Raw genomic sequence first — 72089 nt, 5'->3', positions numbered from 1 at the left:
CGAAAACCCTAGAAAAGCCTAGAGAACCCTAGAAAACCCTAGAAAAACCCTAGAAAATCCTAGAAAACCCTAGAAAACCCTAGAAAATCCAAGGAAACACTCGAAAACTATAGAAAACCCTAAAAAACCCTTGAAAACCCTAGAAAATACTAGAAAAACCTAAAAACCCTCGAAAACCCTAGAAAAACCCTAGAAAATCCTAGAAAACCCTAAAAAAACTAAAAAACCTAGAAAATCCTAGAAAACCCTAGAAAAACCCTAGAAAATCCTAGAAAAGCGTAGAAAACCCTAGAAAATCCTAGAAAACCCTAGAAAAACCCTAGAAAACCTTAGAAAATCCTAGAAAAACCCTCAAAACCATAGAAAACCATAAAAAAAACTCTCGAAAATTTTAGAAAATACTAGAAAAACCCTAAAAAAACCCTCGAAAACCCTAGAAAAACCTAGAAAACCCTAAAAAAACCCTCGAAAACCCTAGAAAATCCTAGAAAACCCTAGAGAATCCTAGAAAACCCTCGAAAATCATAGAAAACCCTAAAAACCCTTGAAAACCCTAGAAAATACTAGAAAAACCCTAAGAAACCCTCGAAAACCCTAGAAAAATCCTAGAAAATCCTAGAAAACCCTAGAAAGACCCTCAAAAACCCTAGTAAATCCTAGAAAACTCTAGAAAATCCTAGAAAAACCCTCGAAAACCATAGAAAACCCTAAAAAACTCTCGAAAACCCTAGAAAACCCTAAGAAAACCATAGAAAACCCTATAAATCCAAAGAAAACCCTAGAAAAACCCTCGAAAATCCTAGAAAATCGTAGAAAACCATAGAAAACACAAGAAAACTCCTAGAAAAACCTAAAAAACCCTCAGAAATCCCTAGAAAACCCTAAAAAACCCTCAGAAATCCCTAGAAATCCCTAAAAAATCCTAGAAAATCATAGAAAATCCTTGAAAATCCTAGAAAACACAAGAAAAACTCTAGAAAACCCTAGAAAATCCTAGAAAAACCCTCGAAAACCATAGAAAACCCTAAAAAACTCTTGAAAACCCTAGAAATACCCTAGAAAACCTTAAAAATCTTAGAAATTTCCTAGAAAACAATAAAAATCCTAGAAATTCCCTAGAAATACCCTAGAAAATCCTAGAAAACCCTTAAATATTTGAAATACCCTAGAAAACCCTAGGAAACTTAAAAGCCCTAGAAAATCTAGAAATACCCTAGAAAATCCTAAAAATCTTAGAAAATCCTAAGAACCCAAGAGAATCTAAAGAAAAAACCCCTAAAAACCCTAAAAATATCCTATAAATACCCTAAAAATGCTAAAAAACTTTAAAAACCCTAGAAAACACTAGAAGTACCTTAAAAATCCTAGAAATACTTATAAATACTCTAAAAATGCTAGAAAACCCTATAAAATCATAGAAAACCCTAGAAAATCCTAGAATACCCTAAAAAACCTTAAAAATTCTAGAAAACTCTATAAATACCATAGAAAATCTAAAAACCCTAAAAAATCCTAGAAATACCCAAGAAAATCCTAAAAATCCTAGAAATACGTTGTAAAACCCTATAAACCTAGAAAATACTAAAAATGCTAGAAATAGTCTAGAAAACCCTAAAAAATCTTAGAAAACCCTTATAATCCCAGAAAACCTAGAAAACTCTAGAAAACCCTTTAAAACCCTAGAAAATTCTAAAAAACCCAAGAAAATCACTAGAAATTCTTAGAAAATCCTAGAAAAACTCTAGAAAATGCTAAAAACCCTAGAAAACTCTAAGAAAACCCTATAACCACATTTCAGGGCGAAATCTTTTTTATCGGAAAAGTATAGGATACCAATATATTATTTGTCAACTTATATCAATAATAATTAATTATTATATTTTAAATATATATATAAAGAGATACATCTAGAAAATACATATATAAAGATATTTTTATTATACATAATTATAAAAAAATATTTTTATTAAACACATCTACAAAGACACTTTTATTAAATATAATCATAAACAAAAATTAACAGAAATTGACAAAAATATTATTGATAAAGTAGCAAAATTGTTTTGTATTTCCCCACACTTTTGTGTGTCCAGTAATAACTTTATTATTTGTGTGAAATTCTCGTTAATCTGTTTCTTAAATATTGCTCAAAATTTCATTTTAAATTTAAATTGTAAACTGCTAATACAAACAAGTATGAAACGAGGAGCTGTTACAACAAGTTAACAGTCTCGTTGGTATGGTACAAAATATAACTAATTACCTTAAAATGATTTAAGGATACAATCATGCTTTGTTTTATAAAAAGATCAGTCATCAATTAACTACGCATTTGGTATTTTATAAAAAAATTATAATGTTATAAATAAATTTAATTATTAATTTATTACAGATTTAATTATTTTATTGTGATAATTTTAATTATTTTAATATTAATTATTTAATAAAAAAATACAAATCAATATACATAATAATTATTTTTAGTGTATTTGTAATATTTTTGTATTTACTGTATTACAACGAATATTAATACATTTTGAATAAAATAAAAAGTAATGTGAGCGTAATACTCCTGATATGGAAAAAAAAAATAAAATCATAAGAATTGAAATTGAATAAAAACGATACATTAAAATTGAAATAAAAAATAAAATGAATAAATTAAAATTGGATAAAAAAAATCAGAGTAAATAGTTAAATTAATTCCTAAAAGATTACTTAATCTTTAAATAAATCTTTCAAAGATTAAATTAATCAAAATCGTCTCTAAAAAATTTAAAAATAGTCATGTTAATCCTTCTGTCTCCTCTCCATTCATTCCGTCAGTAACGACGTTAAATTTTGCTTATGTAGCCGTTAGTGTGTCATATCAGATAGATTGGTGTAAAATGGCTGATGACAAGATATATTTAGAAATTTATGTCAAATTAGTTCTAGAGAGAATAAACCTTAATCCTTTCTTCTCGTTAAATGTCATTGTTGTTGCAGCAATAAATTGATTCTGCAGAGGTCAAAATTATTGTTGAACTGCATCATGGGTAATGTAACTGGGGGTTGTAGTCAGACACAATCGCAGTCACACGGAAGCAATACTTCAAGCTCTTCGCTGTGATTAAGAAAGAAGAACATGGACCAAGTGTGTTTTTGTGGGTTGAAGACAGTGATCAAGAAATCTGGAATAGTAAATAATCTAGATAGATTATTTCATGCTTGTCCAAGATATTGGGTCAATTATGAATATAGTCTTCTTCAACCTCTTGGTTAGGTGTGGACTGAGGTGTGGGCTTAGGTTTGGGTTGAAGTGTAGACTTAGGTGAAAGTAACTTGGTGGGCGGAGAGTTATTCCTTTTTGGCTGAGAAGGTTATTTTAGAGTCTTATAAACTGGTTGAAACATCGCTTCATTGTGGTCCTTATTCAATTTTTTTGGAAGTTCAGCCTGTTGCATAAATTTCGGATTGGTTGGCAAATTGTTTTACATCATCATTATCTTCGCTCATACAGTCAACCACGTATGGTTTAGAAACTACATGCTCAAAATAGATGTTTATGATGTGATGATTTTTTCTACTGTCCTTAACCAATGCCAACAGATCAACATCATTTTCTAGCCTCTTCAAACCATCATTAAGATGTGTTCCACGAACCTTCCACAAGCAATTATTCATCTCAGCGTATCCTAATTTTTTATAATATTCCTTCACTAAAAACACATTTAGAGCGTCACTTTCAACCACCATTAATATTTCAGTATTATCTGATTCATAAAACAGATATTCTGATTCATCTGTTTTAAACTTTTCACCATAGTAAAATATAAAAGTCATCGAAAGATCTTCAATCTGCAACCAAAACAGCAGCACACTAAACTATTGAATTTTTTTTTCAAATCAAACAAAACAGAGTCATCATCAACTACAAAATAAAAATAAAACACACATATGCAGCTATATAGAGCACAAACATTATTCTCAAATATCGAAAAACAGAATTTTTCATTAGTTACAATGTAAGCCCTAAGTCTGAACATATTTTCCAAACCCTAACATTACAAATAGTACTAATAGATTTCTAATGATTATAGAAACACGTTAATGAGGAGACAAAGCACAATCACTTTTAGAAAATAACGAAAAAAGGGTTACCTACCTCTTACGCAAGACAATGGCGTGCCCTCTTCGCTTGATCAACGTTGTCGTAAAATTATCACCTTCAACTCCAACACAATATCGTCGTCGATCTGCACTAATGGTCGCTGTTTAACGCTTCTTCTTTGTGGATGTGATAACCAATGAAGAAGGATGGGATTAGAGAGATGTATGTTTTGTTTTGAGAAGAATGATGGAATGGACTGAAATGAAATTGGTTGAAAAATGAAGCGTTGTAAGAGGTGACTCAAATAAAATGACGCTGTTGAAACTTTTGCAGACACGTTACATTAATGGCCAAGTAAACAAATAGTAACGTCGTTAGTCATATAATAGACGGAAGAACTAACATTACCATTTTTAAATTTTTTGGAGACGATTTTGATTAATTTAATCTTTTGGGGATTAATTTGGAGATCGCATAATTTTTCAAGGACCAATTTGACTATTTACTCAAAAGAATCACTTTACTTTTTATCCAATTTTTTAATGCAACAAAAAATAGACTTCTCAACCTAACTTATTCACACCATAGTTTGGAAATTGAATCGAAGGGACTTTTCAACCTTCTACCCAATTTCCCATACAACAAGAAATGGACTTACTCAACCTCACTTATTCACACCATGGTTTCGTACGAAATCAAAAAAGTTTCTAATCACTCAATATTGCGACTACAAAGAGATATTTAAAATCTCTTATTAGGGTAAACCAAAGAAAACTCTAAAACCCTAAAACATCAAGTCCAATTTAATAACTAAATAAATAAAAATAAAAATACATCAAAATAAACTAATAACTTTTAAATAATATTTGATCTCTTTATATCACAAACATTTAAAATACATATCATTTTCCCCCTCTTTAAAAAAGATTCGTCCTTAAATCTTGTAGTTAAAAAAATAGTATATAAAAACAACAAATATAATAAAAATAACTTTTTATATATATATTTTTGTATTTTTTTTCTTCTTTTTACTGCATGCTTTTTTATTTTTTTAAATATAAAATTAACAAAAATAATAAGATAATGAAATACAAATAAGAAAGACAAGAATAAAAAAAAAGACGTGAAAGATAGTTGACTCTTTTTTTATATTTTCTTTAGATACAAGAAGAACAGACATAGATTAATAAGGATTAATCTAATACTTAAGTTTTGATACCAAAAGATACGTGTTTCAAATATTTGTGATATAATAAAAATATTAAATCTTATTTAAAAGTTATTAGTTTATTTTGATGTATTTTAATTTTTATTTATTTAGTTATTAGATTGAGCTTTATGTTTGTGGGCTTTGAGATTTTCTTTCTTTTAACCTAATAAGAGATTATAAATATCTTTTTAGCTATTTTAGTCGCAATATTGAGTAATTAGGAGTGCCAAAGCACTTTTTGATTTTGTGATGAAATTATAGTATGAACAAGTGAGGTTGAGTGAGTCTCTCTTGTTGCACAGAGAATTAGGTAGAAAGTTAAAGAGTATCTTCGATTTAATTCTTAAATTATGGTGTGGATAAGTTAAGTTAAGAAGTCTATTTCTTGTGTGGATAAGTTAAACTAAGTTAAGTTAAGAAATTAGATAAAAAGTATAGCAATTCTCTTTGTATATAATTTTAATCTATTCTTTTTATTTTCTATTTCAATTTTAATGTATTTTTTATTTAGTTTTAATTCGTGTAATTTTTTTTGTATTATTCGATATGAGATTTAAGATGTTAGATTAATTTTTATTAATTTATATTTATTTTTCTAGTGAAAAAAAATCACGGACTCTTACGTCTTTGTCATTCTTACATATTCTTTCTTGTTACGTTGTTAATTCATTATTGTCTCGTTATTCTTTATTAATTTCATTGTTTTCTATATATATAAAAAAATAAAAACAATAAACAAAAAAAAAGGAAAACTCATGTTGAGGTTGGAAGCATCATAAGTCTCCTGCTTCCTTCTCTATAAACTAGGAAAAATATGAGAAGTCAATGAAATATTTGTATAATATGTATATTGGAGATTTAGAGAATATTAGAGATATAATTATTAGTGTTATCTTTTTCCATTAGTTAAAGCTTTTGGAATGTGTGGTATCATGATATGGTATTAAAGCTCTAGATTCAAAAGATCAAGAGTTCAATCTTTGGTGAATCCGAAAATCAATTAAAGTTTTTGGAAAGATGTTTATTATCCCTAATACTCGGATGATTATTCTAAATAGTATAGAAGATGTTTATTTTGTAACTATAATTGTACAAATAAACCATTATCTCCCTAACGAGATCCTATAAACTATTAGCCTTGTTCTCTTTTTATAATTATTATTAATACTTTTTTATTTTATCTCTTTGTACTTTGTGTCTTATATTTTTTTGTCTTTTATTTCAGTTATTTTTTTCTTTTATGGTTGTGTCGAATTTTTTTACTTTTTTTATTTTTATTTGATTTTTAAAGGGTAACAATAAAGAAATTTTTAAGAATGATAAAATATAAAAGTGTTGGGTTCAATTAAGAATAAAAGCTAATTATAAGTGTAAACATGAATAACCTAATTTAAATGTCATCATCAAACATTATAAGGAATCGGCATGTGCCATCATTATACTACAATAAATTTTTTAAAAAGTTTCATCTGTTGAAACAAAGTTCAAGATCAGTAAAAGAGTATCACAAAAAATTACTGTATTTGATGTGCAAAGCTAACGTTAACAAGAATCCTAAAGTTCTTATGAAAAAATTTCTTATTGAATTAAACGAAAAATTGTAGAAAAAATCGAACTTTATCATTATATAACAATAGAGGATTTAGTCTATTTGACAATTGAAGTAGAGGCGCAACAACAATTTATAGTAACTTGGCACTCTTTATATTCCAATTTTACATAGAATTCTAAAAGAGCAAAGTTTGAGGATACGACAAAATTCACTATTGCAAATTTTAAAAAGAATATAATAGATCAACATCAGCAAATTTTTTTTTGATTCTATCTTTAATTCTACTTCACAATCAGTGATGGAAGAATTTATTGAGTATGTTATAGATAGAGATGAGTACTTGGAAGAATCAAAAGTGCAACAGTTTTCAAAAGGGTCTTTGGAATGTGAGTAATTTGAAAAACAGGAGAGAAAAGAAAAGAATTTAAAAGAAGAAGAGACTGAGAAAAAAAGTGTGTGTTTCAGTAAAAATAATCAATGTTTGAGTTAAAGAGAGGTTATGAGAAAAAGACAAAGAATAGTGAAAGAGATGAGCCATTGAAAGAAAAAAAAATGAGAGCAATAAACACACATATGAAAAAAATCTTGAAAGTTATAGTTTAGACAAGAGTGCATTAGTGTCTATGACATTCAAAGAGTTTTCAATTTCTCATACATCTAACCATGAATTGCTTAGTATTTACATGTCAGATTTTAAAGGTTTTGCAGATTTATTAGTAAATTTTGAAGGAATTAATATGAATGGAAGGAGTGAAGGACAACCAACTCCATTCTATAGTGACCAGCTACATGAAATATGTCTCAAGTATTCAATATATGATAAAGTATAGTTTGTTTTGCATTTGATAGTTTAGGTGATTTTGAATAAAAGGCATGCAAAATAGACTCAGTTGATGGACTATTTTTTAAAAGTGATTGAACAAGATTTAATAACGAATCATTTTGCAGAGAAAAAAAATGATATGTGTTCAGAAAAACTTTTTTAATCTATGTTTAGCTTGTTTTATTATTATGATTGGTTAGAAAATTTGATTTTGTTCTGATTTATTTAGTAATATTTTTAAAAAGTTTAAATTTAAATCAAATTTGATCTAATTTAATAAAAATTAAATTTGATTTAAATTAAATTATTTTTAGAAATTTAAATTTAAATTAAATATCTAAAAAGATTTTACTCATTTTTAAGTTAATCTGCTAAGAATTTATTTAAACATTTTTTGTTATTTTTTTAAATTAATTTTGTATGAATAATTTTTTTTAGTTTTTTTGAGAAATTTAAATGTTACTAAATAAAATATAACGATTCTCTTAATTGTTGGATCAAAAAATTAAATTAAAATTAAAAAATTTCTTTCTTTAATTTTTTATCTTACTGTAAATTATGTTCTGTATCAACTCCTTACTGAAAAATGTGTCAGAATGAATCCTATATTTCCAGTGAATTATTTTTGGTGTCTATTACTAGAAATTAACGATTACTTTACTTTTTATTTTTGTTAATAGTTTTAATTTTTAAAGCGTGTTTTAGTGGAGGTATATAAATGTACGGCAAAGCAGGTGGTGGCAAATAACTAATGGTGGCTACAATTAGGGGCAGAGGATAGTGGTTACCAACTAAATTAATTGGAATAAAAGAACAAAGTTGTATAAAGATTAAAGAACATATCTATTAACTATTATGCCGTTTTTAATTTTTTTTTTTATAATTTAAAAACAAAAAAAAATTAATCAAATTTTTACTAAAACGTTACAATTTCGGTTGTACCATGTATGTATTAATATAGGCATAGATAATAAATCGACAAGTAGTTATTAATATATAAAAATAACAACAGCAGCACCAATAATAATAATAATAATAATAATAATAATAATAATAATGTTGCGGCCTGGCCCAAACTGATTGCGGGCCGACCCGACATATAGATTACCCGACTCGAACGGTCGGGTGCGAACCGCTTAAACACCGGCTCAGACACGCGTCCCTGACAGCTCATCACTACGGTTGTATGAGGAAGTTTTGAGAAAGGTGAATCTTTTCTGGTGGGACCCACTTCTGACACAGTATATATGGGGAGGGTCCTACCCTCCCCCAAAGTACGTCACATACCACTCTATCCCTTTCTCATCTGCACACGCAACTGACTTGGGCGTTGGAGTGTCTTTGCAGGTGACACCCCCCTCCACGTCAAGAGCTCGGGACGTCGGTTACTCCAACTTCACCATCGCGACCCGGTTCCAGGCTACACCCCACCTATCTATCCAAGGACCTCTCCGAACCGTCCGGTACCCAAGATACCGAACAAATAATAATAATAATAATAATAATTAGTAATAATGTCTGCAATTTATTCATGTATAAAAATTAGTAAAAGATGAATTAAATTTTTTTATAATTTATTCCTCACAATGTGACAATCAATCTCAATATACTTTGCATGCTCATAAAATATTAGATTGGTAGCAATATAAATGATAGATTTATTATCACAGTATAAATTCATAGGTTTACCAAAAGGTGCTCTTAAGTCTTTCAACACATAATTAAGTCATTGAGCTTTTCTAGTGGCCGGTGCAAGAGTCTGGTACTCTACCTCAAAGGAAGAAGCTGCAACAATTACTTGCTTCTTGCTCTTTCAAGTGACAAGGAAAGAACCCACATAAAAATAATAGGTTAAAATCGATCGCACAAGTTGGGGCATCTAACCCAATCAGAATCAGAGAATCCAGTGAGAAATAAATCGGAATTGGCCGAGAAAAACACTCTCGTTGTCGGAGAGTTCTTTATGTACCTAAGGATCCTATGTACCGCTTGCAAGTGTTTAGTTGTAGGACAATCCAAAAATTGGATGAACTTACCAATTGCAAAGCTTTTATCCGGTCTTGTATTTGAGAGATACAACAGTTTTCAATAATTTTTCTATAATTGGAGGAATCAGGTAAATTATCTCCATCATCATTGCTCAATTTCGTCCCATAATCCACGGGAATGGAGGCGGGCTTACAATGCTCAAAATCAGTGTCCCGCAAGAGATCTAAAACATATTTTTACTGATATAAAGCTATGCCTTTTGAAGACCTAGCAACCTTTAAGTAAAAAAAAAAACCTTAAAAAACTCTTGAAAACCCTAGAAAACCCTAAGAAAATCTTCGAAAACCCTTGAAAATCCTGGAAAGCCCAAGAAAATCCTAGAAAAACCCTCCAAAACCATAGAAAACCCTAAAAAATTATCGAAAATCCTAGAAAATACTAGAAAAATCCTAAAAAATCCTCGACAACCCTAACAAACCCTAGAAAAACCTAGAAAACCCTAGAAAACTCTAGAAAAACCTAGAAAATCCTAGAAAAACCCTAGAACACCCTAGAAAATTCTAGAAAATCCTAGAAAAACCCTAGAAAATCCTAGAAAAGTCTAGAAAATCATAGAAAACCCTAGAAAAACCTTGAAAATCCTAGAATACCCTCAGAAATCCCTAGAAAACCCAAGAAAACCCTAGAAAGCCTTAGAAAATCCGAGAAAAACCCTCGAAAACCAAAGAAAACCCTAAAAAACCTCAAAAATCCTTGAAAATACTAGAAAAACCCTAAAAAACCTCGAAAACCCTAGAAAAACCATAGAAAACTATAAAAAACCCTAGAAAATCCTAGAAAAACCCTCAAAAACCTTAGAAAATCCTAGAAAACCCTAGAAAAACCTTAGAAAACCTAGAAAACCCTAGAAAACCCTAGAAAAAACCTAGAAAATCCTAGAAAAGCGTATAAAATCCTAGAAAACCCTAAAAAACCCTAGAAAACCCATAAAAACCCTAGAAAACCTTAGAAAATCCTAAAAAAACCCTCGAAAACCATAGAAAACCCTAAAAAACTCTCTAAAATCCTAGAAAATTCTAGAAAAACCCTAAAAAACCCTCGAAAACACTAGAAAAACCCTAGAAAACTTTAAAAACCCTAGAAAAACCCTCAAAAATCCTAGAAAATCCTAAAAACCCTAGAAAAACCCTAAAAAACCTATAAAACCTTAGAAAATCCTAGAAAAGCGTAGAAAATCCTAGAAAACACTAAAAAACCCTAGAAAACCTTAGAAAATCCTAGAAAAATCCTCGAAAACCATAGAAAATCATAAAAAACTCTCGAAAATCCTAGAAAATACTAGAAAAACCCTAAAAAACCCTTGAAAAACCTAGGAAACCCTAGAAATCCCTAGAAAAATCCTCGAAAACACTAGAAAACCCTAGAAAACCCTCGAAAACCATAGAAAACCCTAAAAACCCTTGAAAACCCTAGAAAATACTAGAAAAACCCTAAAAACCCTCGAAAACTGTAGAAAAACCCTAGAAAAACCTAGAATACCGTAGAAAAAGCGTAGAAAACCCTAGAAAACACTAAAAAACCTTAGAAAACCCTAGAAAAACCTAGAAAACCTTAGAGAATCCTAGAAAAACCCTCGAAAACTATAGAAAACCATAAAAAACTCTCAAAAATCCTAGAAAATACTAGAAAAACCCTAAAAAACCCTCGAAAACCCTAGAAAAACCGTAGAAAAACCTAGAAAACCCTAGAAAAACCCTCGAAAACCCTAGAAAATCCTAGAAAACCATAGAAAACCCTAAAAAACCCTTGAAAACCCTAGAAAATACTAGAAAAACCCTCGAAAATCCTAGAAAAACCCTAGAAAATCCGAGAAAATCCTAGAAAAACCTTCAAAAACCCTAGAAAATCCTAGAAAACTATAGAAAATCCTAGAAAAACCGTCGAAAACCATAGAAGATCCTAAAAAACTCTCGAAAACCCTAGAAAACCCTAGAAAACCCTAGAAAAACCCTAGAAACCCTTAGATAATCCAAGAAAAACCATCGAAAATCATAGAAAACCATAAAAAACTCTCGAAAATCCTAGAAAATACTAGAAAAACCCTAAAAACCCTAGAAAAACCTAAAAAACCCTAGAGAACCATAGAAAACCCTAGAAAAACCTCGAAAACCCTAGAAAATCCTAGAAAACCCTAGAAGACCCTAGAAAACACTAGAGAATCCTAGAAAACCCTCGAAAACCATAGAAAACCCTAAAAAACCTTGAAAACCCTAGAAAATACTACAAAAATCCTAAAAAGCCCTCGAAAACACTAGCAAAACCCTAGAAAATCCTAGAAAACCCTAGAAAAACCCTAAAAAACCCTAGAAAATCCTAGAAAACCCTAGAAAATCAGAGAAAATCGTAGAAAACACTAGAAAAAACCTCGAAAACCCTAGAAAATCCTAGAAAACCCAAGAAATCCCTAGAGAATCCTAGAAAACCATCGAAAACCATAGAAAACCCTAAAAACCCTTGAAAACCTTAGAAAATACTAGAAAAACCCTAAAAAGCCCTCGAAAATCCTAGAAAATCCCAGAAAACCCTAGTAAATCCCTCAAAAACCCTAGAAAATCCTAGAAAAACCCTAAAAACCTAGAAAACCCTAGAAAAACCCTAGAAAATCAGAGAAAATCGTAGAAAACCCTAGAAAACTCTAAAAGACACTAGAAAACCCTAGAAAAACCCTAAAAACCATTAGAAAATCCTAGAAAAACCCTCAAAAACCATAGAAAACCATAAAAAACTCTCGAAAATCCTAGAAAATATTAGAAAAACCTTAAAAAACCCTCGAAAACCCTAGAAAAACCCTAGAAAAACCTAGAAAACCCTAGAAAAACCCTCGAAAACCCTAAAAAATCCTAGAAAAACCCTAGAAACCCTTGAAAACCCTAGAAAATCCTAGGAAACCCTCGAAAACCATAGAAAATCCTAAAAAAATCCATGAAAACCCTAGAAAATATTAGAAAAACCCTAAAAAATCCTCGAAAACCCTAGAAAAACCCTAGAAAATCCTAGAAAACCCAAGAAAAACTCTCAAAAACCCTAGAAAATCCTAGACAACCCTAGAAAAACCCTAAAAAACCTAGAAAACCCTAGAAAAACCATAGAAAATCCTAGAAAAGCATAGAAAACCCTAGAAAACCCCAAAAAATCTTAGAAAAACTCTAGAAAACCCTAGAAAAACCTTAGAAATTCCTAGAAAAACGTAGAAAAATCCTAGAAAACCATAGAAAATCCTAAAACACTCTCGAAAACCCTAGAAAAACCCTTAAAAACCCTAGAAAATCCTAGAAAAGCGTAGAAAACTCTAGAAAACCCTAGAAAACCCTAGAAAAACCCTCGAAAACCATAGAAAACCCTAAAAAGCCTTGAAAACCCTAGAAAATACTACAAAAACCCTAAAAAGCCCTCGAAAACACTAGCAAAACCCTAGAAAATCCTAGAAAACCCTAGAAAAACCCTCAAAAACCCTAGAAAATCCTAGAAAATCTAGAAAAACCCTAAAAAACCTAGAAAACCCTGGAAAACCCTAAAAAAACACTAGAAAATCAGAGAAAATCGTAGAAAACCCTAGAAAACCCTAGAAAACCCTAAAAACCCTAGAAAACTCTAGAAAAACCCTAAAAACCCTTAGAAAATCCTAGAAAAACCCTCAAAAACCATAGAAAACCATAAAAAACTCTCGAAAATCCTAGAAAATACTAGAAAAACCTTAAAAAATCCTCGAAAACCCTAGAAAAACCTAGAAAATCCTAGAAAAACCCTCGAAAACCCTAAAGAATCCTAGAAAAACCCTAGAAAACCCTTGAAAATCCTAGAGAGTCCTAGAAAACCCTCGAAAACCATAGAAAACCCTAAAAAATCCATGAAAACCCTAGAAAATACTAGAAAAACCCTAAAAAAACTCTCGAAAACCCTAGAAAAAACCTAAAAACCCCAAGAAAAACCCTCAAAAACCCTAGAAAATCCTAGACAACCCTAGAAAATACCTAAAAAACCTAGAAAACCCTAGAAAAATCATAGAAAATCCTAGAAAAGCATAGAAAACCCTAAAAAACCCTAAAAACCCTAGAAAAACTCTAGAAAACCCTAGAAAAACCCTAGAAATTCCTAGAAAACCCTAGAAAACTCTAGAAAAGCGTAGAAAACTCTAGAAAACCCTAGAAAAACCCTAGAAAACCTTAGAAAAATCCTAGAAAACCATAGAAAATCCTAAAAAACTCTCGAAAACCCTAGAAAAACCCTCAAAAACCCTAGAAAATCGTAGAAAAGCGTAGAAAACTCTAGAAAACCCTAGAAAAACCCTAGAAAATCTTAGAAAATCCTAGAAAAACTCTCGAAAATCATAGAAAATCATAAAAAACTCTCGAAAATCCTAGAAAATACTAGAAAAATCCTAAAAAATTCTCGAAAACCCTAAAAACCCTAGAAAAACATAGGAAACCCTAGAAAACCCTAGCAAACCCTAGAAAAACCCTCGAAAACCCTATAAAATCCTAGCAAACCCTAGAAAACCTAGAAAACCCTAGAAAATCCTAGAAAACCCTCGAAAACCATAGAAAACCCTAAAAAACCCTTGAAAACCCTAGAAAATACTAGAAAAACTCTAAAAAATCCTCAAAAACCCTAGAAAAACCTTAGAAAATCCTAGAAAACCTAAGAAAAACCCTCAAAAACCCTAGAAAATCCTAGAAAACCATAAAAAAACCTAAAAAAACTTAGAAAGTCCTAAAAAACCCTAGAGAACCCTAGAAAACCCTAGAAAAAACCTCGAAAACCCTAGAAAATCCTAGAAAACCCTAGAAAACTCTAGAGAATCCTAGAAAACCCTCGAAAACCATAGAAAACCCTAAAAACCCTTGAAAACCCTTGAAAACCCTAGAAAAACCCTAAAAAGCCCTCGAAAACCCTAGCAAAACCCTAGAAAATCCTAGAAAACCCTAGAAAAGTCCTCAAAAACCCTAGAAAATCCTAGAAAACCTTAGAAAAATCCTAAAAAACCTAGAAAACCCTAGAACACCCTAGAAAAAACCTCGAAAACCCTAGAAAATCCTAGAAAACCCTAAAAAACCCTAGAAAAACCTAGAAAATCCTAGAAAACCTTCGAAAACCATAAAAAACCCTAAAAAACCCTTGAAAACCCTAGAAAATACTAGAAAAATTCTAAAACCCTCGAAAACCCTAGAAAAACCTTAGAAAATCCTAGAAAACCCAAGAAAAACCCTCAAAAACCCTAGAAAATCATAGAAAACCATAAAAAAACCCTAAAAAACCTAGAAGATCCTAGAAAACCCTAGAGAACCCTAGAAAACCTTAGAAAAAACCTCGAAAACCCTAGAAAATCCTAGAAAACCCTAGAGAATCCTAGAAAACCCTCGAGAACCATAGAAAACCCTAAAAAACCCTTGAAAACCCTAGAAAATACTAGAAAAACCCTAAAAAGCCCTCGAAAACCCTAGCAAAACCCTAGAAAATCCTAGAAAAACCCTCAAAAACTCTAGAAAATCCTAGAAAACCCTAGAAAAATCCTAAAAAACCTAGAAAACCCTAGAAAAACCCTAGAAAATCAGAAAAAATCGTAGAAAACCCTAGAAAAGACCTCGAAAACCCTAGAATATCCTAGAAAACCCTAGAAAACCCTAGAAAACCCTAGAAGATCCTAGAAAACCCTCGAAATCCATAGAAAACCCTAAAAACCCTTGAAAACCCTAGAAAATACTAGAAAAACCCTAAAAGCCCTCGAAAACCCTAGAAAAAACCTAGAAAATCCTAGAAAACCCTAGAAAAACCCTCAAAAACCCTAGAAAATCGTACAAAACCCTAGAAAAACCCTAAAAAACCTAGAAAACCCTAGAAAATCAGAGAAAATCGTAGAAAACCCTAGAAAACTCTAAAAAACCCTAGAAAACCCTCGAAAAACCCAAAAAAACCTTAGAAAATCCTAGAAAAACCCTCGAAAACCATAAAAAACCATAAAAAACTCTCGAAAATCCTAGAAAATACTAGAAAAACCTTAAAAAAGCTTCGAAAATCCTAGAAAAACCTAGAAAATCCTAGAAAAACCCTCGAAAACCCTAAAAATCTTAGAAAAACCCTAGAAAACCCTTGAAAACCCTAGAAAATCCTAGAAAACCCTCGAAAACCATAGAAAACCCTAGAAAAACCCTAGAAAATCCTAGAAAAACCAAGAAAAACCCTCAAAACCCTAGAAAATCCTAGACAACCCTAGAAAAACCCTAAAAAACCTAGAAAACCCTAGAAAAATCATAGAAAATCCTAGAAAAGCATAGAAAACCCTAGAAAACCCTAAAAAACCTAGAAAAACTCTAGAAAACCCTAGAAAAACCCTAGAAATTCCTAGAAAAGCGTAGAAAAATCCTAGAAAACCATAGAAAATCCTAAAAAACTCTCGAAAACCCTAGAAAAACCCTCAAAAACCCTAGAAAATCCTAGAAAAGCGTAGAAAACTCTAGAAAACCCAAGAAAAACAGTAGAAAATCTTAGAAAATCCTAGAAAAACTCTCGAAAATCATAGAAAACCATAAAAAACTCTCGAAAATCCTAGAAAATACTAGAAAAACCCTAAAAAATCCTTGAAAACCCTAAAAACCCTAGAAAAACCTAGGAAACCCTAGAAAATCCTAGCAAACACTAGAGAAACCCTCGAAAACCCTAGAAAATTCTAGCAAACCCTAGAAAACCCTAGAAAATCCTAGAAAACTCTCGAAAACCATAGAAAACCCTAAAAAATCCTTGAAAACCCTAGAAAATACTAGAAAAATCCTAAAAAACCCTCGAAAACCCTAGAAAAACCTTAGAAAATCCTAGAAAACCCAAGAAAAACCCTCAAAAAGCCTAGAAAATCCTAGAAAACCATAAAAAAACCTAAAAAACCTAGAGAAGAAAACCCTAGAAAAAACCTCGAAAACCCTAGAAAATCCTAGAAAACCCTAAAAAACCCTAGAGAATCCTATAAAACCCTCGAAAACCATAGAAAACCCTAAAACACCCTTGAAAACCCTAGAAAATACTAGAAAAGCCCTAAAAAGCCCTCGAAAACCCTAGCAAAACCCTAGAAAATCCTAGAAAACCCGAGAAAAACCCTCAAAAACCCTAGAAAATCATAGAAAACCCTAGAAAAACCCTAAAAAACCTAGAAAACCCTAGAAAACCCCTAGAAAATCAGAGAAAATTGTAGAAAACCCTAGAAAAAACCTCGAAAACCCTAGAAAACCCTAGAAAATCATAGATAACCCTCGAAAACCATAGAAAACCCTAAAAAACCCTTGAAAACCGTAGAAAATACTAGAAAACCCCTAAGAAACCCTCGAAAACCTAGAAAAACCTTAGAAAATTCTAGAAAACCCAAGAAAAACCCTCAAAAATCCTAGAAAACCATAAAAAAACCCTAAAAAACCTAAAAAATCCTAGAAAACCCTAGAGAACCCTAGAAAACCCTAGAAAAAACCTCGAAAACCCTAGAAAAACCAAGAGAATCCTAGAAAATCCTCGAAAACCATAGAAAACCGTAAAAACCTTTGAAAACCCTAGAAAATACTAGAAAAACACTAAAAAACCCTCGAAAATCCTAGAAAAACTCTAGAAAATCCTAGAAAAACCCTCAAAAATTCTAAAAAACCCAAGAAAACCCTAGAAAACCCTAGAAAAACCCTAGAAAATCCTAGAAAAGTGTAGAAAAACCCTAGAAAACCTTAGAAAATCCTAGAAAAACCCTCGAAAACCATACAAAACCCTAGAAAAACCTTCGAAAACCATAAAAAACTCTCGAAAATTCTAGAAAACCTTAGAAAAATCCTAAAAAATCCTAGAAAACCGTAGAAAACCGTAGAAAACCTTAAAAAACCCTAGAAAACCCTAGAAAACCTTTGAAAATCTTGGAAAAACCTGCGAAAACCATAAAAAACTCTCAAAAATTCTAGAAAAACCCAAAAAAACCCTCGAAAACACAAGAAAAAACCTAGAAAAACCTAGAGAATCCTAGAAAACCCTAGAAAACCCTAGAAAAACCCTCGAAAGCCCTAGAAAATCCTAGAAAACCCTAGAAAGCCCTAGAAAATCCTAGAAAACCCTCGAAAACCATAGAAAACCCTAAAAAACCCTTGAATACCCTAGAAAATATTAGAAAAACCATAAAAAATCCTCGAAAACTCTAGAAAAACCCTAGAAAATCCTGAAAAACCCTAAAAAACCCTAGAAGATCCTAGAAAAACCCTAAAAAATTTAGAAAACCCTAGAAAAACCTTAGAAAATCCTAGAAAAGCATAGAAAAAACTAGAAAACCCTAAAAAACCCTAGAAAACCCTAGAAAAACCCTAGAAAATCCTAGAAAAGCATAGAAAAACCCTAGAAAACCTTAGAAAATCCTAGAAAAATCCTCGAAAACCATAGAAAATCCTAAAAAACTATCGAAAACCCTAGAAAAACCCTCAAAAACCCTAGAAAATCCTAGAAAACACTAGAAAAACCCTAAAAAACCTAGGAAACCCTAGAAAACCCTAGAAAAACCCTAGAAAATCATAGAAAAGCCTAGAAAGCCCTAGAAAACCCTAGAAAACCCTAGAAAAACCTAGAAAACCCTAGAAAACCCTAGCAAATCCTAGAAAACCCTCGAAAACCATAGAAAACCCTAAAAAACCCTTGAATACCCTAGAAAATACTAGAAAACCTTAGAAAACCCTAGAAAAACTCTCAAAAATCCTAAAAACCCTAAAAAACCCTAGAAAAACCTAGAAAATCCTACAAAAGCGTAGAAAAACTCTAAAAAACCTTAGAAAATCCTAGAAAAACCCTCGAAAACCATAAAAAATCCTAAAAAACTCTCGAAAATCCTAGAAAAAACTCTCAAAAACCCTAGAAGATCCTAGAAAACCCTAGAAAAATCCTAAAAAACCTAGGAAACCTTAGAAAACCCTAGAAAAACCCTAGAAAATCCTAGAAAAGCGTAGAAATCCCTAGAAAACCCTAGAAAACCCTAAAAAACCCTAGAAAACCTTAGAAAATCCTAGAAAAACCCTCGAAAATCATAGAAAACCATAAAAAAACTCTCAAAAATCCTAGAAAATACTAGAAAAACCCTCGAAAACCCTAGAAAAACCTAGAAAACCCTAGAGAACCCTAGAAAACTCTAGAAAAACCATAGAAAATCCTAGAAATCCCTAAAAAACCCTAGAAAACGCTAGAAAACCCTAGAAAATCCTAGAAAATCCTCAAAAACCATAGAAAATACTAGAAAAACCCTAAAAAACCCTCGAAAACCCAATAAACACCCTAGAAAATCCTAGAAAACCCTAGAAAAACCCTAGAAAATCCTACAAGAGCATAGAAAAACCCTAAAAAACCTTAGAAAATCCTAGAAAAACCCTCGAAAACCATAGAAAACCCTAAAAAACTCTCGAAAACCCTAGAAAAACCCTCAAAAACCCTAGAAAATCCTAGAAAACCCTAGAAAAACCCTAAAAAATCTAGGAAACCTTAGAAAACCCTAGAAAAACCCTAGAAAATCCAAGAAAAGCGTAAAAAACCCTAGAAAACCCTAGAAAACCCTAAAAAATCCTAGAAAACCCTAGAAAAACCCTAGAAAAACTTAGAAAACCTTAGAAAATCCTAGAAAAATCCTAGAAAACTCTAGAAAACCTTAGAAAATCCTAGAAAACCCTAGAAAAACCCTAGAAAACCCTAGAAAACCTTAGAAAACCCTAGAAAAAGCCTAAAAAACACTAGAAAACCTTAAAAAACCCTAGAAAATGCTAGAAAATCCTAGAAAACCCTAGAAAAACTCTCAAAAACCCTAAAAAACCCTAGAAAAACCCTAGAAAATCCTACAAAAGCGTAGAAAAATCCTAAAAAACCTTAGAAAATCCTAGAAAAACCCTCGAAAACCATAGAAAATCCTAAAAAACTCTCGAAAATCCTAGAAAAAACTCTCAAAAACCCTAGAAAATCCTAGAAAACCCTAGAAAAACCCTAAAAAACCTAGGAAACCTTAGAAAACCCTAGAAAAACCCTAGAAAATCCTAGAAAAGCGTAGAAAACCCTAGAAACCCTAGAAAACCCTAAAAAACCCTAGAAAACCTAGAAAATCCTAGAAAAACCCTCAAAAATCATAGAAAACCATTAAAAAAACTCTCGAAAATCCTAGAAAATACTAGAAAAACCCTAAAAAACCCTCGAAAACCCTAGAAAAACCTAGAAAATCGTAGAGAACCCTAGAAAACCCTAGAAAAACCCTAGAAAATCCTAGAAAACCCTAGAAAACCCTAGAAAATCCAAGGAAGCCCTCGAAACCCTCGAAAACTATAGAAAACCCTAAAAAACCCTTGAAAACCCTAGAAAATACTAGAAAAACCCTAAAAAACCCTCGAAAACCCTAGAAAAACCCTAGAAAATCCTAGAAAACCCTAAAAAATCCTAAAAAACCTAGGAAATCCTAGAAAACCCTAGAAAAACCGTAGAAAATCCTAGAAAAGCGTAGAAAACCCTAGAAAATCCTAGAAAACCCTAAAAAATCCTAGAAAACCCTAGAAAAACCCTAGAAAACCTTAGAAAATCCTAGAAAAACCCTCAAAAACCATAGAAAACCATAAAAAACTCTCGAAAATTTTAGAAAATACTAGAAAAACCCTAAAAAAAACCCTCGAAAACCCTAGAAAAACCTCGAAAACCCTAAAAAACCTAGAAAACCCTAGAGAATCCTTAAAAACCCTCGAAAATCATAGAAAACCCTAAAAACCCTTGAAAACCCTAGAAAATACTAGAAAAACCCTAAAAAACCCTCGAAAACCCTAGAAACACTGTAGAAAACCATAGAAAATCCTAGAAAACCGTAGAAAATCCTGAAAAAAACCCTCGAAAACCATAGAAAACCATAAAAAACTCTCAAAAATACCAGAAAAACCCTAAAAAACACTCGAAAACCCTAGAAAAACTTAGGAAACCCAAGAAAACCCTAGAAAAACCCTCGAAAACCCTAGGAAATCCTAAAAAACCCTAGAAAACCCTAGAGAATCCTAGAAAACCCTCAAAACCCATAGAAAACCCTAAAAACCCTTGAAAATCCTAGAAAATACTAGAAAAACCCTAAAAAACCCTCGAAAACCCAATAAACACCCTAGAAAATCCTAGAAAACCCTAGAAAACCCAAGAAAACCATAGAAAAACCCTAGAAAATCCTACAAAAGCATAGAAAAACCCTAAAAAACCTTAGAAAATCCTAGAAAAACCCTCGAAAACCATAGAAAACCCTAAAAAACTCTCGAAAACCCTAGAAAAACCCTCAAAAACCCTAGAAAATCCTAGAAAACCCTAGAAAAACCCTAAAAAATCTAAGAAACCTTAGAAAACCCTAGAAAAATCCTAGAAAATCCAAGAAAAGCGTAGAAAACCCTAGAAAACCCTAAAAAATCCTAGAAAACCCTAGAAAAACCCTAGAAAAACTTAGAAAACCTTAGAAAAACCTAGAAAAATCCTAGAAAACCTTAGAAAATACTAGAAAACCCTAGAAAAACCCTAGAAAACCCTAGAAAATCTTAGAAAACCCTAGAAAAAGCCTAAAAAACACTAGAAAACCCTAGAGAACCTTAAAAAACCCTAGAAAATCCTAGAAAATCCTAGAAAACCCTAGAAAAACTCTCAAAAACCCTAAAAAACCCTAGAAAACCCTAGAAAAACCCTAGAAAATCCTACAAAAGCGTAGAAAAACCCTAAAAAACCTTAGAAAATCATAGAAAAACCCTCGAAAACCATAGAAAATCCTAAAAAACTCTCGAAAATCCTAGAAAAAACTCTCAAAAACCCTAGAAAATCCTAGAAAACCCTAGAAAAATCCTAAAAAACCTAGGAAACCTTAGAAAAACGTAGAAAAACCCTAGAAAATCCTAGAAAAGCGTAGAAAACCCTAGAAAACCCTAGAAATCCCTAAAAATCCCTAGAAAACCTTAGAAAATCCTAGAAAACCCCTCGAAAATCATAGAAAACAATAAAAAAACTCTTGAATATCCTAGAAAATACTAGAAAAACCCTAAAAAACCCTCGAAAACCCTAGAAAAGCCTAGAAAACCCTAGAGAACCCTAGAAAACCCTAGAAAAACCCTAGAAAACCCTAGAAAACCCTAGAAAATCCAAGCAAACCCTCGAAACCCTCGAAAACTATAGAAAACCCTAAAAAACCCTTGAAAACCCTAGAAAATACTAGAAAAACCTAAAAAAACCCTCGAAAACCCTAGAAAAACCCTAGGAAATCCTAGAAAACCCTAAAAAAACCTAAAAAACCTAGAAAATCCTAGAAAAACCCTAGAAAATCCTAGAAAAGCGTAGAAAACCCTAGAAACTCCTAGAAAACCCTAAAAAACCCTAGAAAACTCTAGAAAAACCCTAGAAAACCTTAGAAAATCCTAGAAAAACCTTCAAAAACCATAGAAACCATAAAAAAACTCTCGAAAATTTTAGAAAATACTAGAAAAACCCTAAAAAAACCCTCGAAAACCCTAGAAAAACCTAGAAAACCCTAAAAAAACCCTCGAAAACCCTAGAAAATCCTAGAAAACCCTAGAGAATCCTAGAAAACCCTCGAAAATCATAGAAAACCCTAAAAACCCTAGAAAACCCTAGAAAATACTAGAAAAACCCTAAGAAACCCTCGAAAACCCTAGAAAAACCCTAGAAAATCCTAGAAAACCCTAGAAAGACCCTCAAAAATCCTAGTAAATCCTAGAAAACTCTAGAAAATCCTAGAAAAACCCTCGAAAACCATAGAAAACCCTAAAAAACTCTCGAAAACCCTAGAAAACCCTAGAAAAACCCTCGAAAATCCTAGAAAATCGTAGAAAACCATAGAAAACACAAGAAAACTCCTAGAAAAACCTAAAAAACCCTCAGAAATCCCTAGAAATCCCTAAAAAATCCAAGAAAATCATAGAAAATCCTTGAAAATCCTAGAAAACACAAGAAAAACTCTAGAAAACCCTAGAAAATCCTAGAAAAACCCTCGAAAACCATAGAAAACCCTAAAAAACTCTTGAAAACCCTAAAAATACCCTAGAAAACCTTAAAAATCTTAGAAATTTCCTAGAAAACAATAAAAATCCTAGAAATTCCCTAGAAATACCCTAGAAAATCCTAGAAAACCCTTAAATACTTGAAATACCCTAGAAAACCCTAGGAAACTTAAAAGCCCTAGAAAATCTAGAAATACCCTAGAAAATCCTAAAAATCTTAGAAAATCCTAAGAACCCAAGAGAATCTAAAGAAAAAATCCCTAAAAATCCTAGAAATATCCTATAAATACCCTAAAAATGCTAGAAAACTTTAAAACCCTAGAAAACACTAGAGGTACCTTAAAAATCCTAGAAATACCTTATAAATACTCTAAAAATGCTAGAAAACCCTATAAAATCATAGAAAACCATAGAAAATCCTAGAATACCCTAAAAAACCTTAAAAATTCTAGAAAACTCTATAAATACCATAGAAAATCTAAAAACCCTAAAAAATCCTAGAAATACCCTAGAAAATCCTAAAAACCCTAGAAATACGTTGTAAAACCCTAAAAACCTAGAAAATACTAAAAATGCTAGAAATAGTCTAGAAAACCCTAAAAAATCTTAGAAAACCCTTATAATCCCAGAAAACCTAGAAAACTCTAGAAAACCCTTTAAAACCCTAGAAAATTCTAAAAAACCCAAGAAAATCACTAGAAATTCTTAGAAAATCCTAGAAAAACTCTAGAAAATGCTAAAAACCCTAGAAAACTCTAAGAAAACCCTAGAAAATGCTAAAAAACCCTAGAAAATCCTAGAAATCTCAAGAAAATCCTAGAAAATCCTAAAAAATTTTAGAAAACCTAGAAGACCCAAGAAAACACTAAGAAAACCTAAGAATTCCTAGAAACCCCTAGAAAACCTAAAGAAAACCCAAGATAACTGTAAAAAATCCTAGAAAACTAAAAGAAAACCCTAGAAAATCCCTAAAAATCCTTAGAAAATCATAGAAAACATTAGAAAATCCCTAGAAAACCCTAAAAAATCATAGAAAAACCTAAAAAGTCCTAAAAAATACTAGAAAAGCTATAGAAAATCCTAGAAAACCCTAGAAAGCCCTACAAACCCTAAGAAAACCGTAGAAAACCCTAGAAAATCCCAAAAAATCCTCGAAAACACTTGAAAACCCGAGAACAATCCAAAAAAAAGTAGAAAACCAATAAAAACCGAAGAGAACCCTAGAAAAACCCTCAAAAAACCTTCGAAAGCCCTGAAAAACCCTCGAAAACCCTAGAAAACCTTAGAAAACCCTAAAATATCCCTAGAAAAACCTAGAAATCCCTAAAAAAACTAGAAAAACCTAAAAATACCATCGAAAACCCTATAAAACCAAGAAAACTCTAGAAAACCCTAAAATATCCTAAAAAAACTATAGGAAATCCTAAAAAATCCAAGAAAACCGCTAGAAATCTCTAGAAAACCTTAAAAAATTCTCGAAAATTTTAGAAAACGCTAGAAAAACCCAAAAAACCCTAGAAAAACCCTAGAAAATTCTAAAAAAGCCTTTGAAAACCTTAAAAAAACCCTTGAAAATCGTAGAAAATCATAGAAAACTCTAAAAAACCCTAAAAAACGCTAGAAACCCCTAGAAAACTCTAAGAAAACCCTAGAAAATCCTAGAAAACCCTAGAAAATCCTATAAAACTGTAAGAAAACCCTAAAAAACCTAGAGAAAACCTAAAAAACCTTAGAAAATCCTAGAAAAACCCTGAAAAATCCTAGAAAATTATAGAAAACCCTAGAAAACCATAGAAAACTCTAAGAAAACACTATAAAATCCTAGAAAACCTATAAAACTCCAGAAAATCCTAGAAAAATGCTCGAAAACCCTAGAAAAATTCTAAAAAAAACCTTGAAAATCCTAAAAAGCCTAAAAAAACATAGAAAACCCGTAGAAAACACTAGAAAAATGTAGAAAACTCTAGAAAACCCAAGAAAAACCCTAGAAAATTCTAGAAAACCCTAGAAAAATCATAAAAAACCCTAGAAACCCCTAAAAAAACCTTAGAAAATCTTAGAAAACTCTAAAAGACCCTAGAAAACCCATAAAACTCAAGAAAACCCTAGAAAATCCCTCAAAAACCCTAAGAAAATCCTAGAAAACCCTAGAAATCTCTAGAAATCCCTAGAAGATCCTAGAAAATCCTAAAAACCCCTAGAAAACTATAAAAAAATCCTAAAAAATCCTAGAAAATCCAAAAGAAACCCTAGAAAAACCCTAGAAAATCCTAAAAAACCCTAGAAAATCCTAGAAAATACTAGAAGACCATAAGAAAACTCTAAAATACCATAGAAAAATCTATAAAACCCTAGAAAAATCCTTGAAAACCCTAAAAAACCCTCGAAAACCCTAGAAAATTCTAAGATACTGCTAGAAACCCTAGAAATTCCTAGAAAACCCTAAAAAACCCTAGAAAACCCTAAAACACGCTAGAAAACCTAAAAAACCCTAGAAAATACTAGAAAAACCCTAGAAACCCATAAATCCTAGAAAAATCCTAAAAAACCCTCGAAAACCCTAAGAAAATCCTAGAAAATCCTAGAAATACCTATAAAGTCTTAGAAAAACCCTTGAGAATGCTAGAAAACCCTCAAAAATCCTAGAAGAACCCTAGAAAACTCTTAAAAACAGTAAAAACCATAGAAAACCTTAGGAAAACCCTCGAAAACCCTAAAATACCCTAGAAAACCTTAAGAAACCCTAAAATACCCTAGAAATCCCTAGAAATCCCTAGAAAACCCTAAAAAACCATAGAAAACCCTAGAGAATCCTACGAACCCTAGAAAATCCTAGAAGACCATAAGAAAACCATAAGAAAACCCTAGAAAATCCTAGAAAAGCCCTCGAAAATCTTAGACAACCCTAGAAAACCCTGGAAAATGCTAGAAAACCCTAAGAAAACCCTAGAAAAACCTAGAAAAATCCTATAATATCCTAGAAAACCCAAGGAAAACCTTAGAAAATCCTAGAAAACACTAAGAAAACCCTAAAAAATCCTAAAAAAACCTATAAAACCTTAAAAAATCCTAGAAAACCCCCCGAAAATACTAGAAACTCTAAAAAACCATCAAAAACCCTAGAAGATCTTAGAAAACACTAAAAACCCTAGAAACCTTTAGAAAACCTTAGGAAATCCTAGAAAAGCCCTAAAAAATCCTAGAAAAGCCTTAGAAGATCCTAGAAAACCCTATAAAATCCTAAGAAAATCCTATAAAATCCTATAAAAATCTAAAAAACACAAGAAAACACTAAAAAAAACCCTCGAAAATCCTAAAAACCCCTAAAAACCCTAAGAAAACCCTAGAAAATCCAAGAAAATCCTAAAAAACCCTACAAAATCTTAGAAAACCATAAAAATACTAGAAAACCCTAAAAAAATCCTCAAAAATCCTCGAAAACCTAAAAAACTCTAAAAAATCCTATAAAACCCTAAGAAAACCGTAGAAAACTTTAGTAAATCATAGAAAAACCTAGAAAACCCTAAGAAAATCCTATAAAACCCTAAGAAAATCCTAGAAAAACCTTAAAAAACCTTATAAAATCTTAGAAAACCCACAAAAATCCTAGAAAATTCTAAAAAAACCCTAGAAAAAACTTAGAAAAACATAAAAAACCTAGAAAACCCTAAAAAAATCCTCGAAAATCCTAGAAAACCTAGAAAACTCTAAAAAAACCCTATAAACCACTAAGAAAACAGTAGAAATCTTTAGTAAACCATAGAAAAACCTAGAAAACCCTTAAAAAAACCTTGTAAAATCCTAAGAAAATCATAGAAAACCCCTAGAAAACTTTAGAAAATCCTAGAAAAACCCTAGAAAATCCTAAAAATTCAAAGAAAATCCTAAAAAACCCTAGAAAATCCTATAAAACTCTAGAAAACCCTAGAAAAATCCTCGAAAGCCCTAAAAAATCCTAATAAACTCTCAAAAACCATAGAGAATCCTAGAAAACACTAAAAAATCGTAGAAAACCCTAGAAAATAATAGAAAACCCTCGAAAAACACTAAAAACCACTCGAAAATACTAGAAACCCCTAGCAAATCCCTAGAAAATCCTAGAAAACCCAAGAAGACCCTAAAAATACTAGAAAAACCCTAAAATCCCTAGAAAATCCTAAGAAAACCCTCGAAAATACTAAAAACCTAGCAAACTCTGAAAACCACTAGAAAATCCTAAGAGAACTATAGAAAAATTTAGAAAATCGTAGAAAAACCAAGAAAACCCTAAAAAACCTTAGCAAAACCCTGGAAAAACCTAGAAAATCTTAGAAAACTCTAGAAATCCATAGAAAACCCTAAGAAAACCCTAGAAAAACCTATAAAACCTTAGAAAACCCTAAAAAATACTCGAAAACCCTACTAAATCCTAAAAAACCCTAGAAAACCATAGAAAACATAGAAAACCGTAAAAAACGCTAGAAAACCCCAAGAAAATCCTATAAAACTCTAGAAAATCCTTTAAAACCCCTAGAAAACCTTAGAAGATCCTAGATAACCCTAGAAAATCCTAGAAAGCCCGAGAAAAACCTATAAAACCCAAGAAAACTCTCGAAAACCCTAGAAAACCCTAGAAGGCCCTAGAAATCCCAAGAAAATTCTAGAAAACCCTAGAAAAATCTTAAAAAATCTAGAAAAACATAAAAAAACCTTAGATAATCCTAGAAAACCCAAAGAAAACTCTAGAAAAGCCTAGAAAGACCTAGAAAACTTTAGAAAATCCCTTGAAAACGGTAAAAAACCCTCAAAAACCCTAAGATACCCCTAGAAAACCCTAAAAATCCCTAGAAAATCCTAGAAAAATCTAAAAAACCCTAAAAACCCAAGAAAATCACTAGAAATCCCTAGAAAACCCTAGAAAAATCCTAGAAAACTCGAAAAACCCTAAAAATCCTAGAAAACCCTAAAAAACCCTAGAAAATCCTAGAAAATCCTAGAAAAACTTGATAAAACCCACGAAAACAAAAAAAACCCTCGAAAACCTTAGAAAACCTAGAAAACACTAAGAAAATCCTGGAAAACCCTAGAAATTCCTAGAAAACCCTAAAATAACCCTAGAAGACCATGAAAAGCCCTAAAAAATCCAAGAAATCCCTAAGAAAATCCTCGAAAACCCTAGAAATCCTAGAAAACTCTAAAAAACCCTAGAAAACACTAGAAAAATCTAGAAAATCCTAAGAAAACCCTAGAAAACCCTAAGAAAACCATAGAAAATCCTATGAAAACCTAAAAAAACCATAGAAAATCCAAGAAAAACCTATAAATCCCTAGAAAACCCTAGAAAATGTGCAAAAATCCTAGGAAATCCTAAAAAACTGTCGAAAACCCTAAAAATCCTAGAAAACCCTAGAAAAAAAAGTAGAAATCTTTAGAAAACCCTAGAAAAATGCTAGAAAACACAAAAAAACCTTAAAAAATCCTAGAAAATCCTAAAAAACCTAAGAAAATCCTAGAAAATTCTAGAAAAACCTATAAAATGCTAGAAAACCCTAGAAAAACCCTCGAAAACGCTAAAAAAATCCTAAAAACCATCTAAAACCCTATAAAACATAAGAAAACCCTAGAAATCCCTAAAAATTCCTAGAAAACCATAGAAAATCCTAAAAACCCTAGAAAATACTAAGAAAATCCTAAAAACCCTAGAAAAATATAAAAACCCCTAAAAAACCCAAGAAAATACTAAAGAATTCTAGAAAATTCTATAAACTCTAAAAAACCCAAAAAAACTCTAAAAAAATCATAGAAAAACCCTTGAAAACCCTAGAAAACTCAAGAAAACTCAAGAAAACCCTAGAAATTCTTAGAAAACCCTAAAATAACCCTAGAAGATCCTAGAAAATCCTAAAATATCTTAGAAAACCCTAAGAAAATTCTCGAGAACCCTAGAAAACCTAAAAAACTCTAAAAAACCCTAAAAACCCAAGAAAATCATGAGAAAACCCTAAAAATCGTAAAAAATATAGAAAACCCTAGAAAACACTAGAAAAACTTTAGAAAATCCTAAAAAATACAAAAAATTCTATAAAACCCTTGAGAAACCCTAGAAACCCTAGAAAACCCTAGAAAACCCTAGAAATCCTAGAAAATCCTAAAATAACCCTAAAAACCCTAAAAAACCTAAGAAAATACTAGAAAACTTGAAAACTCTAAAATACCCTAGAAAACCCTAGAAAATCCTAGAAAAAAGCTAGAAAAACCGAAGAAAACCCTAGAAAACCTAAAAAAACCTTAGAAAACCCTATAAAACACTAGAAAATCCTAGAAAAACCTATAAAACCCTAGACAACCCATAAAAAATGCTCGAAAACCTTGGAAAACTTCTAGAAAACTCTAAGAAAACCCTAAAAACCCTCAAAATTCCTAGAAAACCATAAAATAACCCTAGAAGACCCTAGAAAACTCTAAAAACTCTAGAAAATCCTAAGAAAAACCTCGAAAATCCTAGAAAACCTAGAAAACTCTAAGAAACCCTAGAAAATTCAAAAAAAATCTAGAAAGCTCTAAGAAAATCCTAGAAAACCCTAAAAATGCTAAAAAACCCTAAGAAAATTCTAGAAAGACCTTGAAAACTTCTAGGAAACCCTAGAAAATCCTAGAAAAACCCAAAAAAACCATATAAAACACAAACAAACCTAGAAAACATTAAAAAAACCCTAGAAAATCCAAAAAAAATCCTAGAAAACCATAGAAAAATCCTGAAAAATCCTAGAAAATCCTAGAAAATGCTAGAAAACCCTGATAAAACCCTGAAAAATCCTAAAAACCTATAAAATCTTATAAAACCCTAGAAAAACGCTCGAAAACTCTGGAAAATCGTAAAAAAACCTTAGAAAACCCGTAGAAAATCCTAAAAAAACTTAGAAAAACATAGAAAACTTTAGAAAAATCCTAGAAAACACTAGAAAACCCTAGAAAATCCTAGAAAATACTAAAAAACCCTAGAAATCCTAGAAAAACCGAGAAAACCCTTGAAAACCCTAGAAATCCTATAAAACCCTAAAACATCCTAGAAAATCCTATAAAAATCTAGAAAACTCTAAAAAAAACTCTAGAAAACCTTAAAAAACCCTCAAAAATCCTTGAAAACCCTAAGAAAACCCTAGAAAACCCTAAAATAACCCCAAAAAACCCTAGAAAACCTTAGAAAATACTAAGAAATCCCTAGAAATCCCTAAAAAATCCTAGAAAACTTAAAAAATACTAGAAAATTCTAAAAAAACCCTAGAAAAACGTAGAAAATCGTAGAAAAACCTTAGAAAACTCTAGAAAATACTAAAAATCCTAGAAAACCGTTGAAAAACCTTAGAAAGGCATAGAAAAACCTAGAAAACCCTAAAAAATTCTATAAAATCTTAGACCCCTAGACCCTAGACCTTAGACCCAAAAAAACCCTAGAAAATCCTAAACGTATAAAATCATAGAAATCCTTAGAAAAACCTAAACATATAAAACCTTAGAAAATCTTAAAAAAACTCTAGAAAACCTTAGAAAATCCAAGAAAATCCTAAAAATGCTAGAAATCCCTAAGAAAACCATAGAAAAACATTGAAAATCCTTAGGAAACCATAGAAAATCCTAGAGAAACCCTAGAAAACCCTATAAAACACTAAAAAAACTTAGAAAACAATAAAAAAATCCTAGAAAATCTAGAAAAACCCTAGAAAATCCTAGAAAACACTAAAAAACCCTCTAAAAACCTAACAAAATCTTAGAAAATCCTAGAAAATCCTAGAAAATCCTAGAAAATCCTGAAAACCCCTCAAAAATCCTAGAAAACCCAAAAATAACCCTAGAAAACTCTTAAAAAGTCGTGAAAAATACTAAGAAAACCCTCAAAAACTCCCACACAACATAGAAAACTCTAAAAAAACCCTAGAAACCCCTTGAAAAACCTATTAGAAACCTAAAGAAAACCCTAGAAAATCATAGAAAAACCTAAAAATCCTTGAAAAACTATAGAAAATGCTAGAAAACCCTAAAAAATACTAGAAAATCGTAAGAAAACTCTAGAAAACCCTTAAAAACCCTTAGAAAACCCTAGAAAATCGTATAAAAACCCCACAAAACCCTAGAAAAACCCTAGAAAACCATAGAAAAATCTTGAAAATCCTAGAAAATCCTAAGAAACCCTAGAAAATTCTAGAAAAACCTATAAAACCATAAAAATTCCTAGAAAAACCCTCGAAAACGTTATAAAATCCTAAAAATCCAAAAAAACTCTAGAAAATCCTAGAAAATCCTATGAAAATCCTATATATCCATAAAAATCCCTATAAAACCCTAGAAAACTAAAAAAAACCCTAGAAAACTCTAAGAAAACACTAAAAACCATTGAAAACTCCAGAAAATACTAAAAAAGCTTAGAAAATCCTAGAAAATCATATAAAACCCTAGAAAACCTCAGAAAAATACTCGAAAACCCTAAAAAACCATAGAAAACTCTAGAAATCCCTATAAAACCCTAAAATAATCCTAGAAGACTATAGAAAACCTTAAAAAACCCTAAGAAAACCCTCAAAAATACTAAAAAAATTTGAAAACTCTAAAAAATCCTAGAAAACCTTCGAAATTCTTAGAAAACCCTATAAAACCCTGAAAAAATCCTAGAAAACCCTAGAAAAAACTAAAAACCATAGAAAAACCCTAAAAAATCCTCAAAAACTCTAAAAAATACTGGAAAACCCTAACAAAACCCTAGAAAAACTTTGAAAACCGCTTGGAAACCCTAGAAAATCCTAGAAAACCCTATAAAACAGTAAAAAAACCTAGAAAACATTTAAAAATGATAGAAAATCTTAGAAAAACCCGAGAAAAACCTTGAAAAACCCTTGAGAATCCTACAAAACATTAAAAAAATACTAGAAAATCCTAGAAAAACTTATAAAATCATTGAAAAATGCTCAAAAACCCTAGAGAATCCTAAAAAAACCGCCGAAAACCCTAGAAAACCATAAAAATCCTAGAAAATCCATAGAAAAACGTAGAAAACCCTAGAAAACATAGAAAACCGTAGAAAAACCTAGAAAAACCCAAGAAAACACAAGAAAACTCTAGAAAATCTCTAGAAAACACAAAAAAAAACCTAGAAAACTCTAGAAAATAGTTAAAAATCCTAGAAAATCCTAGAAAACCATAGAAAAACCCTAGAAAACCCTAGAAAATCCTAGAAAACCCTAAGAAACCCCTAAAAAATCCTAGAAAAACCCATAAACCCTCGAAGACACTAAAAAATCCTCGAAAACCTAAAAAACCCTAGAAAATCCTAAAAAACCTTAGAAAAAATTTACTAAATCCAAATTTCACATTTATATTTTCAAAATAATATTTTTATATTTTCGAAATATTTCGGACAATTAAATTATTATTTTATTCTAATTAATCGGTTTATTATTTTATTCTAAAATCTGGTTCTTACGGTTTGCGATTCTACTATTGTCTAATTCAATGGTGTGATCGGAAGTTGTCTGAGGAAAAAACGTCCATCCTATTAAGTGATGGAATTTTGCATGATCATCAAGTCATGTTTGGGCTACATGGTAATGAACGAATTGCAATCCATGACATCTCAATTAACTTTCTAAACATTTCATATCTACTTCTCAACAACGAAGAATTAAGGGATTTAACCTTGATTGACATTTTGAACAAATCTTGAACAACAATGAAAAAAGCTTGCACGATTATCCAACCATGCCATTTCCATCAGGAGATACCGACCATCTTAGGACGCGGAACAAAATGATTTTTGATGAGTTAAATTATGATTGTGTTTGGTTAGAAAAGCAACATAATGACTGCCTCTCGATATTAATTGTCGAGCAAAAGGGGGTATATGATAAAATCATGAGCTTTACGGGCAGTCAACATGGATGTGTGTTCTTTTTGTATGGCCATGGAGGTACAGAAAAATTTTTCTTTGGATAACTTTAGCTTTAGCACTAAGATCACATGGACAAATAGTGCTAACTGTTGCATTTAGTAGCATTGCCTCTCTACTGTTACCTGGAGATCGAACTGCACATTCTAGGTTTACCATACCATTAACTCCAAATGAGTTCTCTACTTGCTACATTAAGCAAGGAAGTCCATTAGCATAATTAATTGTAACAGACGAAGCTCCCAAGATGAGAAAATTTTGTTTCGAGGCATTGGATAAGAAATTGAAGGATTTGATGAGATTCAAAGATGATCATAACCAGCACTTCCTGTTGGAGGTAAAACAATTGTTTTCGGCGGAAATTTTTGGCAAATTTTGCCTATGATCCCAAAAGGAACAAGATATGACATTGTTAATGTGTCTTTAAACTCTTCATACCTATGGCAACATTGTGAAGTATTAAAGCTCATTGTAAACATGCGACTGCAATCTACCATTACAGATGGTCAGGTAGAAGGTTTAAAGCAATTTGTTGAATGGATAATTTAAGTCGGCAACGGAATATCTGAAAGAACATGTGATGGCTGCAATAGCATTAACATACCGCCTGAATTCCTTATCACTGATTATAGTGATCCTATTTAGGTCATTATCGAAGTAATCTATTCTGATTACATTGCTGACATGTGTAACGAAAGTAACTTGAAAGGTCACACTGTCTTAGCTCCTACGATTTATGTTGTAGATGAGGTAAATGATTACATGACTGCAATGAACAGCAATGAATGCAAGACCTATGTTAGTTCCAACAAATGTCTGTTCAAAGGAGGTAGCAATGAAATTCAAGCTATGCACACACCAGAATTTTTAGCAACAATTAAGTGCTTGAGAGTTCCAAATCATGAATTGAAGCTCAAGATTGGTTGTCCTGTGATGCTTATTAGAAATATTGATCACTCATCAGGCCTTTGCAATGGTACCAAGTTGATAATTACAAGACTTGTAGATAAAGTTATTGAAGCAAAATTGTTAAATTCCAACGACTCCGTCAATAAGGTATTTATTCCTATAATGACACTCACACCGTCAGATGCCAAGCTACTCTTAGATTCCAATGGAGACAATTTCCCATTTTGCTATCTTACGCAATGACAATCAACAAAAGTCAAGGACAATTCTTGAATCACGTGGGATTGCTATTAAAAAAATGTCTTCGCTCACGGTCAATTTTATGTTACCATCTCGAAAGTCACAAATAAAAAGGAGTTGAAAATTATAATTGCTCATGATGAAAACACAAATAAAACAGAAAATGTTGTTTACCTTGAAATCTTCAGAAATATATGACAATGCATTCAGCATCAGATATATTTTTATTATTACATAATTCTTCTATGCACTCATTTTCATTTATCCAACCCTAACTATTTATCTATAACTTTATTACTACAACCTTATATCATTTTCATATTTTTACAGTTTTTCTTTGCAATTGTTAGCAACTATAACTTATTAACTCACAACTATTTATCCTACGTTCAAACCATTATTTCTTCCATTACAATATTTTTTCAATATTCATATTTAATACAAGTGAGACCTTACTCAATCAATTTGATGGAATTATATTTTAAATGCTTTAAGCTATTATTCATATTATCATTGCATATACAAATAATACTAGAATAGTCTAATATTCTTCATGTCTCCCTTTTTTTTTCTTTATTGAAATGCTTACAATTTACTTCAAATTTTATAAATACTTTAAAAATAATAAAGATGGTCATTTCTTTTTTACACCAGTTAAATAACCAATAATTCTTTATATTCACGTCCTTCTAATTTACGTATGTATTGTCCACACGTCGCGCAGGTATCTTGTTAGTTAATATTTAATTTATATTAGCGTGTCTTATTTATTATCATCAAATAGAATAAAAATTTGTATATCTTTAAGTATATATTTTTTGTGTATTTGTGTTTGTATCCATATATTTAAAAAACACTAACCAGCTCTCAACTCTTGATTTTATGTTTTTTAATTTTCTTTTGAAATAGGCTGTCCTTGACGGTTGTTTATTGTGGACTGTGATCAGGCTTCCTTTCTGCATGTCTTTGTGGTGTTTTTGGCCTTACAACACACTCACAGACGCATCCCATACACACATTAACCTAGCATGTCTATGTAGATCTTCTCGTCATGGGGTTATGTTAGGTGGTAACCATCGAGGCCCAAAATAATTTCAAGCCTTTCACCCAAAAAGGAAATAAAAGATAAAAAAATCTTGACAGAACATAAAAGAAAAGAAAAGATTGTCATATATACTTGCTTTCTAAGTATACAAGTATATAATCATTGGATAAATATTTAAATCGACTTTTATGAAATTTTATATTGGATATTTTTGTTTAATAATTTTTTATTCATTAAAATTTTTAAAAATAATTTCTATAAGACATATTAATTTTTTCGTCATTTTAAAAGAGACTAATTTATTTAATAATAATTTTTTTTAATTTAACTATTTTATAATACTATTTATTAGACATTTATTTGTCTAATATATATATATATATATATATATATATATATATATATATATATATATATATATATATATATATAATTGGATGAAAACGAAAAGAAACTAATTTATTTTACAAAAGTAATTATTATTTAATTTTGATGTACGATCTAAAAAATTATTTTACACATGTATCCAATTTCATAACACTATATTAATAAATATAATTATCTTTTACCTTAACTGCACGCGTAAATAGTCATCTCAAAAAACCGTTGTGATAACATAATTGTATAAAATATTTTACACTATTATCAAAATTAAACTCATTTTATAAGCCAGCTCAAGAAGCACCCTCTCAATTAATCTGCACATCTCTAAAAGTTCATCTAGGTCAACAAGTTTTAATTTGTTATCACTTGTTTGTTTCGTGCATGACGCTACATGATGAAAGTTTATGATGAAAAGTTGAATGCAGCCGCATTATCTCTATGTCCTTGTGATTCTGTGCCACCACATCATTACATAGCTTATAACTAAAAGAGAGATCGAACCTAGAATAAATAGGTACAACAAAATGTCATTGATATATACTTACATTTATATGATTACTCCTCAACTACCATATAACATATAACTACCAAAGTTTTCTAACGCAGCTAACATTCTTCTCTCCCGTACGGTACCATGCATGGCCACCCGCACCAAACGGTCGTTTATTCGTATTGGACAAAATTTTGGATCCATCACATGAATGAAACACTTTTATACGTTATTCGTTTGATGTATATTTTTGTGTATGTCCACTCATGTGATCCCATTTAATTAAGTCACTAATTATCAATTATCACAAATTAAAAAAACATTTAGTGAGTTTTTAATTGTACTAGAAGACAACATTATATTTTTGTAGTTACGCACTTGCATGTGTGATACAAATTAAAATATATATTATATCATACAAAAGATACTAGATATTTAAATTTTTTAAGTCATTAAATTTAACTAAATTGTTTAAAAATAAAAATATTTACACTCACTTTTTTTTTAACGATCAATGCTGATCTTCTTTTTCATACGTTTTTTCTTCCATCTTCAACCGTTATTGTTACCACTGCTGTCACTATCATCATTATCGTCGCTGTCACTTCTTTTTCTTTTTACACAGAAAATTTAATGTACACTATATAAATTTTTGTATACAATACACAAATTTTAGTATTCAACACAAACATTTTTAACATTGACACTCAACCAATGAAATACGCACAACACATAAATTTTTGTGACCACAAAAGTTGCATAGCATAAAATTTTTTATGTGCAGTATAGAAATTTTTTGAGAACTACATATTCAAAACATTGACTCACCAAACTAACAAAATATATTTACAGTAAAAATTTGTACTATATGCAAAGATTTGTGTGCTGTATCAATAAATTTGTGTCCTCCAACAAAAATTTGTGCGCTACAAAAAGCGCAAAAAAAATGAGTAGTGACATGTGTTAATGTTGTAAGTGTGAGGTGTATAAAATTAGTCCCACATTAAAAAAATAAAAAAAAATTGAAAGTTTATAAGATGAGAGACCCATTAACAGATTTTGAGTTGGATGTAGTGTCTTCTCATCTTATGTTATCTTAGCGACCCAACAAGTGGTACAGTGATACCAATGTCATCATCAAAGTATAATTGAATAGTAGTAGTAGCAAATAATAAAATCCATGGTGTTTGTGTTGAGTGGTACTCACCCAACCAACACGAATAATTGAATGTATGACTAGTTTCACAAGTACTTTCTCTGTTTAAAAATTAAAAAAATAAATAAATAAAAGAAGAAAAAGAAAAAAGAACAAGGATAGGAAAAAAATGAAAGAAAGAAATAATTAATTGCATTTTATCTCTTTAAACTTTATGTGATGTGTATTATTAATTATTCTTTGGATTTCAAAACAATGTATACGAAACTTATTTAGATAAATTACACATTTATTCAAGGGGGCTTTAGAGAATTATTTTGCATATTTAGAACAACTCTAAAGGTCAATTCACAATTTTTTTAAAATTTAGACTGCTTTTTAGTTAAAATTGAAGAAAGAGGTTTTCTACTAAGGTGGATTAATTTCTTTCTCTTTTCTATATTATTTATGTTTTTAATTTATCCTTTTATTGCAAAGTCAGTTCATGTGTCACTTGCTTTATTTTAACATTTTTAACTGAAACAAAGACCTTGGTACATCCAGTCAAAAAAAAGAATGTCATACATCCTCCCCCTCCCTCTCCCTCTCCCTCTCCCCCCCTAATATAAATAAAGATATCTTAAGTATTGTCATATGCATATTTTAAAATATTTTTTTAAGAAAAAAAATAGATAAATTCTTGACTTTTTAAATTTTTGATAAATACATTTTTAAAAAAATTTAAATACAAAAAATCTTTGACTTTAACAAACGGAGGATAATTTAATCCTTCCGTCTATTTGCCTCTCATACACCAAACGGAACTGGCTGATATGGCTGAAACAGTGTCTAAGTATCCGTTACGGTGTCACGCTAGAAGGGGAATAAAGTTCGAAGGACAAATAAGTCCTTGACGTCATTTTACAAATAAAGTTCGAAGGACAAATAGGTCCTTGAGATTTTTTTTTCAAAATTAATAAACTCCTTTCTTAACTTCTCTCATCTATCTCTCTCCATTTTTATATTTCTCTCTACTATTTTTACTCTATATATAATTATATTTTATATTAGTAATTTGACAAATCAAAATATGTCATTCAATATTTTTTATAATTAAAATATTTTAAATGTAAAAATATACACATTAAATTATTTTAAATTTTAAATGACAAATGTTAAAATTAATTATTAATAAAAAATTAGACTTTTTCATATAAAAATAATAACTAAAAATCTAATTATTTAATTTTTTTATCTGCAGATATCTTGGTCTTCTTAGTCAAAAACTTTTGTCAATTTACGATTTTTTTTAAAAGTAGTTTGATTTTACAAATCTTTTGTGTCATGCATAATTTATACTGTTAGAACAAAGTGAACTATAATTTAAAAAAAAATTATTCTCGTAATGTTATTATGGATAAAGATACCAATTCTAATATAATACACAAATGCACTAATGCTAACTTAATACATGAATGATGCACAAATAAACTAATGCTAACTTGATGCATAAATGAACTGATGCTAACTAATGCCACTGGTATGATGAAAACTGAACTAATGCAATTTAACAAATCTTAATATAATACACAAATGCACTAAAACTGAACTAATGCAATTTAAGAAAAAAAAGTAGAAACAGAACAAGTCCAATTTTTGCAATTTTAATACAAATAATTTAAATTGCAGAATACAACAAGTTAACTAGATTTCAAAATACAAGCATAATTTTATAAACTAAATTCTCATAATAGAAGTATAATAGAAGCATAATAAAAAAAATTCTCAAGGACCTATTTGTCTTTTGAACTTTATTTCCAAAATGACGTCAAGGGTTTATTTGTCCTTTGAACTTTATTTTCCTTCCAGCGTGGCACCGTAACGGACACCTGGACACCGTTTTAATCACGTCAACCAATTTCATTTGATATATGAGAGGCAAATAAATAGAAAAACTAAATTGTCATCCATTTATTAAAATCAAAAACTTTTTTATATTTAAATTTTATCAAAGATATATTTGTCAAAAATTTAAAAAGTCAGAAATTTATATGTCTTTTTCCCTTTCTTTTATTATTGTGTATAGTTTGAAATATTTGTGTGTATGCAATCAAAATAAAGAATGGATATTTTTCATCACACACGCATGTGCAAGAGAGAGAGAGCACACACACATGCAGACAGAGGGAAGTTGTATGGCTGTCATTAAGGGTATATATGTCCTCATATGTCCAGTATGGATCCCAATATTTTAAAAGTTATTTTAGTGTGATTTTATTGAATTTAAGATCAGATAAGAGTTTTAAAAATAGATTCGATCATTATTTAAAATTATGTTCAGGTCAAAACAAATCTAATTTTTATTCGACCCATGTACATTTTAAAAAAACTAAAAAATATATATTTTTTAAATTAATTATAATATTATATTATATTAATTATAAGTTTATTATTTTATTTTTAATCACACTTGTTGAATTATAAAATAAATAAAAAAAAGTATCAAATTAACATTTATAAATAAATTTAAGTTTAAATATGGATATTAATTTCTCAATAACAAATTTTTTCTTTATAAATAAGTGCATTATAAATAAGTTTATTTATAAATAAATTTTTTTTATAACTTATTGTTAAAATTTTAAAGACCTAGTTTTCATTATGTTAGGATCTAAAAAATTGATTCAATATATATTTAAAGTCAAATCTAAATTAAGACAAACTTAATTTCATCCAATTTATATATATTTCTAGCGTCATAGTTTTTCTTTTAAAAAAAAACACACACACAAAAAGAACATGCACAGAAAAAAAATTGTATAGTTGTTCTAAGAGACAAACAATTTTTAATAATTTTGACTAATATAAATATTAAATTATTTTTAATAAATAAATTTTTATCATTTATGTTTATAAATTTTAAAAAATATAAATATAATTATATTAATTTATAAGTATAAATTTTAATAAATATAAATTATATATTTTTATATATAAATATCTATAAATTAAATTATTATTGATGAAATATAAATCTAAAATAATAATATTTACTTGTCCGTATTGTTAGTGTTCTTTTCTGAGTTCTGATCATGGATGGATGGTTTTTTTTTTTTTTTTCCTTCTCGTATTCGAGTATGTAAGCTTTGCCTTGTTGCTTTTTTTTTTACTTTTCTTTTTCTTTCCTTTTTTACCTTTCGTACTATTCCTTCAAATTAAATATAATTCTATTCCATATGTAACTTTTCTTCACAAAAGCAATTGTGGAATTGGAGTGACATGCGGCAGCATCCTTGGAATTTTCCCTTTTGTATTTTCGGTCGCCCTCCCCAGCTTTACTTTGCATCTTCGCATTTACTTTATTTTATTCGCGTAGTTGCCTAGTTGGTGATCTTTACATCTTTTAAACAATAATTTTTCTTACTAATAAGTTACTATAAATGGCATATATAGCTTAATAATTAATTGCCTTTAGATTCTAAAACATTAACAATATATACTTTTTACTTTTTTTTTATTAATGTGCTTTTATTTTATGTAGTATATTAATATATTATTACTCACTTTTTGTTACACATGAGAAAATAAAATAGAATATTATATCATTATGACTCTAAAAATGAAAAAAAAAAAACAAATTACTACTCTAAAAAATATATATCTTTACGGTTTAATTATTCTACAGGTCCTTATAGTTTCACCGAATTTTCAATTAGGTCTCTATATTTTTTTCTTTTCAATTGGTTCCTATAAGTTAATTTTTTTTCAATTAAGTTCCTACCGTGAAAAAAAGTTTAAGATAACAGAATATTCTTGGTAAAAAATGAATATTCCTATCAGTTAGTTGGAGTAACTAGCTGAACAAACATTAATTTTTTCAAAATACAAAAAGCACCCCTTGCATTTTATCCCAAAGAAAAAAAAATCCTAAGTTGCTCTCATGTGTCAGTCCGTCATCGTTATCCGTCTCTGGCGTCATCTGCAATGGACGCTTAGTGGTCTGCTGTCCGTCGCCTCCTTCTTTACGCTAGTCTGCTCTGTTTTCTTCTGTTCGGAGGTCTTCTGTGCCGTTTGCCCGTCCAAGCCGTCGCCGTCCCTCGTGTTGCTTCGCCTCGCCTGACATCGCTCCCGCCGAGCCCTCGTGTTGCTTCGCCTCGCCTGACATCGCTACACCGCACGAAGCCGAGCCTCGTAGCGCCTGGCCTCCCGTCTCCGCGTTGTGCCTCTGCTCGATCTCCCTATACTCGAAATGTTTGTAAACATGTGACAAAAAAAACTTCTTTTTTCAATTTTAAAACTTGATGTTTATGCTAATTTTATTTTTTTAGAAATATGGCATTGGTTGAGTATCTATTTGTTGAATTGATTTCTGGATTGTTTTGATATAATAGTTTATTTAGGGTTTATAATATGGATATTTATGTACAAGGATTTTGTTAATTGGTGAATTGACATATAAATTAATTTTGTTGATGATGAATTTGGTTTATTCTTAATTGTTGATTGTTGTTACTGTGATGATGCTGTTTTATTAGGATTCTGTTTCTTCTTTTTTTTAATGTAGTGATGGGAGATTCGAATTTTACCATAGACATACATCATGGTGACAAGTTTCTTAATATAGGGCATGAGCTAGAATATTTGGGAAAGCGAAGTGGAAGAACATTCCCAAAGATCTCCAATTCGCACCCTTTCTCACTTCACGTTACAAAATTCTCCTAAGTAGCCTTTTCAATTTTGCGTCTTTAGGTTTTAAATCTCACTGCAATGTGTCTAATTTTTTTTCGTGTATTCTGTTTTCTAGATAAATGGTAAAATTTGATGAAAAAACTGAGTCAAATATTTAGGATTTTTAATTTTTGTTCTTTTGTGATAATTTAGGATAAGTGGCGAAATTTGAGCATTAGCAATGACACTCAGAGGTAAAAAAAAATCTAGGGTTCCTAGAATCAAGGCTGCAATCGTGTTGCTAGTAATGGGAAAGATGCTACTCTGTCTCCACTATGATTCATCAACTTGATCTTTCCACTATGATTCATCAACTTGATCTTTCTATTGCTATGAGTGATTCCCTCAAAATGACAAAGATGCCAAAAATTCTCGTGAGTATGCAAATTGATATCACTAATACTATATGAATTATTGCAATTAAATGATGTGGATTAGGATTATAGTTGTGGTTAAGACTGTTGTATGCCTCAATAAAATAAAAAATGTATTTTGTTACTTTTGAATTGTCCTGAGACTTGGTTGCTTTTGTTTATCTTCTTACCAGGTACAATGCAATGATTTTAGAAGTGCTGTCAGCTCTGAAAGATGCTAATAGATCTAACCTGAATGCCATTGTTAACTTCATTGAGGTAAGATTATTTATTATTTTTTATCATAATGGTTTCAATACATCCATGGTTGATTGAAATGTTGTGTATATAATATTATATGTTATATAGATGTTGCATGTAAAAGTTGCGAATAGAAATGTGTTAAATATAGTTATGCATTTTTTATTTTTAGTGATGGGTATATGGAGGTGTATATGGAAGTGTCCGAAGAACCCCAAAGAGATGAATGGGTCTCACAAAGATGATTTACTCCGACTTCTTTTGTTTCGAAAATAAATTACCATGCTTTGATTGAATTTTTTTGTGAAAAAAACTATCTTATTAGGACACCTGATGAACTCAAATCTGCTCTTTCAGAATTTTTTTTCAGTTTGAAAATCAGCGTTATCAATGTTATTGTTAATCTTATACTAGTTCAGATTGTGGGAGGCTGCAATACAAAAACTGATTTCTAAATTATCTGTATTACACTGAAAATTATGTTTTCTATGGTTTTATTTTTAGATTCAAATTTCAATAATACAAATTATATAATCTTGTGATTTTTTATGGTGTACCATGATATGATAAAGACAAACTATATTTCATAAATTCACACAAATATAAAATGTTACGTAACCATAATGAATACTTGAATGATGGAAACCAAATTTTACATATACTTATTACTATTATTTTTGTATGTTTTTAAGATAAGATATTTTAAAAGTAAAAAAAAAGGTATTTTTGGTACCATTTATATATAAATAAGCAAAAGAATGATGATGACAAAATAAAAGAAATTATAAGAATATTTTTCATGTCGTAAAATCATTGAATAGGGATTATAGGAATATCTTTTATTAAATATTTATAGTTTCACCGAATTTTCAATTAGGTTCCTATAGTTTTTTTCTTTTCAATTGGGTCTCTAAGGGTATACAAATAATTTTACAATTCACTAACATTTTTTTAACGTTTAACGTTAATAGGAACTAAATTGAAAAAAAATTAATATATAAAAACCCAATTGAAAAGAAAAAAAGTATAGAGACCTAATTAAAAGTTCGGTAAAACTATAAAGATCTGCAAAATAATTAAATCTATCTTTACACATTAAAAATTTAATAAATTTTTTATTATAGTTATAATTTATGTATATTATTAAATATATCAATTTCGTTAAGAGTATTTGAGTAGGATGACAAATTACAATAGCCAATAAATCAGTTAAGTTAAAGTTTAAACTCCACCCTAATTGTATCCACCAGTTTAAATCAATCAACTCATATATATATACCCTAATCGAACTTTAAATCCTTTCATCCAATCTGGCCGGTAAACAAAATAAAATAAAATAAAAATAAATATATTTTTAGTAACTTTATCATATCATATATTATTTATGTATTATTAATAAATTGAATTATTAGTTCGGTGATACTAAGTATTTATACGAAAAAGAAAAATTTAGATTTCAATCTACTCCTCCATATATTAATGAACATGAACAATATATATTAAGAGGCTATTTCTTTTAGAAAAAAAAAATGATGTATAGTCCAATACTATGATTAATTGGTGTGTTTTTTTTATATAAATTTAAAAAATTTTATAGTACACATTCAATTTGTGGCGAGATAAATTTTGTTTCATTTTTAAACAAATTAGAGGTCCAATTTGTATGTTTAATTTTTTTCAATACTCAAATACAAATCAAATCTAATCTTTAGATTTGTATTTTTAAAAAAATTAAAAATAAAAATTAAAAACTAAAAACTACAAATTTAAATCTTTAGATTTGGGGTATCTATACGAAAAAATAGGCTCATTTTTTTCGATATGCGACCGATGTGTGAGTTGTGCTTAGATATGGAGAATACAGGTGTTAGATACTGGTGTGGGACAGGCTTTTTTTAACAATAGTAGAAAAAAATCAGACCATTCAATTTCTTTGTTCTAAAAATAGTTGACCACTAGTCGGACCATCCGAGTTGGTTGGAGGGAGAATTTGAATTTGGCCGGAGTTAATCGGACCATTTGAGTTTTTTTTTTTTGGTAAAATTGAACTCGGATGGTCCGAGTTGTTTGATATATATTTTATTTAATTCAGACAAAATTAATCGGTGGGTCTGATTTAAACATATTTATATATGTGTGTGTAGAACTCGGATGCCACTTCTCAGATCTCCTTCTTGTTCTTTGTTCTCTTCTTCTTCCCCCAACTCCTACATCTCTCTTATTTCATATGAACTTAAAAATTTTGATAGTGAAGTTCATATTTATGAGAGTGTGAGAAATGGATGATAGAGTCTCGTTAAAAGTATATTATTTTGGTCATATTTTGTTACAAACATCCGAAGGAGTAAAATTTAGTTGTGAAAATCCGTTAGATATTGTTATTCCATTCACAATCTCATTTGAAGAGCTAAAAGGTGTGATTTGTGGAAAGGTAGATTCTAAGATGTCAAGAAAAATATCATGTATTTCATACAGATATTCCGTACCGGTATTTGGTGGATTCGTTCAATTTCAAACCAAATATGTAACCGACGAAGCGAGTATGCAAGAGATGTTTTCAATGTATATTCAAACTCGCGCTCAAATATCGTTCATCGAGTTGTACATTGAATTCGAACAATCTGAAACCGACCGAAATATTGAACGGGAATATTACAATAGTGATAGTGGGGAAGAGTTTGAAAGCAATTACAAAGTTGTAGCTCTAGACGAAGACGAAGATCAAGGTGACGGGACAATGGCTCCGAATGTGACAGACGTTACAAATGCACTCGCAAACGAACATCTGTTTGAGGAGCTATCTTTCATGCGAGTTCTGGACTTGGAAGCCATGCATGCGCTGGAGTTTCCGGAATATATGAGTGCATGTACGTAAATGCATATATTTATACGAAGGATTAGAATTTTGTAATAATCTATATTGATCGATGGACCAAATAGTTAAGTGACTTGTAAAACTATGCTCAATTAGCAATTGTTTATGTGTTTATGTAGTTAAATTTAAGATAATAATATTTTTAGTGAGTTATTGATTTAGTTAAATATTAATTAGTATGCATTAATCAATATTTATTTATGTGTTTATGTTTTTATTATGTTAAAAGTGAGATAATAACCTGATAGAAAGTTTATTTATATTAATGTTGATGTAGTGAGTATTGATTTACTTTTAATTTCAGTTATTAAATATTTCTGTATTAAATATTTTTCATATGGATGTCGTCGTGGTAGAAATTCTTACGGTCGCAGATGGTGAATTTGCCGTTGGAATGGAATTCAATTCCAAGGAAGCTCTTATTATGGCGATGAAAGATTATACCATCCGAAGAGGAGACTATCGGGTGTATGAATCGGAGCCTTTGACATTTTATACTAAATGTACACAGTATGGATCAATTTGTCCTAGCAAATTGGACCGTCCGATCAAGCTTCTTCCACTCGCATCGTCTGAGTTCTTCACACTTGACACCACACCCTGGTAAAGCACACATGCATCCCATATCCGTGGCCTACTCCATTCACGGTTCTATATGAAAATTAAAAAGAACAAAATATATTAATTCTTCACATTATTAAAAAATACCACTAAAATTCTACACTAAAAATAAAAAATGATATCAAGAATCTAAATTGAACAGATATAGATATAGTTGACATGACACCCAAATTTTGTCATAGGGGCAATTGTCACTAGTCTTTTAACCTGAATCACCGCCTATGTGCTCTTTAAAGGCAATAGTCGAGATAAACTTTAAAGTAGTCCCTGAAGTTGCACTAAAGCCTCAAAGTAATCTCTGAAGTTAATAATTCCTCAAATTTATCCCTGAAATTACACTCCGGGACTCATTGTAGTCCTTAAGGAATTTTCCGTTCGTCGGAATCTTAAAACGACGTTGTTTTGAAAAGTAAAAAAAAAAAGAAAGGAACATTAGAAACGACGTAGTTTTACGTTTATTTAAATAAACAAACAAACAAATAAATAAATAAATAAATAAATAAAACACACTAAACCCCGCCCTTTTCCGAACCTTCCCTTTCCCTTCCCCAACCCTTCCCTTTCCCCTTCCCCAATCTGCCCTTTCTCTTCCCCTTATCTCTCTCACAAGCAAGCTTTCCCCAACCCTCTTTGTCGCCGGCCTCCATTTTGGTGCCGCACCAATCGTCCCTCCCCAACCTAGTCTTTTATATTCCCAATCTGCTTCTTCGCACCACCACGAGATCGAGGTGCTTTCTGACCTCGCCGTCCAGATTTCACACTTTTCCACTGTTTTCAAGCGCTCCGTCAACCGCCCCCAACCCTTCGTCACCGCCGTCTTCGTTCTCAAGCCCGTCGCACTCGCCGGCAACTTCAAAGCCCACCAACAGCTCCACAACGAGGCAGGTGCTCCAGGTTACAAACAGAATGTCTCTCACGGCCAGCTCCAGGCGCTCTCCATTGTCCCAGTTGACAGTCCCTCCCTATTTGTCGCCGTCTGCTCTCTGTTCTCCCTCTGCATCCTTCTTCTCTTCTCTGCGGCAAAGGTGAGTTATTTTTTTAATTTTTTTAGTTATTGAATCATTATTGTTTAATATTTTAAATGATTATTGCTACTGATGATTGTCTTTTAATGTAGCTGTCATGGTTGATTTTTTGTGTTCTTGATTCTGTAATTTTTGTTGTTTTTTGTGATTGTTGCTATTTAGGTTGATTGATGCTAGTTATTGAGGTTAATTGATCTTTTCTAATTGTTGTTAGTTCTTTTTTGTGATTTTTTGTAATTGTTAGTTTTTTTTTAATTCTGTGATTTTTGTTAGTTTTGAAGATGTTGTTGCTTCTATGAAATTGAAGAAGAAGAAGAACATCAGTGAAGAAGAGAATTGGTGAAGATAATGATTAGTTTTTTTTTATAAATATAAAACGACGTCGTATTGGGAATTAGGTTTTATTTTTTTTAAATAAATACAAAACGACGTCGTTTCAGTCCAGCTCAGATTTTCGGTAGTAAAGATGGACGGTAATTATTTCAATGGCTACTATGAGTTTCAGAGTGCAATTTTAGGAACGAATTTGAGGAATTATTAACTTTAGGAATTACTTTGAGACTCGAGTGCAATTTTAGAGACTACTTTAATACTTATTTCGACAATAGTCATTGCTCACTTTTAACTCGATTCATCGCTTACAAGAGTGGATCTTCTCTAATAAAAAAAATTAAATAGTATCAATTATTTAATTTTATTTTTTATTATCTTTTTCATATTTATTTTTAGTCCTATTTATAAAAAATTAAGAAATCACATTTTATTCTCTCAGAGTGTTAAAAAAGATTGAGAGGTCCATTTTCACTGCTACGTACTTTTTATGCCTAGTCAATCCAAAAAATACTTCCCTCATCTTACCGTGACCATTGGCACGGAGGCTTAGTTTGGTAAAGCTTTTACTTTTTCAAAGTAGCTTATAAAAGTTAACTTTTAAAAGATGGCTTTTTAAAAGTTGTAGTATTTATGTTTGGTAAATCAAATCAAAAACAACTTTTAATAAACATAAGTAACATCAATTGTGTTTGGTAAAATAGCTTTTAAAATTTAAAAATACTATAATAGACATTAATGCAAACATTAAATTTGAAAATTAGTTAACATATGAGGTTATATTAGACTTTTAAATTTTGAAAAGCACAAGCCAACTTTGGAAAGCTCCCTCTAGGTGCTTTCAAAAGCACCCCTAACTTTTAAAAGCCGCAAGCACAAGCACTTGAGTTTTTTAATTTACCAAACGCAAAATGACGTGCTTGTGCTTTTCACAAGCACCTCCTGAAAAAGTTTTACCAAACCCAGCCGGAGTTAGCCAAAACTACTTCTTCGAGTCTTGTCATTATCGAGGCAAATTCCTTTGCAGATTGCATTTAGCCAAACAAGGCTCATTTGGGCCAAAAGCCCAGAACACGATAATTCTCCCATTACTAATTCATTTCAAAACAGTAATATTGTAAATGTCCAAAAAAAAACAGTAATATTGTTAAAAAGTGTAACGCGCACCGTAAAATACAGAAAATTTTGTATTTATTTGGAATAAATTGACAGAAAAAGGAAAAGGGAGAGGACTAAATAAATAGTAAAAGGACAAAGAAGAGAGCGGCGAGTGGAGAGAGAGAGAGAGAGAGGAGCAACGCATAACTACTTTATGCTCCGACAGAGTTTCCATCTTCTTTGACCTTCCTCACCCTCACAAGCTTAAAGTTTTAAGTGTGTTCGTTACTCTTCAGTAAATCACAAATGGCAAAACGGCACCGTTTCACACTCTCTTAATTTCTATATATACACACAACTTTTCTTTCTTCTAACTTCTAATGCATGTCACCAATTCTCCCAATAACCAACTAATAAATTATCACCTCAATTCTCATGGCGGAAACCGCCGTAATCGCCATCGTCATCGTCGCGCTCAGCCTCATCCTCATTGGAGATTCCTCCGCCAGGGAGCTACGGCCGTCTGATCACGGCCTCGTCTTCCAGACATTGTCGCCGACCGCTGGTGCCAAATCCTCGCCGGAGATGAGGTCATTCTTCAACAGCGACAGCCAGAACTCATCTCCGTCCTCCACCACCTCCTCCAACGTGGCGATTCCTAGGGCCATGAACTCCCCCGCTGCGCCGCCGTCATGGCTCCGCGAAGCCTCTGCTGCCGTCGGTCCCAACGGCGGCGACCGAGTGTCGAAGGCGCTGATGGCGGCGAGCGTGGTGTGTGGAACGGTCGGAGCGGTTCTGTTATTGGCTTCGGGTTTGGTGTATCTGTTGAAGTACCGAACGAAACAGAAACAAAATGCAGCGTCGTTTGGTGGCGGTGAGGTCCGGAATAATCACATTGAAAACGACGACGACAATAACAAACTGCAGCTAGTGGTACGCGAGCCCTGAGCTGAGTTGAGTCTCGTTGTTGTTGACTTTCGCTACTACTTTACTACTACTCGCGTTTATGATTTTGATTTTTCTACGTTGCATGTAAAGGTTAGTACCTACCTTAGTGATGATGTAGTGGTGTAGATTGGCAATAATATATAGTTAATAGTGTTGCCTTGTAGTCATGTTAATGTTTATTATTATTATTATTATTATTATTATTATTATTATTATTATACCATTTTCACCCTCACTTATTCCGCTACCAATAAATATTTAATATCTCATAAAAAATTTATAGTTTTTAGCATAAATTTTGATGGAAATTCAGATGTAATTAACTTTATATAAAATTGATAATTAAAAGTCTTAAATGATTTGATAAATTTAATTAAATTGTTAAGTATAGTTAATTTTGTGTGAAATTAATAGTTTAAAACTGTTACATGACAATTTAATCAAATTTATTAAATTATTTAAGACTCACAGTTATTCATTTCACATAAAATTAAATTTCACATAAAATTAAATGCACCTAAATTTTTACCAAAATTTATTATGCTATTAGTATAAACAAACTTAATCATTTATAAGTTTAATTATTTTATTTTGCAAATTTGATTATTATGATGATTGATATATAATTTAAAATATATAAAAATTAATGTGTATAAATATATATAATTATACATAATGGATAATTTTAATGATTAAATTTTAGTATAATTTATTTTTTTATTATTTGAAGTTAATTATTATAATTTTTAAATATTATTTATATATTAAAATTAATTATTATGCATATAAATATATGTATATTTTAATTTATTTTTAGTATATATCTTATATTTTAATATATATTTTATAATAGTCGTTAATTTTAATGGCTGATATTTCAGGATAGGTTTTTTTAAGCATGTGACCCAAATAATTAATTTTACGTGAATGTTTGATGGACTATAATAACAAAGCAAGAGTCAACCCAAAACCACCAGAGCCTACTGAAATAATTGAAGTATACACCGTTATTTAATCCTTAAAATTGTCGTTTGAGTTATTTTGGCTTTGGACCTTCAAACTTAAAATCAATATTTTACTGTTTAAATTTGTAATATAGGTCATGTTTATTATTGTTATTTCATCAGATTTTTTATATTATCCTTTCCTACAGACGAGCTTTCTGACGTAATATTCGGTAGGGGGGAGAGCTGAGGAGGGGTGTCTAAATTAATCCCCCGTGATAGCATGTTCATTACTAATTTCCTATAATCTCATTGGGCATAGCCGCATAGGTGCCACTGTAAATATATATAGTCAAGAGTAAGAGTATATATATATCTAACCTTTAATACCCATTACATAAAAATTAAAATTAAAATTGTTATTTTATTTCTGTGAATAAATAAAAGACGTAGAACCAGAGGTTTATTTTGTGGCTAAATTTTTTTATTATGGATAAAGAATGTTAGATGTGTGCAATCTAATTTTATTGGCTTTGTTATGTGCTTTTTTTTTTTTGTATAGGAATATGTAATCGATAGGTCCGATTACTTTGCAAGAGAATTTTTAAAAACTTTTTAATATCAAATCGGAGGATCCAAAAACTAGCTACCTCTAACTCTACTAAATTGGCCTAATAATTAACTATACATGATGTTAATGTTATAGAGGTATCCACTCGAGTTCTAAGTCTAATTCTCCACATTCAACGTGCTGGAGCTTAAGTGATATCTCTTGTTTAACCCTGCCATTAATTATATTAACTGTGCTATCATGTTTTAGTGCATTGTCGTGGGATTTTAGCCATTTTCCTATCTGCATATCATCAAACATTCCAGCATCTCCAAATGCAATTGCTGATGCAATCAGGGGCTGAAGATCTACCTGTGCTTCTCCCATTATATCATCAGCCGAAAACAAGTCGTGATCAAACACCTTCTGCAATGCATTACACACATCTGTTAACATAAAATTCCATTTCCTCATACCATATCATCATCAGAATGTGACAGATTTTCGTATGACCTTGTCATATGTTGATTTTGACTGCTGATTAAAAAGGCGAGGACAAAATCATCTAATAAATGCTAAAAAATCAACATATGACAAGATCATGAGAAATTTCCACATAATCCTTTTCTTCTGATATGTATATACATAGGAGTCAACAATTTGGAGGTTATAATATCAGGGTTTGACTTTACAATGAAAATAATTAAAGGGTGTATGGCATTATTGGAAATCAGGGAGGAATTCAGTTTCATCATGTAGAACACAATTTATTTCCGTTTTGACAAAAAGAACAGTTAAAATTTAGCCTTACCAAATCCAATGGGCCAAAAGCCTCAGGAACAGATAGTATAAGCACCTGATTCCAGACCGGGTTCAAATTACTCTTTATTACATTTGTCTTAACAGTCTGAAGACAAAAGCGCCAAAGTCATATTCAGAGAAAAAAATGCTTCCATTATTTTTCAGCTAAAAGCTAAAGATATAGAACAAGAGTTTTCTGTTAATGAACATGGTGATGGCAACAACTAACCTGTTTACCAAGTTTCAAGACAACATATGGATCGCTTGTCATCATATCTCTAATAGCTAAATTTGTGCCCTTAATCACTTTCACCTGCAACTTTCCGATAAATTCTCTCGTTCTTTCCTGATTCCATCATCAGTACCAATCAAACATCAAGGAAAGTAGTAAAGTAATTTCAATTTTAATAAAGTAATAATTTCAACTTTACATTGCTAATAAAGTAGTAAAGTTGCATGTGGATGCAAGTCTCATACATTATACATACTCTTCCATTCCTAAATGTTAATCATTTAAGAAAACCAAACATGTTCCAAATTGATTGTCATTGTAGAACTTCAATACACACGCGCACCCACTCTTTTAACCCTTACGTTTGTTACATTCTTCTTCTATTACTAGTTAGTAGTTTTAGTCCATTAAATCTTATCTTTTAAAAAATCTAAAATATACTCAATAATTTTTTAATCCTAGGGCATTTACCTTAAAAGACTAACATTTAGGAATGGAGGCAGTATTTAAGACTCTCATCTGGGTACAACAACAACTTAAAATCTAACTGAGAATGATATGCAAATCAACTTGTGGTTAACGAACAAATATGCCTCCACAATAAAAGGAATAAGTTCTAGAATAAAAAAAATTACCAGATTCTTTAAACTAGTAGTGCTTCGAAAACTATCTGCATCACATTGGGAGAAACTGGATTCATGACAGCTTCGAAAGCTATCCGCACTACGCATGGAGAAACTGGGTTCATGAGAACTTCGAAAACTATGTGCATCACGTTTGGAGAAACTGGATTCATAAGAGCTCCGGAAACTATCAGCATTATGTTTGGAGAAACTTGATTGATGAGAAGATTTCGAAGACACAATGCGCAAACTTGGTTTCAAAAATTCTTGATATTCATATTTTGACCTGCAGTCACAATTAAAAATGCCACACTTAACCATTGACCAGGTTCGCACCATTGGGATGTGTTTGTTTATAGAGACACCACAATGATTAATCTATGCTTATTGAAGGAGGGTGGAAGAAAATCTGAGCTCATAGCCTAATAGGACAGTTCATATCAGTTTCTATCTAAAGCAGCCTGCTTAACTGCTTAACAGAAAAATGCTGAGAAGAGTATGGTGCAAAGTAAAGATGCAAACATGTCTAACCGAATGAATTTTGTGCGCTCTTCCTGACTGGAATCTGGATGAGGTTTTGCATATCCTTCTGGAATATAAGCTTCATATATTGAATTAGCAGAAGAATTTCCTCCAACTTCAATCATTGCATCAATATCATCATCTGACCATTCATCCCCCACAGACAAAACCTGGAAGTATAAAGTAATGAGCTGAGGAATTTATACTCGATGAGAAAAATAGATAAACAAGTTCAGCATATAATATGCAACTACCCTACTATTACAGATGCATTATATATGCACACTACACTGATTTTAGTGACTCCATTGAAAAGAAACAGTAAATTTCAAAACATATCATATGATGGCAATGGCATGAAAGAACAAGTTTGCCCCGCAAGCATCTTCAACATAAAGGTAGAAAATAGATGCAGCCAAACATAAAACAGAGTTGAACAAACTGATTTCATAAGTACAGCCATATAACAACTATGTAATAGTATCTTAGACTTTAATTAAGACAGAAATGAAGAAGGAACTTGGATTTGAATATTCCTCACAAGAAAAAGGAAATTCTTAAGTACAATGGATTAGAAATGGTTACCCTTGATATATGAGTATCAAGACTTCTGTGCACATTGTAACATTTAAAGCATAAAAATACTCCAATATTAGCCGACCTGAAAAAGCAGTTAAAAAAAATCATCACAACTAAGAAAAGGTAACTTGGACTCTACAGTCTTCATTAGATTTCAGTCTCTGTAGCTACTTTTCCTACAGCTTAATTATGAAAATGCCTTATCAATCTTTCACAAAGATATTCAATAGTCAAACGCTGGTTTTGAGAATCATATCGACTAAACCATAAATCACAAAAATAGTGAGTAGACTTACGCCCATTTAGGTTGTGGAGCATTACAATCAGCACAAAATTGATTATCCTTTTGAAGCAATAAGTCCTTGAATTTTCTTTTACCTGTAAAACAACTACCAATCATTCTACTTCTCAAGAAAAGTAAGTGAACATAGCTTTGCATTTCATAGTTTTTAAACCTGGCCTATTTTTTAAATATAAAGCTTGACCCTAGTCCGGTATCTGTCTAAAGTCTAAAGCTTTTTAAGCTTGAAATTTTTCAAATGCTTAGCCAGCCAAAATATATTTTTAAAGACCAACTTTTGCACTCAGTTCTTTGAAGAGTTAACTGCCTATATACTTGACTTTGAAGATATATAATAAGTTGAAAATAATTCTTTATATGAAACAGAATCTGAAATTTCCAGTTACCAATATAGCTTACTTGTTACAGGCCTCCCAAATTCAAGAGGTTTATTTCTCATCGCCACTGACATGCTTAAACAAATACCAATTCCAATAATAGCAACTAGCAAGCAACCCAAACTATCTGAAAAGAAGAAGCAATAAAAATAACAAATCTGGTTAATAAATCAATTTCTTTTTCTTTTTCTTTTTTCTTTTTTCAAGAATGACAACAGAAATCTTATTTCCTTGCACAAATAACATAATCTTATCAACAAGTAATTATTCAGCGAAGAATTAGAATGCATCAAAATCGTTATTTTGTATATTTGTTACATAATACATCTTTACACACAATCATACACATGCACTGTTCCAGCAGCTAGATGCCAATCTCCAGAAGCATCAACATTTTTCAATCGAAATCAATATATTAAAAAGATCAATTATTTTGCATTAAACCAATCATACCCAAAGAAATCCACGACTCAAACAGGGGAAAAAGGGGAATTTCAACACACACGCACACATAGAGAGAGAGAAAGAGAAACTGGGAATTGTACGTGTTTAAACGTGAAGGCAAGAAAGAAGAGGAGAGACAAACATAACATAAAATAAAATTACCAGCGAATGAAGGAACCGAATCAAAACGCGTACGTTTGAAAAATCCGCAGACACACGCGATTGAAAAGTACAAGGTGGAAGTGCGAGCAATGATTGATTCTATTATATTTATATGGCAGAATTTGTTGAAAGATACGATGAAAGGTGGAACGACCACTTTTGTATTGTTTTGTTTTGGTTTTTTTTTTAATTTCAGTTTGTTCCTTAGGATGTGTTTAGTTTGGACTTTGGAGACAGAGACTTATCTGAATTATATCTTATTTAAGATTTAAAATAAATATAGATATAAAATATAAATATTATTAAAATTTCTATTTTTATTTTTTAAAATTTTATTTTTTTAAATATTAAAAAAACTAAAATTTTAATTTCAGATCACCGAACATAATATTAACTTTCGATCTTCTAATTTTAATTTTAATTTTTAAAAACAAACACTATATTATTTTTATTTTTTTTAATCTAAATCTTATTTTCATCTTTTAATTTGTTTGAAAGTAGTGGATCGAGAGGTTTAACCACATTTCAGGGCGAAATCTTTTTTATCGGAAAAGTATAGGATACCAATATATTATTTGTCAACTTATATCAATAATAATTAATTATTATATTTTAAATATATATATAAAGAAATACATCTAGAAAATACATATATAAAGATATTTTTATTATACATAATTATAAAAAAATATTTTTATTAAACACATCTATAAAAACACTTTTATTAAATATAATCATAAACAAAAATTAACAGAAATTGACAAAAATATTATTGATAAAGTAGCGAAATTGTTTTGTATTTCCCCACACTTTTGTGTGTCCAGTAATAACTTTATTATTTGTGTGAAATTCTCGTTAATCTGTTTCTTAAATATTGCTCAAAATTTCATTTTAAATTTAAATTGTAAACTGCTAATACAAACAAGTATGAAACGAGGAGCTGTTACAACAAGTTAACAGTCTCTGGTATGGTACAAAATATAACTAATTACCTTAAAATGATTAAGGATACAATCATGCTTTGTTTTATAAAAAGATCAGTCATCAATTAACTACGCATTTGGTATTTTATAAAAAAATTATAATGTTATAAATAAATTTAATTATTAATTTATTACAGATTTAATTATTTTATCGTGATAATTTTAATTATTTTAATATTAATTATTTAATAAAAAAATACAAATTAATATACATAATAATTATTTTTAGTGTATTTGTAATATTTTTGTATTTACTGTATTACAACGAATATTAATACATTTTGAATAAAATAAAAAGTAGTGTGAGCGTAATACTCCTGATATGGAAAAAAAAATAAATAAAATCATAAGAATTGAAATTGAATAAAAACGATACATTAAAATTGAAATAAAAAATAAAATAAATAAATTAAAATTGGATAAAAAAATCAGAGTAAATAGTTAAATTAATTCCTAAAAGATTACTTAATCTTTAAATAAATCTTTCAAAGATTAAATTAATCAAAATCGTCTCTAAAAAATTTAAAAATAGTCATGTTAATCCTTCTGTCTCCTCTCCATTCATTCCGTCAGTAACGACGTTAAATTTTGCTTATGTAGCCGTTAGTGTGTCATATCAGATAGATTGGTGTAAAATGGCTGATGACAAGATATATTTAGAAATTTATGTCAAATTAGTTCTAGAGAGAATAAACCTTAATCCTTTCTTCTCGTTAAATGTCATTGTTGTTGCAGCAATAAATTGATTCTGCAGAGGTCAAAATTATTGTTGAACTGCATCATGGGTAATGTAACTGGGGGTTGTAGTCAGACACAATCGCAGTCACACGGAAGCAATACTTCAAGCTCTTCGCTGTGATTAAGAAAGAAGAACATGGACCAAGTGTGTTTTTGTGGGTTGAAGACAGTGATCAAAAAATCTGGAACAGTAAATAATCTAGATAGATTATTTCATGCTTGTCCAAGATATTGGGTCAATTATGAATATAGTCTTCTTCAACCTCTTGGTTAGGTGTGGACTGAGGTGTGGGCTTAGGTTTGGGTTGAAGTGTAGACTTAGGTGAAAGTAACTTGGTGGGCGGAGAGTTATTCCTTTTTGGCTGAGAAGGTTATTTTAGAGTCTTATAAACTGGTTGAAACATCGCTTCATTGTGGTCCTTATTCAATTTTTTTGGAAGTTCAGCCTGTTGCATAAATTTCGGATTGGTTGGCAAATTGTTTTATATCATCATTATCTTCGCTCATACAGTCAACCACGTATGGTTTAGAAACTACATGCTCAAAATAGATGTTTATGATGTGATAATTTTTCCTACTGTCCTTAACCAATGCCAACAGATCAACATCATTTTCTAGCCTCTTCAAACCATCATTAAGATGTGTTCCACGAACCTTCCACAAGCAATTATTCATCTCAGCGTATCCTAATTTTTTATAATATTCCTTCACTAAAAACACATTTAGAGCGTCACTTTCAACCACCATTAATATTTCAGTATTATCTGATTCATAAAACAGATATTCTGATTCATCTGTTTTAAACTTTTTACCATAGTAAAATATAAAAGTCATAAAAAGATCTTCTATCTGCAACCAAAACAGCAGCACACTAAACTATTGAATTTTTTTTTCAAATCAAACAAAACAGAGTCATCATCAACTACAAAATAAAAATAAAACACACATATGCAGCTATATAGAGCACAAACATTATTCTCAAATATCGAAAAACAGAATTTTTCATTAGTTACAATGTAAGCCCTAAGTCTGAACATATTTTCCAAACCCTAACATTACAAATAGTACTAATAGATTTCTAATGATTATAGAAACACGTTAATGAGGAGACAAAGCACAATCACTTTTAGAAAATAACGAAAAAAGGGTTACCTACCTCTTACGCAAGACAATGGCGTGCCCTTTTCGCTTGATCAACGTTGTCGTAAAATTATCACCTTCAACTCCAACACAATGTCGTCGTCGATTTGCGCTAATGGTCGCTGTTTAACGCTTCTTCTTTGTGGATGTGATAACCAATGAAGAACGATGGGATTAGAGAGATGTATGTTTTGTTTTGAGAAGAATGATGGAATGGACTGAAATGAAATTGGTTGAAAAATGAAGCGTTGTAAGAGGTGACTCAAATAAAATGACGCTGTTGAAACTTTTGCAGACACGTTACATTAATGGCCAAGTAAACAAATAGTAACGTCGTTAGTCATATAATAGACGGAAGAACTAACATTACCATTTTTAAATTTTTTGGAGACGATTTTGATTAATTTAATCTTTTGGGGATTAATTTGGAGATCGCATAATTTTTCAAGGACCAATTTGACTATTTACTCAAAAGAATCACTTTACTTTTTATCCAATTTCTTAATGCAACAAAAAATAGACTTCTCAACCTAACTTATTCACACCATAGTTTGGAAATTGAATCGAAGGGACTTCTCAACCTTCTACCCAATTTCCCATACAACAAAAAATGGACTTACTCAACCTCACTTATTCACACCATGGTTTCGTACGAAATCAAAAAAAGCTTCTAATCACTCAATATTGCGACTACAAAGAGATATTTAAAATCTCTTATTAGGGTAAACCAAAGAAAACTCTAAAACCCTAAAACATCAAGTCCAATTTAATAACTAAATAAATAAAAATAAAAATACATCAAAATAAACTAATAACTTTTAAATAATATTTGATCTCTTTATATCACAAACATTTAAAATACATATCATTTTCCCCTCTTTAAAAAAGATTCGTCCTCAAATCTTGTAGTTAAAAAAATAGTATATAAAAAGAACAAATATAATAAAAATAACTTTTTATATATATATTTTTGTATTTTTTTCTTTTTTTTACTGCATGCTTTTTTATTTTTTTAAATATAAAATTAACAAAAATAATAAGATAATGAAATACAAACAAGAAAGACAAGAATAAAAAAAAAGACGTGAAAGATAGTTGACTCTTTTTTTATATTTTCTTTAGATACAAGAAGAACAGACATAGATTAATAAGGATTAATCTAATACTTAAGTTTTGATACCAAAAGATACGTGTTTCAAATATTTGTGATATAATAAAAATATTAAATCTTATTTAAAAGTTATTAGTTTATTTTGATGTATTTTAATTTTTATTTATTTAGTTATTAGATTGAGCTTTATGTTTGTGGGCTTTGAGATTTTCTTTCTTTTAACCTAATAAGAGATTATAAATATCTTTTTAGCTATTTTAGTCGCAATATTGAGTAATTAGGAGTGCCAAAGCACTTTTTGATTTTGTGATGAAATTATAGTATGAACAAGTGAGGTTGAGTGAGTCTCTCTTGTTGCATAGAGAATTAGGTAGAAAGTTAAAGAGTGTCTTCGATTTAATTCCTAAATTATGGTGTGGATAAGTTAAGTTAAGAAGTCTATTTCTTGTGTGGATAAGTTAAACTAAGTTAAGTTAAAAAATTGGATAAAAAGTATAACAATTCTCTTTGTATCTAATTTTAATCTATTCTTTTTATTTTCTATTTCAATTTTAATGTATTTTTTATTTAATTTTAATTCGTGTAATTTTTTTTGTATTATTCGATATGAGATTTAAGATGTTAGATTAATTTTTATTAATTTATATTTATTTTTCTAGTGAAAAAAAATCACGGACTCTTACGTCTTTGTCATTCTTACATATTCTTTCTTGTTACGTTGTTAATTCATTATTGTCTCGTTATTCTTTATTAATTTCATTGTTTTCTATATATATAAAAAAATAAAAACAATAAACAAAAAAAAAGGAAAACTCATGTTGAGGTTGGAAGCATCATAAGTCTCCTGCTTCCTTCTCTATAAACTAGGAAAAATATGAGAAGTCAATGAAATATTTGTATAATATGTATATTGGAGATTTAGAGAATATTAGAGATATAATTATTAGTGTTATCTTTTTCCATTAGTTAAAGCTTTTGCAATGTGTGGTATCATGATATGGTATTAAAGCTCTAGATTCAAAAGATCAAGAGTTTAATCTTTGGTGAATCCGAAAATCAATTAAAGTTTTTGGAAAGATGTTTATTATCCCTAATACTCGGATGATTATTCTAAATAGTATAGAAGATGTTTATTTTGTAACTATAATTGTACAAATAAACCATTATCTCCCTAACGAGATCCTATAAACTATTAGCCTTGTTCTCTTTTTATAATTATTATTAATACTTTTTTATTTTATCTCTTTGTACTTTGTGTCTTATATTTTTTTGTCTTTTATTTCAGTTATTTTTTTCTTTTATGGTTGTGTCGAATTTTTTTACTTTTTTATTTTTATTTGATTTTTAAAGGGTAACAATAAAGAAATTTTTAAGAATGATAAAATATAAAAGTGTTGGGTTCAATTAAGAATAAAAGCTAATTATAAGTGTAAACATGAATAACCTAATTTAAATGTCATCATCAAACATTATAAGGAATCGGCATGTGCCATCATTATACTACAATAAATTTTTTAAAAAGTTTCATCTGTTGAAACAAAGTTCAAGATCAGTAAAAGAGTATCACAAAAAATTGCTGTATTTGATGTGCAAAGCTAACGTTAACAAGAATCCTAAAGTTCTTATGAAAAAATTTCTTATTGAATTAAACGAAAAAATTGTAGAAAAAATCGAACTTTATCATTATATAACAATAGAGGATTTAGTCTATTTGACAATTGAAGTAGAGGCGCAACAACAATTTATAGTAACTTGGCACTCTTTATATTCCAATTTTACATAGAATTCTAAAAGAGCAAAGTTTGAGGATACGACAAAATTCACTATTGCAAATTTTAAGAAGAATATAATAGATCAACATCAGCAAATTTTTTTTGATTCTATCTTTAATTCTACTTCACAATCAGTGATGGAAGAATTTATTGAGTATGTTATAGATAGAGATGAGTACTTGGAAGAATCAAAAGTGCAACAGTTTTCAAAAGGGTCTTTGGAATGTGAGTAATTTGAAAAACAGGAGAGAAAAGAAAAGAATTTAAAAGAAGAAGAGACTGAGAAAAAAAGTGTGTGTTTCAGTAAAAATAATCAATGTTTGAGTTAAAGAGAGGTTATGAGAAAAAGACAAAGAATAGTGAAAGAGATGAGCCATTGAAAGAAAAAAAAATGAGAGCAATAAACACACATGAAAAAAATCTTGAAAGTTATAGTTTAGACAAGAGTGCATTAGTGTCTATGACATTCAAAGAGTTTTCAATTTCTCATACATCTAACCATGAATTGCTTAGTATTTACATGTCAGATTTTAAAGGTTTTGCAGATTTATTAGTAAATTTTGAAGGAATTAATATGAATGGAAGGAGTGAAGGACAACCAACTCCATTCTATAGTGACCAGCTACATGAAATATGTCTCAAGTATTCAATATATGATAAAGTATAGTTTGTTTTGCATTTGATAGTTTAGGTGATTTTGAATAAAAGGCATGCAAAATAGACTCAGTTGATGGACTATTTTTTAAAAGTGATTGAACAAGATTTAATAACGAATCATTTTGCAGAGAAAAAAATGATATGTGTTCAGAAAAACTTTTTTAATCTATGTTTAGCTTGTTTTATTATTATGATTGGTTAGAAAATTTGATTTTGTTCTGATTTATTTAGTAATATTTTTAAAAAGTTTAAATTTAAATCAAATTTGATCTAATTTAATAAAAATTAAATTTGATTTAAATTAAATTATCTTTAGAAATTTAAATTTAAATTAAATATCTAAAAAGATTTTACTCATTTTTAAGTTAATCTGCTAAGAATTTATTTAAACATTTTTTGTTATTTTTTTAAATTAATTTTGTATGAATAATTTTTTTTAGTTTTTTTGAGAAATTTAAATGTTACTAAATAAAATAGAACGATTCTCTTCATTGTTGGATCAAAAAATTAAATTAAAATTAAAAAATTTCTTTCTTTAATTTTTTATCTTACTGTAAATTATGTTCTGTATCAACTCCTTACTGAAAAATGTGTCAGAATGAATCCTATATTTCCAGTGAATTATTTTTGGTGTCTATTACTAGAAATTAACGATTACTTTACTTTTTATTTTTGTTAATAGTTTTAATTTTTAAAGCGTGTTTTAGTGGAGGTATATAAATGTACGGCAAAGCAGGTGGTGGCAAATAACTAATTGTGGCTACAATTAGGGGCAGAGGATAGTGGTTACCAACTAAATTAATTGGAATAAAAGAACAAAGTTGTATAAAGATTAAAGAACATATCTATTAACTATTATGCCGTTTTTAATTTTTTTTTTATAATTTAAAAACAAAAAAAAATTAATCAAATTTTTACTAAAACGTTACAATTTCGGTTGTACCATGTATGTATTAATATAGGCATAGATAATAAATCGACAAGTAGTTATTAATATATAAAAATAACAACAGCAGCACCAATAATAATAATAATAATAATAATAATAATAATGTTGCGGCCTGGCCCAAACTGATTGCGGGCCGACCCGACATATAGACTACCCGACTCGAACGGTCGGGTGCGAACCGCTTAAACACCGGCTCAGACACGCGTCCCTGACAGTTCATCACTACGGTTGTATGAGGAAGTTTTGAGAAAGGTGAATCTTTTCTGGTGGGACCCACTTCTGACACAGTATATATGGGGAGGGTCCTACCCCTCCCCCAAAGTACGTCACATACCACTCTATCCCTTTCTCATCTGCACACGCAACTGACTTGGGCGTTGGAGTGTCTTTGCAGGTGACACCCCCCTCCACGTCAAGAGCTCGGGACGTCGGTTACTCCAACTTCACCATCGCGACTCGGTTCCAGGCTACACCCCACCTATCTATCCAAGGACCTCTCCGAACCGTCCGGTACCCAAGATACCGAACAAATAATAATAATAATAATAATTAGTAATAATGTCTGCAATTTATTCATGTATAAAAATTAGTAAAAGATGAATTAAATTTTTTTATAATTTATTCCTCACAATGTGACAATCAATCTCAATATACTTTGCATGCTCATAAAATATTAGATTGGTAGCAATATAAATGATAGATTTATTATCACAGTATAAATTCATAGGTTTACCAAAAGGTGCTCTTAAGTCTTTCAACACATAATTAAGTCATTGAGCTTTTCTAGTGGCCGGTGCAAGAGTCTGGTACTCTACCTCAAAGGAAGAAGCTGCAACAATTACTTGCTTTTTGCTCTTTCAAGTGACAAGGAAAGAACCCACATAAAAATAATAGGTTAAAATCGATCGCACAAGTTGGGGCATCTAACCCAATCAGAATCAGAGAATCCAGTGAGAAATAAATCGGAATTGGCCGAGAAAAACACTCTCGTTGTCGGAGAGTTCTTTATGTACCTAAGGATCCTATGTACCGCTTGCAAGTGTTTAGTTGTAGGACAATCCAAAAATTGGATGAACTTACCAATTGCAAAGCTTTTATCCGGTCTTGTATTTGAGAGATACAACAGTTTTCAATAATTTTTCTATAATTGAAGGAATCAGGTAAATTATCTCCATCATCATTGCTCAATTTCGTCCCATAATCCACGGGAATGGAGGCGGGCTTACAATGCTCAAAATCAGTGTCCCGCAAGAGATCTAAAACATATTTTTACTGATATAAAGCTATGCCTTTTGAAGACCTAGCAACCTTTAAGTAAAAAAAAAAAAAAAACTTGAGATCACCTATGTCCTTAATCCAAAACCTGTCATGCAAAATCTGCTTCATCCTTTCAATTTTAAACAAATCATCTCCTGCTAACACTAAATCGTCAACATAAATCAAAATGATTATAAAACCAGTATTTTAGGATTTAGTAAACATGCTGTAATCAGATTTACACTGATTATATTCTAACTCTAGCAGAAGCAATTTCAGTTTGAAGTTCCATTATTTATTAGCTTGTTTAAGTCTATATAGAGACTTTTTAAGCTTGCAAACATGACTCCGAGCTATCGCGAGACCTTTAGAAGGTTTCATGTGTACACTTTTTCATCAATCTCACCATGTAGAAAAACATTATTAACGTCGATTTGCTTCAAATGCCATCCCTTAATAGTAGTCAGTGCCAAAACAACATGCAGTGTTCCTAGTTTGATAATGGGACTAAACGTGTTTTTATGGTCAATTCCAGAGACTTGAGTCAATCCTTTTGCCATGATGCGAGTTTTGTGTCGCTCAACACTACTATCAGGGTGGTATTTGACCTTAAGGATCCACTTACAACCAATCGCCTTCTTATCACTCGGAAGGAAAGTTAATGTCCAAGTTTTATTCTCATTCAGAGTATTCAATTCAACTTAAATGGTCTCTTGCCAACAAAGTTTAAATATGGCATTTTCATAGCGTTTAGGTTCAATATTTAAGATGGCTATTGAGTATATACAATGCATAGGTGAAATAGATTTGTATGATAAAAATTTTGAGATGTGATATGTTAATTGAAAAAAGTTTTTCTGTTGTGAATGAGTGATATTCATGTATTTATAATTTTTTAAATATGTTGGTGATTTATTAGTGCGTAATGATTTTTTTTGGTATGAGATGAGAAGATGGTGATATTCATTTATATAAGTATAAAATACACTTTACAATTATTGATAAGACTGATATTATTTTCTTTATAATATTTGACGTGAGACTCAGAATTTTTAAAATAAAAACTGTGATAAAATGCGTCGTTTTATATTTAAATTTTTTTATTTAAATTAAATTTAAAATTAGTTACATATTATAATTTTATATTATTATAATAATTAATATATCTATTTTGTGATAAGAGTTGAGTATAGATACTTTTTCTAAAGTGACTGTCAAAATTTAAAATATTAATTCTTATCAACCATGATAAAAAATATATATATAAACTTAATTTAAAATTAAATATATCAAAAAATATTTTTTTAATAAACATATCTTAAATATAAATAAAGAAAAAATATATTTTTCATTCCTTGCACGGGTACACTAGTTACAACTGGTGGTAGTTTAGCTAGCCACTATTTTTTTTTTCAAATAGAAAGATTGATGACAATAACATATTATATACTCACCATTATTAAACTATTAAAGGTTTTTGATGAAGCGACTATTATACTTGTCACGGCAACGCTTGATGCATCTATCCCTCAGTTTACCTGTATGCATTCTCTTGCATCTGTTGATACATCCTCGCAGTGTATTCTCCGAATCGCTTCTCATATAATTAGATGCAACAATCTCATCAAATTCTTCAACAATTGTATAGTAACAAATAATCACACTAATAATCAATAATATTGTTATTCCAAGTGCTATACTACTACTCCTTGCCATAGATGTTGCTCTTATAATCACAAACTTGCAATAAAGCACCTTTTATATATATAAGTTTAAAATCTATTTTAATGTTATTACATAAAATATGATTCAAGAATTACTTTCAGGATATTTCTCTTTTAGTCTGTGTCTCCTCTCCACACCAAAAGTTACAAACTATTAAACAAAACAAAAGATAACCATTGTAGCAGCGAAGTGTTATTTTAGAATAACTTATTATTACTGTAATTGATTTAATTAGATTATCTCTCGAAGTCAATATTATCATAATAATAATAATAATAATAATAATAATAATAATAATAATAATAATAATAATTGATTTTATGTATGTAAGAATATTTTATAATATATTAAAGATCAAATGTGATTTTCAATTTAAAGTCTACACCATGTCTCTATTCTTTTTTTATTATTTTTTTTTTGGAAAATTTGTTTTTATATGAATCACTGACAATTAAAAAATGAAAAATATATGTATATATTATGTTTTTATTTATCGCATATGCCTTCTGAACAATACTTAAATATTCTAATTAAAAGAACTATATCGTTAAATACACAAATCGTTTTCACTTGTAAAAAATATTTGTTTTCAAACTAATACTCTTTTTTAGTTCTTTTGTGTTTTTCCTGCTATATTTTTTACTTTTTCTAACATTTAAAAAATATTATCAAATCACATTAAAATATTATCTATTTATATTAATAATATTTTAATAAATATTAAGTATACTTTATGTTATTAAAAAGTTTTATTATTAACATTCTTCTAAAAATTTAATAATATTTAGTAAAAATATTATAATAAATTAAATATAATAATATTATAAAAAACATTACAATAAACCTTTTATGGTAATACTTAAAATTTTTTTATAATAAATATTTTTGTAACACTTAAAAAAATTATAATAGATATTTTATATAAGAGTTAAAAAAATATTATAATAAATATTTTATATAACACATAAAAAATATAATAATAATTATTTTTTATAATATTTAAAAAAAATATTACAATAAATATTTTTGTAATATTTAAAAGTATTATAAAAAATTTTTGTTAACAATAAAAAAATATTAGACTAGATCTTTAGTAACATTTATAACTATAATAACTATTTTAATATTTATAACTATAGTATCCCTTGCAGTGATATAACCATTTATTTATTTTTATAAAAAAGTGTTAGATAGTTAGTAGATTTTATAATTTATAATAATTAATTAGTCATTATTAATATTTTTAATGATATGAAATTAATAATATAAAATTATTTTTTTTGTTGATTAAGTACTGACTAAATTTTAATAAAAATATCAACTTTCTAAATTTTCTCATTTTGATATATAACATTGAAAAAGTATTATTATTAACGTAAATGCGTGAAATATTGAAAAACATGAAAAATCATTAGAATTAACTTCTCTTATTTATCTCTTCTCGTTCATATCCCTTTCCCTTTTGTTTTTATTGTTTCACTTTGTCTATCTCTCTCTTTTTTACTATATTTGTTATCAAGTTCATTCAGCATTTATACCACTGTTGCTTCTTCTCCTGTTAGCGATTGTGCTCTTTAATATTTGCAAAAAATCAATTACCCAAAATTACAACTTACAAACCTAAAGCTATATATTTTTATAATACAACAGTCAACACCAAATTCATTAGCAGTTATAGAAGAGTGAAACATGTAAAGTTTGCAAACATATATAGAGTCAAATAAATAAGAACCTAACACAAAGATGAGTTCCCAGTTCTTCTCCAAGTCTACTTTGGTTTTCAAATGGTTTAATTATTTCGTTAATCTCTGTAATTTTACTAAATTTTTAATTAGGTTCTTATATTTTTTTTTCTTTTCAATTTGATCTCTATACCATATCAAGTTTTGTAATTAAGTCCCTATTAAAGAAATATTCCATTAAACAAAAAAAAATATACCACATGAAAACATCTATTTTTTTTCTTAAATTCCAAAAAGAACCCTCAATATTTTCTTCCACTCTCACTCATACTCCATGAACAACAGCAACAACGTCTCGTCCTTAGCTAGATAGTGGCCCAGTGATAATGAACGAGGTGGAGATAGGGGCGGAAGTGAAGAAGAGGCGCCGAGAGAGAGGGCGATGGAAGGGTTCCCAAGAGGGAAGAAGCAGGAGTTAAAGGAGCACCAGATGTCGATGAGGAAGGTGATGTAGGCGCAGAGGAATGAAGAGCGGAGGGAGGATCTAAAGGTGGCGAAGAGTGAGGGCGAGGCAAAGAGGGAATCTTTGAGCTCACCGTGGAGAAACATGGCGGAGGGCACCAGCGCCATCGTGATCCAGTATTTGTGGGTGAAGTCAGAGGGACTCTTGATGGATCTAGAGGGTGATGATGAGGATGGAAAAGTGGAGTGACCATGCTGATGGCCATGGATACAGGATGACAAATTTGATTCGGGGGAGTTAGGGTTCGAGCTTTGCTGAAATTGCGAATTGGAAAAGGAAAAGCAAGGGGAGCTGCTCGAGCTTGATATGTAGGGACGGAATGATCGAGGCTACATCTGCAGCGGCTGCATTTCTTTCTTTTCCTTTTTCTTCTTCTTAACATACGATGGTGATGGTTGCTTGTCGTTTTGTGATGTGGTTTTACTTCTTCTTCCCTGTGTGCAGGATAATTCCCTATGTGCAGGATAATTCCGAGAACTAGATTCAATGATTTGTTATTGTAATGCTATGATATTGAATTTGGGTCTTTAGATCAAGTAAGTTATTGCAATGTGATGATACTGAATTTTGCTATTGGCATTATGGGACTTCCTTTAAGTATTTTTTTACTTTGTGCTTGATAAAGGTCTCTCTGAATCTAGATGTAATTCTATCATATTATCATTATTGTATCAATGATTTGAACCTTGAAGGATTTGATACCTTACTTGAAGAGTATTGAAGAGTAATGGTGGCAATGATGGGTGGCTCTCGACAATCAGAAGTACATGGACTTTTAAGAAGAGAATAATACACATGGGTAAATTAGTAAATTCACACTAGATAAATGTTTTTTATAACATTTACTGTTAATGGGACTTAATTATAAAAGTTGATATTATACAGGGATCCAATTGAAAAGAAAAAAAAATATAGAGATCTAATTAAAAATTCGATAAAATTATAGAAACTGACAAAGTAATTAAACATTTTCAAATCGATTAAATACGCCTTTTTTTTCTTTCTTTGCTTGTTGAGCTGACACTTTGTTTCTCAGTAGCCTAGTCAAACCTTAAAATCATAAAAGAAAAAACAATTCCACTTAAAAACAAAGAATTAGAGAAAAAAGATAAAAAAATATTTTTATATAAATCGAATTAAACTAATTCGAATTACATAATATATAGTAATAAATTGAAACACTTGGGTTCAAATTACATGAAATATTATTTTAAGTATAAATCGAATCAATGTGATTCGAATTAGTATGGAACAATATAAATCAAATCAGCTTGATTCGATTTACTATTTGTAATAGATTATTGACATTTACTATTTTTAAATTAATTATTTATTTATTCTATATTAACTTTAAAATATAAATGTCAATAAAAAAATATTCATTTAGATTCAAATAAAATATCAAAAAAATCAAAATGAATAAGAATAGAAATCCAACTTTTTTGTGTTTTAGTTCAAATTTTAAAAAATTTACATTTTTATAAACTTATGAATTTAAAACAGAACATTAAACAATTTTTAAAAATTAATTAAAAACTATTCTTTGATTCATTAGCATCTAAAAAATCATTACCGGAATTTTTGATATTGAATTCAAATTTAAAATTATCACATTGATTCGATTTAGTACTATACTGTATAATTCGAATTTAACCAATTCAATTTATACTTAAAACAGTGTTCTTATGTAATTCGAATTCATGTGTTTCGATTTACTACTATATTGTGTAATTCGAATTAATTTAATTCGATTTATATAAAAATATGTTTAGAAACATCTACGTAACATTATTTAGTTTGGGTGATTTATGTAATATTGACATTAGTTTGGTGTATATAATAAGTGTTTTACCCAAAAAATATTTTTGAGTACAAATAAAAGATAATAAAATAAATCATTAAAGAGAATCAAGATTTAAGAGTATGAAATTACCTAAAAAGAAAAAAATTATTGAATTAACGTATCTCTGTGACTAAAATTAAGATTATTTTAAGACTCTTCTTTTATTGATTGATTATCTAAGATACATATATTAATTGTTATCCTAAGTATATCATTCCTAATCCAATTAACATCATCTTTAACACTTGTAAATTAATAAAACATAACACTTATTATTTGAGAATTATTTTTAAATTTTTTCATTTATGTCATATTATCTAAATCATCGTATATATTAAACAAATTTTTTAAAATAGTGTTAATAACAACATACTAAGTATCATTTAGATCTTTTGTATAATAAATTTATCTCATTTAAATTATAATTACAAATAGATCATTTTTATAAATTGATATTCTAAAATTTATATTATAAGTACTAATCTAAAATTATCTTTTTTTATTTTAAAATTAATCGCATTTAAATAGCACATATTTAAAAATACGAACGTATCTTTTTCCAAATCTAATAATAAAGGAAGCATTATCAATATTAAATACCATGCAAACTTTGATATCAAATGTGGTTCACGTTGTTGCTGAACTGCATATATATGTTTCGAAGTTGTTGCTTTGAAACCATTTAATTAATGCTGATGGCTTTAAGAATGGCTTTAAGAATGCATATGTTGATCATATTTATATATAGTAACTGGTAGATATATGCTTTCTGCTTCGCTACTAGTACTATCTTTTCAACTTAGAAGATAAAAATCTGATAGCTTTGAATCAAATCTACATAACCTTAAATCATCTATGTTTTCAGTTCTTCTGTCTAACTGACTAATTTGTGAAATTTTACAGAACATAAAGAAAAAATATATGACACGTTTGTTGAAGTTTACCTGCAATAATGTAACAAGACTTTTGACCAATGTGAGTTTTGAGTATCAATTACATGATGAAGTATTACACCTGGCACGGAGCATAGCGACGAAGAATTAGGGACCTCACACCTCGCCGCCGCAAACCATGTTGCGCAAGCAGGACTCTCTCGCCATTCCGCATCACAAAACGCCGCCAGGCCTAAAACGGAGCATAGCGGCAAAGAATTGGCGGTGTTTCACCTTGCCAACGCAAAGCAAGGGTGCGGAAGAAGGATCTCTTCGATTGCCGTCACAACAGCGGCGATTACTTAGTGAAATGCCGCTAGGTAAGGATCTATTAACTCAAATTCTGTTTTACCCCTTTTTAATTTATCCTATAAATTAAAATTGATTCCTCCCCAAATTTTGCAGAACCCCGCGAAGAGTTTTTGGAAGCGCGCGAACACTGTCGTCGCTGCTCCATTGCGCCACTGCTGTCCATCCATCGTCCTCTGGCCGCCGTCGATCCTTTGCTTCATCCACAGTTCCGGAAACTCATACTCCCTCGTCTAGGGTGTGCGAAATCCCTAAGATCTGCAACACCCTGCACCTCTGTTTGGGTTGTGAAGTCGTGCAGCTCCCATACACGCTTCTCCCACTGGCGTCGAAGTCCCCCATCACCTTGGTCGTGCACGAAACTATTGAGTCCACCCTCCACCGTTCGCCATTCTGAACTATCACGGCCTCTCCCTATCACTGGTTAGTTCTAACACTTTGAGCTTTCCTTCGTATTTTCGCTCTTGGTTTGGAATTCTGAATAAGAATTTGTCCATATCTTCTATTAATTGGGGTTAACTGCTGCTGTTTAGGGTTAGGAATTTGATTCATGTGACTTGGTCCCATGTGAGCAAGCTCAGCTGGCTAATCATTATTCTGCTTCTATCATAATTTTAACCAATTGAACACGTGAGTGTTGATTGGCAAGATAGCTAATTGAGTTAGATTAATTATCAAATTGTAATTCTATCTTTTAAGAGACAATGCTGATTAGAGTGTACGTACATCTGTGTTTGATCAGCAAGAATGAATTGCTTTGTTTTGTTTCTCTTAATTAATGAGACTAGATTGTAGAGAATTAATCTCGTCTATCTCTCCCCTTGAGTCACCCTCTTATGCTGTAAATAGCTTGAGTACCTTTTGCATAGTCTGATGAGTGTGGAACTGAGAAACAAGGTTGACTGGTTCAAGTGATCTAAAGAGCATGCTGTTCTCATTCAATTGAATTAATCTTTAAAGATACTGTGATTCTCAATTGAATGTTTATTTTTTATTTGTTCCTCCCATTTTTTTTATGATCGTTCATCCATCTTTCTCTTCTCTCTTAAACCGGCCTTAATTAGTAGACTTTGAAGGGCAATCATGTGAGTTGAAATGAATCAAGCAAGCTTTAGTACGAGTTAAAAGAAGACAACATTTGACTCTAAACCCATACTGAACCGCCTCCGCAATGGTGTTTCTTTTAAAGTGAAGACTCTTAAACTGATCTAGTTACAAGTTTTTGGATGAATCCTAATAAATAGAGGCCAAATGATTGTCATCATTTACTCTTTTTCGGTCTCTTCTACACGTGATCTCTACTTTTAATTTACCAGTTAACCCTTTGAATTAATTTTTCTTCTCAGATGAGTCATAAACATTAAACAAGTCTTAAACAATCCCGGCTGCCCCTAACAATACCATAATTCACCAAGCTAAAATCTCTCGAGATGATCACCTAACCAAGGTTTCGATTCAATTCTTCCAACTAAAGAAAACTTGTGTTGAGAATGTTACTTGTTTTATACATAGGTCAGATAACATAATTAAACTAGACCAGATTAATAGGACTACAAGGTGAGAATAATGCACACTATGGATTAAAATATACATGAATTTGGCTTTTAGACATTATAAAAGAAAAATGCCAATCTCCAATATGCTCTTTGTGTGCTACTAACATCTATGTTCTGCTTCTAAGCTTTGAAATTTAAAGCCATTATATAGCACTTTATAGATAGCTTTGGAAACTGAAATCATGTTGTTTTAATGCAGATTTATCTGCAACTGATAGTGTGTAGAGGTTCTTCAACAAACCCGGTTCTGGTGCAGGAAGCGACTTTGTTTGGTGTCGATTGTTAAGTATTGTGCAC

The 72089-nt window shown here is 30.3% G+C and overlaps 3 protein-coding genes across 5 annotated transcripts; 2 read left to right on the top strand and 1 right to left on the bottom strand.

The window, feature by feature from the left end:
• Positions 1-33115: 33115 nt before the first annotated feature.
• LOC140177796 (uncharacterized) lies at positions 33116-33790 on the top strand. The gene is made up of 2 exons (XM_072210970.1): positions 33116-33148; positions 33284-33790. The coding sequence occupies exons 1-2, from the start codon at positions 33116-33118 to the stop codon at positions 33788-33790; spliced, it is 540 nt and encodes a 179-aa protein (XP_072067071.1).
• Positions 33791-48307: 14517 nt separating this feature from the next.
• On the top strand, positions 48308-49292 carry LOC112792792 (uncharacterized). Its single transcript, XM_025836170.3, has one exon. It carries the CDS (start codon positions 48568-48570, stop codon positions 49078-49080), a length of 513 nt encoding a protein of 170 aa, XP_025691955.1. The 5' UTR covers positions 48308-48567; the 3' UTR covers positions 49081-49292.
• Positions 49293-50534: 1242 nt separating this feature from the next.
• Positions 50535-54827, bottom strand: LOC112792791 (ADP-ribosylation factor GTPase-activating protein AGD12-like). Of its 3 annotated transcripts, none has more exons than XM_025836167.3 (9): positions 54616-54827; positions 54032-54136; positions 53628-53709; positions 53338-53413; positions 52762-52922; positions 52243-52516; positions 51605-51721; positions 51386-51481; positions 50535-51000 (listed from the first exon to the last, which is right to left on the bottom strand). In XM_025836167.3, the coding sequence occupies exons 2-9, from the start codon at positions 54081-54083 to the stop codon at positions 50725-50727; spliced, it is 1134 nt and encodes a 377-aa protein (XP_025691952.1). In that variant the 5' UTR covers positions 54084-54136; positions 54616-54827; the 3' UTR covers positions 50535-50724. The 3 variants fall into 3 exon arrangements, with proteins under 3 accessions (XP_025691952.1, XP_025691953.1, XP_025691951.1); XM_025836168.3 differs by having other exon boundaries at positions 54649-54826; XM_025836166.3 differs by lacking the exon at positions 54616-54827 and adding an exon at positions 54463-54604.
• Positions 54828-72089: the final 17262 nt, after the last annotated feature.

The sequence above is a fragment of the Arachis hypogaea genome, chromosome 13 (genome assembly GCF_003086295.3).
Source record: "Arachis hypogaea cultivar Tifrunner chromosome 13, arahy.Tifrunner.gnm2.J5K5, whole genome shotgun sequence".
NCBI lineage: Eukaryota > Viridiplantae > Streptophyta > Magnoliopsida > Fabales > Fabaceae > Arachis > Arachis hypogaea.
The sequence above is the reverse complement of the archived record's forward strand: the minus strand, read 5'-3'. Positions and strand labels throughout refer to the sequence as shown.

What these genes read in the sequence shown, in the direction of transcription:
- LOC140177796 (XM_072210970.1), top strand. Translation starts at nt 33,116, where the DNA reads ATGCGACTGCAATCTACCATTACAGATGGTCAG. An exon ending in CTACCATTACAGATGGTCAG is followed by an intron (nt 33,149 to 33,283) that starts GTAGAAGGTTTA and finishes GATCCTATTTAG; the next exon opens with GTCATTATCGAAGTAATCTA.
- LOC112792792 (XM_025836170.3), top strand. Translation starts at nt 48,568, where the DNA reads ATGGCGGAAACCGCCGTAATCGCCATCGTCATCGTCGCGCTCAGCCTC.
- LOC112792791 (XM_025836167.3), bottom strand. Translation starts at nt 54,083, where the DNA reads ATGTCAGTGGCGATGAGAAATAAACCTCTTGAATTTGGGAGGCCTGTA. An exon ending in GCTCCACAACCTAAATGGGC is followed by an intron (nt 53,414 to 53,627) that starts GTAAGTCTACTC and finishes CTGCTTTTTCAG; the next exon opens with GTCGGCTAATATTGGAGTAT. An exon ending in CTTTTGGCCCATTGGATTTG is followed by an intron (nt 51,001 to 51,385) that starts GTAAGGCTAAAT and finishes AATGCATTGCAG; the next exon opens with AAGGTGTTTGATCACGACTT.